Source organism: Homo sapiens, chromosome 18 (assembly GCF_000001405.40).
Source record: "Homo sapiens chromosome 18, GRCh38.p14 Primary Assembly".
In the NCBI taxonomy this organism is placed as follows: Eukaryota; Metazoa; Chordata; class Mammalia; order Primates; family Hominidae; genus Homo; species Homo sapiens.
The window spans coordinates 101,149-171,819 of record NC_000018.10 but is presented as its reverse complement, the minus strand read 5'-3'; the positions used below and the strand labels follow the sequence as shown (position 1 = coordinate 171,819).

General features: G+C 42.2%; 1 protein-coding gene, 1 long non-coding RNA gene, 1 other non-coding gene and 1 pseudogene across 7 annotated transcripts in view, besides 9 other annotated features; 1 reads left to right on the top strand and 3 right to left on the bottom strand.

The window, feature by feature from the left end:
- Positions 1-13,263, bottom strand: part of USP14 (ubiquitin specific peptidase 14) — a 56,073-nt gene extending 42,810 nt beyond the window's left edge. For both annotated transcript variants that reach the window (NM_005151.4, NM_001037334.2), the window contains exons 1-3: positions 13,106-13,263; positions 8,367-8,512; positions 5,001-5,033 (exon numbers count right to left, since the gene is read on the bottom strand). In NM_005151.4, coding sequence (NP_005142.1) covers positions 5,001-5,033; positions 8,367-8,512; positions 13,106-13,121 — 195 coding nt within the window. In that variant the 5' untranslated portion in view covers positions 13,122-13,263. The remainder of the gene's footprint in view (positions 1-5,000; positions 5,034-8,366; positions 8,513-13,105) is intronic.
- Positions 12,872-13,051: a silencer, noted in NCBI's record as "silent region_9237". NCBI's record gives its function as "represses an Ori minimal core promoter by ATAC-STARR-seq in GM12878 lymphoblastoid cells {active_cell/tissue: GM12878}" and the evidence as "EXISTENCE:reporter gene assay evidence [ECO:0000049][PMID:35858748]".
- Positions 13,322-13,591: a silencer, noted in NCBI's record as "silent region_9236". NCBI's record gives its function as "represses an Ori minimal core promoter by ATAC-STARR-seq in GM12878 lymphoblastoid cells {active_cell/tissue: GM12878}" and the evidence as "EXISTENCE:reporter gene assay evidence [ECO:0000049][PMID:35858748]".
- On the bottom strand, positions 13,651-20,408 carry LOC105371951 (uncharacterized). Its single transcript, XR_935081.2, has 4 exons — positions 20,326-20,408; positions 19,569-19,644; positions 16,305-16,411; positions 13,651-13,677 (listed from the first exon to the last, which is right to left on the bottom strand). It is a non-coding gene; the product is annotated as an uncharacterized LOC105371951 (long non-coding RNA).
- A 29,071-nt stretch (positions 20,409-49,479) lies between these two features.
- Positions 49,480-62,755, bottom strand: ROCK1P1 (Rho associated coiled-coil containing protein kinase 1 pseudogene 1; annotated as a pseudogene). 3 transcript variants are annotated; one of them, NR_160778.1, is made up of 5 exons: positions 60,004-60,207; positions 54,900-54,978; positions 54,516-54,777; positions 53,316-53,523; positions 49,480-51,119 (listed from the first exon to the last, which is right to left on the bottom strand). The product of NR_160778.1 is annotated as a Rho associated coiled-coil containing protein kinase 1 pseudogene 1, transcript variant 2 (transcript). The 3 variants fall into 3 exon arrangements; NR_160777.1 differs by lacking the exon at positions 60,004-60,207 and adding an exon at positions 59,266-59,722; NR_033770.1 differs by lacking the exon at positions 60,004-60,207 and adding an exon at positions 62,367-62,755 and having other exon boundaries at positions 49,601-51,119.
- MIR8078 (microRNA 8078) lies at positions 59,481-59,564 on the top strand. Its single transcript, NR_107045.1, has one exon. It is a non-coding gene; the product is annotated as a microRNA 8078 (primary transcript).
- Positions 59,800-60,049: a silencer, noted in NCBI's record as "silent region_9235". NCBI's record gives its function as "represses an Ori minimal core promoter by ATAC-STARR-seq in GM12878 lymphoblastoid cells {active_cell/tissue: GM12878}" and the evidence as "EXISTENCE:reporter gene assay evidence [ECO:0000049][PMID:35858748]".
- Positions 60,775-61,562: an enhancer, noted in NCBI's record as "OCT4-NANOG-H3K27ac hESC enhancer chr18:110258-111045 (GRCh37/hg19 assembly coordinates)". NCBI's record gives its function as "activates a minimal SCP1, AML or CMV promoter by ChIP-STARR-seq in naive and primed H9 embryonic stem cells {active_cell/tissue: H9 hESC(naive and primed)}" and the evidence as "EXISTENCE:reporter gene assay evidence [ECO:0000049][PMID:30033119]".
- Positions 61,563-62,351: an enhancer, noted in NCBI's record as "OCT4-NANOG-H3K27ac hESC enhancer chr18:109469-110257 (GRCh37/hg19 assembly coordinates)". NCBI's record gives its function as "activates a minimal SCP1, AML or CMV promoter by ChIP-STARR-seq in naive and primed H9 embryonic stem cells {active_cell/tissue: H9 hESC(naive and primed)}" and the evidence as "EXISTENCE:reporter gene assay evidence [ECO:0000049][PMID:30033119]".
- Positions 62,352-63,139: an enhancer, noted in NCBI's record as "OCT4-NANOG-H3K27ac hESC enhancer chr18:108681-109468 (GRCh37/hg19 assembly coordinates)". NCBI's record gives its function as "activates a minimal SCP1, AML or CMV promoter by ChIP-STARR-seq in primed H9 embryonic stem cells {active_cell/tissue: H9 hESC(primed)}" and the evidence as "EXISTENCE:reporter gene assay evidence [ECO:0000049][PMID:30033119]".
- Positions 62,359-62,408: a silencer, noted in NCBI's record as "silent region_9234". NCBI's record gives its function as "represses an Ori minimal core promoter by ATAC-STARR-seq in GM12878 lymphoblastoid cells {active_cell/tissue: GM12878}" and the evidence as "EXISTENCE:reporter gene assay evidence [ECO:0000049][PMID:35858748]".
- Positions 63,140-63,929: an enhancer, noted in NCBI's record as "OCT4-NANOG-H3K27ac hESC enhancer chr18:107891-108680 (GRCh37/hg19 assembly coordinates)". NCBI's record gives its function as "activates a minimal SCP1, AML or CMV promoter by ChIP-STARR-seq in naive and primed H9 embryonic stem cells {active_cell/tissue: H9 hESC(naive and primed)}" and the evidence as "EXISTENCE:reporter gene assay evidence [ECO:0000049][PMID:30033119]".
- Positions 64,222-64,905: an enhancer, noted in NCBI's record as "OCT4-NANOG hESC enhancer chr18:106915-107598 (GRCh37/hg19 assembly coordinates)". NCBI's record gives its function as "activates a minimal SCP1, AML or CMV promoter by ChIP-STARR-seq in naive and primed H9 embryonic stem cells {active_cell/tissue: H9 hESC(naive and primed)}" and the evidence as "EXISTENCE:reporter gene assay evidence [ECO:0000049][PMID:30033119]".

The window sequence follows — 70,671 nt, the reverse complement described above, 5'->3', positions numbered from 1 at the left end:
CTTCCTCCCATGAATGCTCCTAATGGTATCAAGAATTCAGGTGAATCCTTTCCAGAAGGTTTTTAATTGATTTTGCCCAGATTCATGGAGAAATAACTTTATAGGGAAACTTTAGCCTTACAAAATGTATCTCTTAAATAATAAAAGTAGAAATTACTGATCCATGGGCTGCAGAATAGTTGTTGTAGCAGACAGGAAAACAACATTCATCTCGTTTATGTCTCTCAAAACTCTTAAGTGACTAGATGCATTGTCAATAAGCAGTAATATTTTGAAAGGAATCTTTCTGAGCAGGAAGTCTCAATGGTGGCCTTAAAATATTCAGTACTCCATACTATAAACAGACGTACTGGCATCTGGGCTTTGTTGTTCCATATACAGAGCACAGGCAGAGTAGATTTAGCATCATTCTTAAGAGATCCATGGTTTTTGGAATGGTAAACGAGCATTGGTTTCAACTTAAAGTCATTAGCTACATTAGCCTCTAACAAGACAGTCAGTCTGGCCTTTGAACCCAGGCACTGACTTCTCCTCTCTAGCTATGAAAGGCTTAGACAGCATCTTTTTCCAATATCAGGCTGCTTCATCCACACTGAAAATCTGTTGTATAGTGTAGCTACCTTCATCAACAATCTTAGCTAGATCTTCTGGATAACTTACTGCAGCTTCTCCATCAGCACTTACTGTTTCACCTTGCACTTTTATGTTACAGAGATTGCTTCTTTCTTTAAACCTCGTGAACCAACTTCTGCTAGCTTCAGTTTATATATATATATATATATATATATATATATTTTTTTTTTTTTTTTTAAGTTCCAGGGTACATGTCCAGGATGTGCATGCTTGTTACACAGGTAAACATTGTGTCATGGTGGTTTGCTGCACCTATAGACCCATCACCTAGGTATTAAGCCCAGCATGCATTAGCTATTTATCCTGATGCTCTCCCCACATCCCACTGCCTGACAGGCCCCCGTGTGTGCTGTTCTCCTCCCTGTGTCCATGTATTCTCATTGCTCGGCTCCCACTTACAAGTGACAACATGCGGTGTTCGGTTTTCTGTTCCTGTGTTAGTCTGATGAGGACAATGTAGCTTCCTCACCTCTCTCAGCCTTCACAGAATTAAAGAGAATTAGGGTCTTGCTCTGGTTAGGTTTTGACTTAAGAAAATGTTGTGGCTAGTTTGATCTTCTATCCACACCACTTAAACTTACTCCATATCAGCAATAAGGCTGCTTTGCTTTATCACTTGTGTGTTCATTGCAGTAACACTTCAAGAACTTATCTTTTAAATTATAAATTTCCTTTGAAAACTGGACCTTTGTATTCACAACTTGGTTAACTGCTGCAAAATGCCTAGCTTTTGGACTGTCTTGGCTTTACACAGGCCTTCTTTACTAAGCTTAATCATTTCTAGCTTTCTGTTGAAAGTAAAAGACATGAAACTCTTCCTTTCTCTTGAACACTTAGAGGTCACTGTAGGGTTATTTATTTATTTATTTATTTGTTTATTTTTGAGACAGAGTCTCGCTCTGTTGGCCAGGCTGGAGTGCAGTGGCATGATCTCAGCTCACTGCAACCTCCATCTCCCAGGCTCAAGCAATTCTCCTGCCTCAGCCTCCCGAATAGCTGGGATTACAGGCATGTGCCACTACGCCCGGCTATTTTTCTATTTTTATTTAGTGGAGATGGGGTTTCACCATATTGGCCAGGCTGATCTTGAACTCCTGAACTCAGGAATCCACCCGCCTCAGCCTCCCAAAGTGCTAGGATTACAGGTGTGAGCCACCGCGCTCAGCCTGTAGGGTTATTAATTGGCCTAATTTCAATACTGTCTTGTCTCAGGGAATAGGGAGGCTCGAGAAGAGGGAGGAGGGAACTGCGGGTCGGTGAGGCTGTCAGAAGACACATTTGTCGATTAAGTTTGCCATCTTACAGGTGTGATTCATGACACCCCAAAACAATTACAAAAGTAACATCAAAGATCAACATACTTGACATGAGAGTAATGAAAATGTTTCAAATATTGCAAGAATCACCAAAATGTGACAAAGAGACATGAAGTGAACATAGGCTGCTGGAAAAATGGTGCCTATAAACTTGCTCGATGCAAGGTGGCCACAAACCTTCAACTTATAAAAATCACAATTATCTGTGAAGCACAATAAAATGAGGTGTGCCTTTATATGAAACTCTGGGGTCAATCATAATATTTAAGAGGGCAAAAGGGTCACAAAACCAAGAAATTTGAGAACTGCACATCCCAGAAATGCACGGTTTAAGTTAAAAATCAATGAGATTAACCACACTACCAACAGAAAAAAAGAAAAAAAAATCACACCATCATTTTAACAAACAGAAAAAACACTTAACAAAATGTAACGGTCTTTCATAATTTTAAGTTGTAGTGAACTAGAATAAGACAAGATGTCCACTCTTTTTTTTTTTTTTTTTTTTTTGAGGTAGAGTCTTGCTCTGTTGCCCAGGTTGGAGTGCAGTGGTGTGATCTCAGCTCACTGCAACCTCCGCCTCCCAAAGTCAAGCAATTCTCTTGGCGTGCACCATGACACTCGGCTAATTTTTGTATTTTTAATAGAGACGGGGTTTCACCATGTTGGCCAGGCTGGTCTCGAACTCCTGACCTTAAGTGATCCACCATCCTTGGCCTCCCAAAGTGCTGGGATTACAGGTGTGAGCCACCACACCCAGCCAAGATGTCCACTCTTATCACTTTTTTTTTTTTGAGATGGAGTCTCGCTCTGTTGCCCAGGCTAGAGTACAGTGGCACAATTTCAGCTCACTGCAACCTCTGCCTCCCAGGCTCATGCCATTCTCCTGCCTCAGCCTCCTGAGTAGCTGGGACTACAGGCACCTGCCACCATGCACGGCTAATTGTTTTGTATTTTTTTTTTAGTAGAGACGGAGTTTCACCATGTTAGCCAGGATGGTCTCGATCTCCGACTTCGTGATCCACCCGCCTCGGCCTCCCAAAGTGCTGGGATTACAGGCGTGAGCCACCGCGCCCGGCCACTCTTATCACTTTCTATTAACACTGTATTAGAAGTCCTATTAAAAAGTAGGACAAGGCCTGGCACAGTGGCTCACGCCTGTAATTCCAGCACTTTGGGAGATCAAGGCAGGCAGATCACTTGAGGTCAGGAGTTCGAGACCAGCCTGGCCAACGTTGCGAAACCCTGTCTCTACCAAAAATACAAAAATTAGCCAGGCATGGTGGTAGGCGTTTGTAATCCCAACTACTCAGGAGGTTGAGGCAGGAGAATCACATGAACCCAGGAGGCAAATAATGCAGTGAGCCAAGATCACACCACCACACTCCAGCCTGGGCGACAAAGCAAGACTCTGTCTCAAAAAAAAGAAGTCATTTGCTTATCAATTATATGTCAATAAAGTTTAAGAAATCTGAAAGTCACGAATATTGAAAAGGGAGAAGTAAAATTGTCATTATTTGCAGATAACACGTTTATGTACACAGAAAACCCAATGGAATCTGCCCAAAACACAACTGGAATTAGTAAGTGAATTGCTTACAAGAATAAAGAATGAAAATAAACTTAGAAAAATCAACTGTATTTTGGCCGGGTGCGGTGGCTCACGCCTGTAATCCTAGCACTCTGGGAGGCCAAGGTGGGCGGATCACCTGAGGTCGGGAGTTCGAGACCAGCCTGACCAACATGGAGAAACCCCATCTCTACTAAAAATACAAAAGTTAGCTGGGCGTGGTGGTGGGCGCCTGTAATCCCAGCTCAGGCAAGAGAATTGCTTTAACCCGGGAGGCAGAGGTTGCAGCGAGCCGAGATCGCGCCATTGCACTCTAGCCTGGGCAATAAGAGTGAGACTCTGTCTCAAAAAAAAAAAAAAAAAAAAGAGAGAAAAATCAATTGTATTTTTACATTCTAGCCATGAACACTGGAAATATTTTTTAATATTATTTTAAGCAGCGAACAAATGTTAAGTTCCAATAATTTAAGAGAAGTCATGCAAGGGCTGGGCACAGTGACTCACACCTGTTAATCCCAGCACTTTGGGAGGCCAAGGCAGGAGGATCGCTTGAGCCCTGGAGTTCAAGACCAGCCTGGGCAACATAGTGACACCCCCATCTCTACAAAAAATAATTAAAATTAATTAATTAACTGGGCATGGTAACACCCGCCTGTGGTCCCAGCTACTTGGAAGGCTGAGATGGAAGGACTGCTTGAGGCTGGGAGTTTAAAGCTGCAGCGAGCCATGACCATGCCACTGTGCTCCGGCATACGTGAGAGTGAGACCCTGTCTCAAAAAAAAAACCACTCATGCAAAACCTCTATGTTTAAAAACTACAACTCTGCTAAGAGAAAAACAGAGACCTAAATAAATAAGGAAGTACATCATATTCAGGGATTTTAATACTCAATATTGTTAAGATGTTTATTCTCCCCAAATTGAGCTACAGATTCAATGTAATCTCAAACAAAATCTCAAAGAGGAGAAAGTTGGAGAGCATAAGAACATATACTATCTTATTTCAAGACTCTTTTTTTGGAGACGGAGTCTCGCTCTGTTGCCAGGCTGGAGTGCAGTGGCACGATCTCGGCTCACTGCAATCTCCGCCTCCCAGGTTCAAGTGATTCTCCTGCCTCCTGCCTCTGCCTCCCGCCTCAGCCTCCCACCTCAGCCTCCCGAGTAGCTAGGATTACAGGCGTGCACCACCACACCCAGCTAATTTTTTTTTCAAGGCTTTTATTATAAAGCTTTAGTAATCAAAACCATTTGGTACTAGTGTAACTTTAATCTACTAGATCAATGAAACAAAAACCCAAAAACAAACCTATAACTACTTTTCAAGAAAGAGCCCAACACAAGTCAATGGGAAAAGGTAAGTATTTTCAACAGATAGTGCTGGAACAACTGGATATACACATGAAAAAAAGTCATCTGGAATGTATTTTGGTATCATAATGAGGTTACTGCATTATAATAAACGTTCATAAGATAATACTTACATTTTTTATTTTGATGTTTCCCCAATCATCATCCTGTTTCAAAGACAAACAAAAGACATTTAACCACCACTGTACAAGCTGAACACAATCTAATAATCAATTTATTTTAATGTACTTCAAAACAGAATAAAATTTATCCTATATGCAGATTTTATTTAAAATTATGGCAATTAAAAAAATTTTTTTTGGCCAGGCACAGTGGCTCACGCCTGTAATCCCAGCACTTTGGGAGGCTGAGGCAGGCAAATCACCTGCGGTCAGGAGTTCGAAACCAGCCGGACCAATATAAAGAAACTCCATCTCTACTAAAAATACAAAAAGTAGCTGAGCATGGTGGTGCACACCTGTAATTCCAGCTACTCGGGAGGCTGAGACAAGATAATTGCTTGAACCCAGGAGGCAGAGGTTACAGTGAGCCGAGATCTCACCACTGCACTCCAGCCTGGGCAACAGAACAAGGCTCCATCTCAAAAAAAAACAAAAATTTTTTTTAAACACAAGTGGTACTAAAGCCAGGGTTTCAAATAATTTGCTTCAACTGCATAAGGTAACACAATACAAAAGGCAGTAACCTGTATTTACAGCATCAAATACTAAAAAACACATAAGTATAAAAAAATACTTTTAGCAAGTACTAAAAAACACTTGACTAATGACAAATGATAGATCCTATTTTTTGGATGTTTGGAACCAGCAGAGCTAATAAATAACAAGCTTACGTGGCAAGAATGAAGAGTTAATGTCTATAACGCATCTATAAAGCAAGTATATACTTTCCTTTCAATATGTTGAATAAAAATCAAGAATTTTTTTTTTAAATGCATGATTAGTCCAGAGTAATATTTTTACTAACTACAGCTAGGCCTTTCCCCTCATAGGATAAAGTCGATTCTATATTACTCCCTTTTATAGAAGGTATCGGGTACCCAATATGCTTGTCTACCCTTCATTGGTGCCACTAATTATCTCTTTTATCTGCTTTAAAATGGAACGGTAACTTCCTAAAGGCCCTTCTCAATTTAAGGTCTATGACTGCTAAACATAATGAATGATAACTATAAATGCCCCCTAAGATCACTTACCCAAGGTCACACAAAACTGGGAAGTGAACACAGATCTGCTTGATGTATAAATCATATGCTCTTTTGGTGCCTTACTATGTTACTTAAACCTCTTTGACACTCATTTATAAAATTTCCTCATATATAAGATATGGATAACATACAGCTGAGAATTAAAGAAAATATAATAAAAGCCTGACATAAAATAAGTACTCAATAAATGGTAACCATTAGCAGTCACAGTTTCATTTAATTCGCATACTTCTATAATTCTCGACAGCATACCACTAGTACAGTGTTCAGCATAGATTAGGCTATGAAGTTCACTAAAGGCCAAAGGTTCATACTGTACCTTCGGGGGTAAACAAAGATTTTCCTCCAACGTGTGTTTTACTGCCCAGTGGGGGTAGCCTGTCTTTATCTCTAAAGTTAACTATAGATCTTTAGCATTTTATCTAACCCTTGAAGGAAGTATTTTTTAAAGCTATACTTATATTATTAAAAATAATAGAGGCCGGGTGTGGTGGCTCACGCCTGTAATCCCAGCACTTTGGGAGGCCCGAGGCAGGCATATCACTTGAGGTCAGGAGTTCGAGACCAGCGCCAACATGGTGAAACACTGTCTCTACCAAAAATACAAACATTTGTCACGCATGGTGGTGGTGACCTGTTATCCCAGCTATTCGGGAGACTGAGGCAGGACAGTCACTTGAGCCCGGGAGGCGGTGGTTGCAGTTAGCCGAGATGGCGCCACTGCACTCCAGCCCCTGAGTGACAGAGGGAGACTCAATCCCAAAAAAAATAATAATAATAATAGATATCTTCTTGTCTTTTCTGCAGTCCTTCATCAATGATGCTGGCAGGGATGGATTCTTAACTGTGGTCACTGAGATCATTCCAAAGGAAGTAAAGACAAAAATTAGGTTTCTTCTCTTTTTAAACAAAAATTTTTTCCTCCCATCTCCAGGTAGGAGTTAGGTAACAATTACTGTTTAGAAAAAAGGGGGCTGGGTGCAGTGGCTCACGCCTGTAATCCCAGCTCTCTGGGAGGCCAAGGTGGGCAGATCACTTGAGGTCAGGAGTTCAAGACCAAACTGGCCAACATGGTGAAACCCCATCTCTACTAAAAATACAAAAATTAGCCGGGCATGGTGGTAGACACCTGTAATCCCAGCTACTCAGGAGGCTGAGGCATAAGAATCGCTTGAACCCAGGAGGCGGAGGTTGCAGTGAGCCAAGATAGCACCACTGCACTCCAGCATGGGCAACAGGGCAAGACTCGTCTCAAAAAAAAAGAAAAAGAAAAACAGCTCTTCGTTAATGGGTAGGATGCAATAAAGGCCAAAAAAAAAAAATGAACAGTTTTCCAGAACCAGGGCTTTGGTAAAAATGCTGAAGTGCTTTGAATTTCAACATACAAATGCATGTACAAAATTACATTCTGTAGTAGTTTTTTTAAGAAAACAAACCTATCTGTATTGTTCCACATTTTTAAACTGAGATAAAATTTTCCAACCTCATTACAGAAAATTACTAAGGAAATATTAATTGGTTTCATTTTAGTCTAAACAAAATAAAACTAATACTTTTAATACATCCTCATAGGAAAAAAAATTCACACAATACAGATAACTGTAAAGTGTTCCACTCTCCTGACCCACAGAGGTATCTGGTAATACAACACATTTTAAAATAAAATTTAAATGATGCTTTTAGAACAAAGTCATGTCCTTTACAGCAACATGGATGGAGCTGGAGATCATTACCTGCTAGTTCCCTAGTAAACTAATGCAGGAACAGAAAAGCAAACTGCATGTTCTCTTTTGTAAGTGGGAGCTAAATAATGAGAACACATAGACACATAGACAGGAACAAAAGACACTGGAACTTACTTGAGGGTGGAGAGTGGGAGGAGGAAGAGGATCTAAAAAAAAAAAAAAACTACCTATCGGGTACTATGCTTAGTACCTGGGTGATGAAATCCGTACATTGAAACCCTGTGACACAAGTTTACCTATATAACAAACCTGCATATGTATCTCAGAACCTAAAAGTTAAAAATAAACAAAAGTAAAAAGAGTTTTAAAACGATGTTTTTATAATACCATATAGTGTTGTCAAACAGCTACAATATTTCTCCCTTACTCTAACAGGCATAAGACAGTTTTAACACCATAGCTGACATACTCTCATCATATAAAAAAAGCACTTCAAATGCTACATTAAAATTAAATAATTTTCTGGCGTTATTTTTCAAAAAGTATACAATAATAGTAATGTGATGAAAATTTGGACTACATTTTACCTTTAGCGTTCCTCCTTTCACCATAACTTTCTGTCTGGCAGGCTGGACTCCAGTCAACGCAAACAGCTGAGCCTTGAATACCATTGGAGGTTCATCTGTATTCAATTCTACACCTTCAAATTTCTCCTTTCCCCATTTTACAGTAACTGCAAACAAAATCACAATTTTTTTAATTAAAAAATAACAAGACAAGATTTACAGACCCTTAGAAGATCACCAATTAGGCAGTTATCGGGAGTCAAAACATGTCATTCATCTTTCTATGCCCATAACACTTACCTAATCAAGAGGAGCATGCATGCAGTAGGTGCTGAATAAAATTTCACTGGATCAAACCTAACTTCTCATTTCATAGTTAAAGAAACTGAGACTTCAGCAGGCTGGGCGTGGTGGCTCACGCCTGTAATCCCAGTACTTTGGGAGGTCGAGGCGGGCGGATCATGAGGTCAGGAGTTCGAGACCAGCCTGTCTCTAATAAAAATACAAAAATTAGCCAGGTGTGGTGGCGCACGCCTGTAATCCCAGCTACTCAGGAGGCTGAGACAGGAGAATCGCTTGAACCCGGGAGGCGAAGGTTGCAGTGAGCCAAGATCACGCCACTGCACTCCAGCCTGGGCGACAGTGCGAGACTCCATCTCAAAAAAAAAAAAAGAAACTGAGACTTCAGAGAAGTAGATTGATTTGCTAATGTCATAAAATTGGTTAATAAACTCCCAAGTCTTCTGAATCCTACTCCAACAATATGATCATATTGAAATATTTCCCAAAATGATAAGTTTCGCAGCCCCCATGTGTTTAATTGAAGAATCATTCACATCAGCACACAGCATTGGAAAAGAAGAGAGAGAGAGAAAGGTTAGATAGTTTAAGAGAAGAAGAAAAATTCCTGGGAGAATAAAGCACATCTAGAACAACTTAAGGAATACAGATTCTGAGTCATAAGAAATCTGGGAGAATTGAAAAGTGTCATTTCTGAACAAGAGGTGCTCAATTAAGAAAAAATCCAAAGACATATCTAAATCATTTAAAAATATATAGAAATCCCACTTCACAGCCATTAGAATGGCTATTCTTTTTAAAATTTAACAGAAAATAACAAGTGTTAGCAAAGATGTGGAGAAACTGGAACACTTGTACACTGCTGGGGGGAATAAAAGTAAACATAGAATTACCATATGATCCAGCAATTTCATTTCTGGGTATACCCAGAAGATCAGAAAGCAAGGACTCAAACAGATATTTGTACACCCATGTTTACAGCAGCATTATTCACAACAGCCGAAAAAGTGGGAGCAACTCAAGTGTCCATCAACCAATTAATGGACAAAGAAAATGTGGTATATACATACAACGGAATATTATTCAACCTTAAAAAGGAAAGAAACTCTTATACATGCTGCAACATGGATGATTCTGGTTATATGAGATACCTAAAGTGGTCAAATTCATACATACAAAAAGAGAATGGTGTTTGCAAGAGGATGTGAATGAAGGTGACAGTTACAAAACACTGTGAATATATTTAATGCTATAGAACTGTATACGTAAAAATCATTAAAATGGTAAACTTTATTACATATATTTTACCACAATAAAAAATTTCAATCAGCCTCATAAAATAGCTAACTTTTGAAATATATATTTTTAAAACCCAAGGATATATATTGTTTCCACTGAAAATTTTATACCTTCTCAAAAATAAGAACCTCACAACTGTTAATTGCTTTCCAACTCCTGAAATCAGAATTTGAAAACCTCACTCAGACACCAAATCCCAACTCTATCATCAGTTCAATTAATATGTTGAGTATTCATTTAATGACAAGCCCGGTACAAAGCATTGGGAAGACTCTCCATAAACTTACAGCCTAATGGGGGGGTGGGAGGAGGCTAGAGTAATTAACTATGTAAGTATTACAAAGGCTACAGCAACAAAGTGGAATGCTTCATAAATGAGGAAAGATTTCCTGGATGAAGTGTTAACTTCTGAGTTATCACTATCAATTTTGAATCTCAAGAAAAGATTAGGTGTTAGTCAGAGACTAGGAGAGGACAGAAGAATTCCCAGAAAAGAAGGAAAACATTCCACAGCATAAAGCAGCATGGTGTGTTCTAAGATGTAAGTAATTAATTACCAGAGTGAAGGGAAAGCAGCAGTAGATGAAACTGGAAGCTGGCTAAGGATCAAATTATGGAAGATAAGTCATCCTAAATCATACATAAAGAGGCCGGGAATGGTGGCTCATGCCTGTAATCCCAGCACTTTGGAAGGCCAAGGCAGGTGGATCACCTGAGGTCAGGGGTTTGAGACCAGCCTGGCCAATACGGTGAAACCTCGTTTCTACTAAAAATACAAAAATGAGCTAGGCATGGTGGCAGGCGCCTGTAATTCCAGCTACTCGCGAGACTGAGGCAGGAGAATCGCTTGAAACCAGGAGGTGGAGGTCGCAGTGAGCCAACATCGCGCCATTGCACTCCAGACTGGGCAACAAGAGCAAAACTTGGTCTCAAAAAATAAAAAAAAATAAAATAAAATACGTAAAGGCTTTATGTTGTAGGCAATGTGTAATTCCTGAAAGGCTGTCATAAAGGCCACTTTAGTCTGGTTTGAATACTATTAGATCACTTGCAGCAGCAGAGAAATCAGGCTTGAAGAAGGCATACTGTAATCACTAAAATAAACTAGAAGCATATTACAATAGTACAAGCTAAAGATGCTACAGGATTAAACCAAAACAGTACTAGAAGTAAAGGAGAGGAACCTACCTGAAATTTATTGTGCTATTGCCATGAGCAAGTTACTTAAAACTTTTTGCTCATGCTTACAAGAGGAATTATACCAGTATCACAGGATTACGTTGAAGATTAAAACAAAGCAATATGTACAAAACCCTAACTCTATAAGAGGCACAGGTGTGTGTTTATTTTTAGAGACGGGGGTCTTGCTCTGTCACCCAGGCTGGAGTGCAGTGGCGTGATCACAGATCACAGCACCCTCTAACTCCTTGGCTCAAGTGATCCTCCCAACTCAGCTTCCCGAGTAGCTGGGATTAAAAGCATACATCATGGCCCCTGGCTTTAATTTTTAACTGCACTTATCCTTAACCATTTAATAATCTAGATATGTAATTTTCTTTTTTTCTTTTCTTGAGACCCAGTTTCGCTTTTTTCACCCAGACTGAAGTGCAATGGCGCGATCTTGGCTCACTACAACCTCCGCTTCACAGGTTCAAGCGATTCTCCTGCCTCAGCCTCCCCAGTAGCTGGGATTACCGGCACCTGCCACCACTCTCGACTGATTTTTTGTATTTTTAGTAGAGACAGGGTTTCAACATGTTGGCCAGGCGGTCTCGAACTCCTGACCTCAAGTGATCCGCCCGCCTCGAGCCTCCCAAAGAGCTGGGATTACAGGCGTGAGCCACCGCGCTCAGACTAGATACTTAATTTTCTACTAAATCTTATGAAATAGTACTTAAAATGTTCTCTTCATTTTAATATAGAGCTTTTTGCTGACCCTCAAAATACAGATTCTCAATATGGAGAGGTCAAAGGAAGGGACCTTAGAAATCTACTTGAGTTCCTTCATTTGGGGGATGAGGAAAAGATCTGATTAAATATTTAAGATAAAGCTCAAATTTTAAAAAAGAAACTCTGGTCAGCGCTGGCATTTTGAGGAAACAGAGGGGTTTTGTTTTATGTGTGTGAATCTACTGGTGTGTTTAAGTATTAGAATATTTCAAGAGCCATTCTACTGTTGTTATGGCTTTAGAAAGGGGTTGGGCAATCATTAAGAATTCGATTCAAGATTCTAGACCATCAAGAATCCACCTTGAGATCAAACAATACTCTTGATTCGTATCATGCTTTGTAAATGCTGAATCTTCAATAAAGGAACTGTAACAGAATAAACAGGGATGGTCAACGAATCACACACCTACAGCCAATTGGAGACACCACACATATTTTAGGTGCCATTTTGAATAAGGCTAGGGAGCAGCAAGGTCCATTCCCTAAGTAAAAGTGATCCCTGGCCAGTACCCTGGACTGTCAGCAAGCAAACAATACAAGCCCCTGTCAAACGCCAATCAAGAAATGACACCCCGGGGATATGTGTATTCATCTACTTCTGAAAGCTCACACCACGTTTCGGATACAGAAATCCAATGCAACGTTTGATGAAACGAAAACGAAGCAAAAAGGTTTACAATCTGCCTCGGGACAAAACTAAAACTGGTACCAAAGGGGCGGTCGAACAAAGGCAAGGGGCAAGAGAAGGGCGAAGGACGACGAAGGGCGGCGAACGCCGCTTGGCAACCCCAAGAAGGGTCGCTCCATCCCTCCCCTTCTTCCCCGCTCCCTTCCACGGCGACCACTGAGAAGCCCAAAGGAATCTCCCTGCACCTCCAGCCTGGCCCAGCGCCCCAGGACACACCCTCACTTTCACCGCACACCAGGGCAGCGTCAGAAACTATTCTGCAGAGTCACGACTTTGAGAGGCTTCCCCATCTCCACTCCCCCCACCCATCGGTGGCTCAGGGGGACGGCGCTCCCCTGCCACGCAGGGCTCCGACCCAGCCGGGAGAGGGGACGGTGCCTGGGTCATCTCCGCGCCGCCGGCCCCGCGCACCCCACCCCGGCCCCTCCCAGTCCATGCCGGGTGCCCGCCCGTGCAGGCCAGGCCTACGCGGAGGCCTAGCGCCGGTCCGGTGTGCTGCGCGCGAGGCCAGGACAGGGCTCACCGGAGTAGAGCGGCATGGCGGGGCGCGGCGGGAGGCGGCGGCGCAGGAGAGCTGGGCCTGACGAGGGCGGCAAAGGGACGGGGACCAGGAGCAGCTGCGGCGGCGGCCGAGGCGGAGGCGCGGTGGTGGCGGCGGCTTCGGTGCGACGAGTCTCATTCAAACCGGCCACTGGCGATGACGCAGCAACACGCAAAACACCCGTGCAGCTCCGGAGCGACTGCAGCGAGGAGACTGGGCGGCAGGACCGGGGCGGGGCCTAGAGGTGGCGAGAGGAGGGAGGAGGGGGAAGGCGGTGGAGGGGTGGCGGGAAGGAAGGAGGGAGCAAGTGAGGGACGGGCGCGGGGCCCCATCCACCGCAGCAGGTGCGCGCCTGCGCACTGCCGCCCATCGCCCTGCGCGCACTGGCCACGTGGTCCTGGCGCGGCCCAGCCCTGCGGCAGATGAAGTGGGAACTTGGTATCCCACCTGCTGTCTGAGGCTGAGGCGGGAGAATCGCTTGAGCCCAGGAGGTCGAGGCTGCAGTGAGCTGTGATCGTGCCACCGCACTCCAGCCTGGGCGACAGAGCGAGACCCTGCCTCAAAATAAAATAAATAAAATTAGTGGTTGTAAAGTCAGAGGTGTTTTGAAACCCAGCTGTTACTAGCTAGCTGTATGATGTCTGCAAACCTCAGTTTTCTTTTCACCCACACCTCATTTTATTGCGTTCTATATATATATATTTATATATTTTTATATATTTATATATTTTTATATATTTATATATATTTATATATTTATATATATTTATATATATATATATATAAATTGAAGGTTTGTGGCAACCCTGGGTTAGTAAGTCCATCAGTTCTGTTTTTCTAACAGCATGTGCTCACTTCGTGTCTCTGTGTCACATTTTGGTAATTCTCACAATATTTTGAACTTTTTAAATACTATTATATCTGTTCCAGTGATCTATGATTACTATTTTAGTTGTTTTGGGGTGCCACTAACCACCCCCGTGTAAAACAGCTAACTCCAATGTTTTGTGTATTCTGACTGCTCTGGCAACAAGTCTTTTCCCACAAGGGTTCAAGGCTTGAGTTCAGGACACAACTGCAGGTGTGGTGGCAATAGCAAGAGAACTAGAATTAGAAGTGGAGCCCACAGATGTGACTGAATTGCTGCAATCTCAAGACAAAGCTTTAATGGGCAAGGAGTCGCTTCTTATGGATAAGCAAAGAAAGTGGTTTCTTGAGATGGAAACTACTCCTGGTGAAGACGCTGTGAACACTGTTGAATGACAACAAAGGATTTAGAATATCATAAACTATGGAACTGTTGATAAAACAGCAGCAGAATTTGACAGGATTGACTCTAATTTTGAAAGAAATTCAAATTTGAAAGTTCTTCTGTGGGTAAAATGCTGAACAGCACTGCATGTCACAGGGAAAACTTTCATGAAAGGAAGAGTCAATCGACGTGGCAGATTTCATTATTGTCTTATTTTAAGAAATTGCCACAGCTACCCCAAACTTTAGCATCCACCGCTCTGATCAGTCAGCAGCCATCAACATTAAGGCAAGCCCTCTGCCAGCAAAAAGATGATGATTCACTGATAGCTCAGATGATCCTTAGCATTTTTTAGCAGTAAAGTTTTGTTTGTTTGTTTTGAGACAGGGTCTCACTCTGTCACCCAGGCTGGAGTGCAGTGACGCAATTACGGCTCACTGCAGCCTCAACCTCCCAGCTCAAGCTATCCTCTCACCTCAGCCTCCTGAGTAACTGGGACCACACACGGCTAATTTTTTTTGTATGTTTTGTAAAGACGGGATTTCGCCATGTTGCCCTGGCTGGTGTTGAACTCCTGGTCTCAAGCAATCTGCCCACCTAGGCCTCCCAAAGTGCTGGGATTACAGGCATAAGCCACTGCACCCAGCCTTGACACTAAATAGACTACAGTATAGTAGAAACATAACTTTTATATGCACTGGGAAAACAAAAACTTTGTGTGACTCATTTTATTACAATATCAGCAATATTGCAGTGGTCTGGAACTAAACTAGCAATGTGTTCAAGCTGTGCATGTAAAATGGAGATACATCTCAGGATTGTTATAAGGACTAAATAAGATTATGTATAGAAGATTCTTAGCACAGTGCATTGCACATGTGCTATGATACCTATTTTATATTACACAGTAAAACTTCAAAGGGATTTTGCAGGGTATGTTAGAATAGCAGGCTATGGATAGCTTTATTTTCTATTTTTTTTATGTTCAGTAACATATTTCTATAACATACATATTTAAAAATGTATTGCATAGATTGCCCGGGCACCATGGCTTACGTCTGTCATCCCAGCACTTTGGGAGGCCAAGGCAGGTGGATCACTTGAGCTCAGGAGTTCCAGACTAGCCTGGGCAATGAAGTGAGACCCCCATCTCTACAAAAAATTTAAAACTTAGCTAGGTGTGGTGGTGCACTCCTGCAGTCCCAGCTACTCGGGAGGCTGAGATGGGAGGGTAGCTTGAACCTGGGAGGCAGAGGTTCCAGTAGCCAAGATTGCACCACTACACTCCAGCCTGGGTGACAAAGCAAGACTCTGTCTCAAAAAAACAAAACAAAACCAAATAAAAATGTATAGATCATCTGTGGAAAAATCTGTGCTGCCCTTTGTTGAAGCTGATAGTAAAGGAGGCCTAAAGATTGAGAGATTCAGAGGCAAAAATCATCATCCTGTCTGCTACACTCACATTGCAACCTGCGCTTTTTTGTTGTTGTTGTTTCTTTTTCTTTTTGAGAGAGAGCCTTGCTCTGTCGCCCATGCTGGAGTGTAGTGATGCAATCTTGGCTCACTGCAACCTCCGCCTCCCAGGCTCAAGTGATCGTCATGCCTCAGTCTCCTGAGGAGCAGGGATTACAGGTGTGTACCACCACGCCTGACTAATTTTTGTGTTTTCAGTAGAGATGGGGTTTCTGCTGTGTTGACCAGGCTGGTCTCAAACTCCTGGCCTCAAGCTATCTGCCCACGGCCTCCCAAACTTCTGGGATTATAGGCGTGAGCCACCATGCCCGGCCAGCTTTTTCTTTAGTAACTCTCATCACACTTCTATTTTTTTAATGTCTGTATTCCCCCAAGTACACTATAAACAGGAATCGTGGCTATCTCGTAGGCACTCAGGAATTACTTGATGCTGTGAGAACTGGATGTGAAAGTTACCTATTTGAAGTTTATTCATCATGTAGATGACCAGGGAATCTTGTAGACCAAGTTTTGGTCCCTTTGGTACAACTAGCTTCTTCCAGCCTCTCTGAAGATCCGCAGACCTAAATTTAAGACAAATGGGGGCAGAGTGAGGAGGTGGAACCATGCTAGCAACTGAAAGGAAGCATAAAAAGAAATTTGCACAACTGGCCTTCCTAAACGTCAGAGTTAAAGATGACAGCGACCTCATCGCCATGACACACATTGCTAAGCCCTGCCCTCCATGTGTTTAATGGATGGGATTTTCTTCTTAAGGGTGACTTCTTTAATGAATAAATTGGTAAGATCTTAACCTGCATGTTTATACATAAATAAGTTCTATAAAACATAGCCAAATATCAGAAATGTTTTCACTTGGTGAATTACCTACAATTTATTGCTTAGAATGTACCCTCCTTCCTCATCTGGCCATGGGAAATCCTGTCCAACTTTAAAATCTCCATTTAATGCTAACTTTTTCACATAAACTGAAAGCCTTCTTATACAATCACCCCTTTGTGTCAAATACTATTATGTTTTATTATGGCTGATTTAGTTTCCTATGAGTGCTGTAATGAATTATCACAAACCTAGTGGCTTAAAACAACGTAAGTTTATTATTATCTTACAGTTCTGGTGGTCAGAAGTCTGAGACTGGTCTTAACATTAAGGTGTTGGCAGGACTGCATTCCTTCTAGAGGCTCTGAGGGTGAATTCTTTTTTTCTTTTCTTTTTCACACAGAGTCTCACTTTTTTGCCTAGACTGGAGTGCAGTGGCACCATCTCAGCTCACTGCAACCTCCGCCTCCTGGGTTCAAGCGATTCTTGTGCCTCAGCCTCCCAAGTAGCTGGGATTACAGGCACGCACCACCACGCTAGCTAATTTTTGTATTTTTAGTAGAGACAGGGTTTTGCCATGTTGGCCAGGCTGGTCTCGAACTCCTGACCTCAGGCGATCCACCCGCCTCGGCATCCCAAAGTGCTGGGATTACAGGAGTGAGGCACCGCACCTGGCCTCTGAGGGTGGATCTATTCCTTACCCTTCCCAGATTCTAGATACTGTCCACATTCCTTGGCTCCTGGCTCCATTCCAGCCACAGCATCACTCCAACCCCTGCTTGAGTCGTCATAGCGCCTTCTCTGACTCTGACCTCTGCCTTCCTTTTAGAAGGTCCCTTGTGATTACGTTAGCCCCAACTGGATAATTCCAGATACTGTTTTCATTTTAAGATCCTTAATCACATCAGCCAGTCCCTTTTGGAAGACAACCAAGATAATCATAGGTTCAGGAGATTAAAACATGGACATATTTGTAGAAGTATTTTTCTGTCTACCAAGGACAGACAATAAATAATAAAACAGAAAACAACAAATATCACTACACCTTCTTAGAGCATCTACAGTTTAATATTCCTATGTTTCTCTCTTCTCTCTCTACTAAATTATAAATTATAAGCCCTACCAGGTGTAGTGGTTCATGCCTGTGATCCCAGCTCTTTGGGAGGCCAAGCGGGGCAGATCACATGAGGTCAGGAGTCCGAGACTAGCCTGGCCAACATGGTGAAATTCCAGCTCTACTAAAAATATAAAAAATTAGCCGGGCGTGGTGGCATGCGCCTCTAATCCCAGCTACTTGGGAGGCAGGGGCAGAAGAATCACTTGAACCCAGGAGGCAGAGGTTGCAGTGAGCCAAGATTGCGCCATTGCACTCCAGCCTGGGTGACAGAGCAAGACTCTGTCTAAAAAATAAATAATAAATAATAAACTATAAGCCCTGCCTTAAATAATTTGGAATCCTGCCGGGCACGGTGGCTCATGCCTGTAATCCCGGCACTTTGGGAGGCCGAGGCGGGCGAATTACTTGAGGTCAGGAGTTCGAGACCAGCTTGGCCAATGTGGTGAAACTCCGTCTCTAAAAATACAAAACATAGCTGGGCATCGTGCCGGGCACCTGTAGTCCCAGCTACTCGGGAGGCTGAGGCAAGAGAATCACTTGAACCTGGGAGGCGGAGGATGCAGTGAGCTGAGATCACACCATTGCACTCCAGCCTGGGCAACACAGCAAGACTCTGTCTCAAAAAAATTAATATAATAATAATTTTGGATCCTACACACACATATACACACCATATGCATACGCACACACACACACACACACACACACACACACACACACACATTCTATAACCTAGAACGGTAGTTTGCCTAAAAAGGTTTTCAATAAGTATTTCCTGGCCAAGTATGGTGGCTCATGCCTGTAATCCCAGTGCTTTGGGAGGCCGAGGCAGGAGGATAGCTTGAAGCCAGGAGTTTGAGACCAGTCTAAGTAACAGAGACTTTGTCTCTACAAAAAAAAAAAAAAATTAAAAACAGTAGCTAGGCAGGGTGGCTTGCCCCTGTAGTCCTAGCTATTTGGGAGGCTGACGCAGAAGGATCACTTGAGCCCAGAAGTTCATGGCTGCAGTGACCCAAGATTGCACCACTGCACTCCAGCCTGGGCAACAGAGTGTGAGACCCAGTCTCCTAAAAGATTTTTTTAAAAGTATTTCCTAAATGAATTCATAACCTAGTTTTGGGTCAACAGATGATGCAAATTATATTAGGTGAATGCTATGCTGCTATGGCAAAGGTGCCTCAAGATTAAGTTGCTTATTTATTTATTTATTTATTTATTTATTTATTTATTTATTTATGAGACAGAGTTTTCGCTCTTGTTGCCCAGGCTGGAGTGCAATGGTGTGATCTCGGCTCTCCGCAAACTCTGTCTCCCGGGTTCAAGTGATTCTCCTGCCTCAGTCTCCTGAGTAGCTGGGATTACAGGCATGTGACACCACTCCTGGCTAATTTTGTATTTTTAGTAGAGATGGGGTTTCTCCATGTTGGTCAGACTGCTCTCAAACTCCTCACCTCAAGTGATCTGCCCACCTTGGCCTCCCAAAATGCTGGGATTACAGGGGTTAGCCACTGTGCCCAGCCAGATTCAGTTGCTTATTGAAGATAGAAAGTTATGCAGGAGCCACGGAAGTGCAAGTACTTGCATTATGAGGTTGTTTATGGACCAACATTCCATCTGTAAAGCTCCTCTGCTACCCGCTAGAGCAGTGCTTCTTGAAGGTGAATGTGAACATGTATCACCTGGGATCTTGTTAAAATGCAGATTCTGATTTCCTAGGTCTTGAGTGGAGTCTAAGATACTAACAAGCTCTCAGGAAACAATAATACTCAGTCTCAAGTACTTACTACTTGAGTAATAAGCTGTGAAGGGGCTTGTCTTTTACTTGGTTGAAGATGGGTTGCAGGATCCAAGTTTCAGCCCCTAAGAAGAAGAAATAGAAGACAAAAAGGGTACAAGGCAGCAATTTCATTTTAAGCAAGAGGAATGTGAGGGATGTCCCCAGATCACTCCCATTCACATTTCACTGGTGAAAACAGTTATGTGACCATGCCTGGCTACGTGCAAGTCTGGGAAATATAGTCTCTAACCTGTCACAGGTATACACTTCCTAATCCTATTACAATGCAAGAAGGACAGAATGGATTTTGATGAAAAACCAGCAGTCTCTGCCATGCAGATGGTGGTTTCTTTTATCAATAATCTTCAAGCTTATAAAGTTTTCCTAAAACAAGTGATCAAACTCCTGGTGATTTAGTTTTCTCAACTGTAATATGAAAATGATCATATCTGTCCCTGGACCCTCTTAGAGTTGTAAGGTATAAATGCTAGTTGAGAGCATATATGTCAGGAATAATTATCAGATAGAGCTAAACCACAACAGAACAAATAGCAGAGGCACTCATCTGTTTATATATCTACATATGAGTAGGCTAAGTTCTAGGCTAAGTTCAATTCCCAAAGTTTGCATTATTAAAGCCAAAACAGAAATATATGATTTGCAATCCTCACTCTCAAAACATTTCTTTTAGAAACAAAAATCTCTACAGCTGGACATGAATAAACTGTCTGGCCTTATCCCTAATATTTCTTTACCTATATTACCTCAAATTCAATGATGCTTGGCCAGGGACAGTGGCTCACGCCTGTAAACTCAGCACTTTGGGAGGCCGAGGTGGAAGGATCACTTGAGGCAAGGGGTTCAAGACCAGCCTGGGCAACATAGCAAGACCTTGTCTCTAGTTAAAAACAAAACAAAACAAAACAAAACAAAAAACCCGAGTTCAGTAATGCATGCTTGTAGTCCCAGCTACTCCGGAGGCTACAGTGGGAGGATCACTAAAGCCAGGAGGTTGAGGCTGCAGATAGCTCTGATTGCACTACTGCATTCCAGCCTGGGCAACATAGTAAGTCCCTGTCTCAAAAAAAAATTAAATGATGCTTGAAAATACTGTGCTTTCTTACCTTCCATTGTTTTCCCCACGCTACTACCTCGGAATGTTCTTCCCAATTCCTCTCTACTTATTTCTCACCTCCATGATGCAAACCGTGAACTTTTCTCTGCTTATTTAAGCAATTGCTTTTTGTATCACTCAACATTTTATTACCATCTTTAAATATTTACTATCTTTTAACATTTAATATTTACTATCTTTGACATTAAACATTTAATATTTACTGTCTTTTTATGTGTATAGAGCAGTTATATTATCTTTCTTTTCTTTTTTTTTTTTTTTTTTTTTTTACTTGAGACAGGGTCTCACTCTGTCACTCAGGCTGGAGTGAAGTGGCACAATCTCAGTTCACTGAAACCTCTGCCTCCCAGGTTCAAGAGATTTTCCCACCTCAGCCTCCTGAGTAGCTGGGATTGCAGGCACCCACCACCACACCTGGCACCACCATACCCGGCTAACTTTTTGTACTTTTAGTAGAGACGGGGTTTCACCATGTTGGCCAGGCTGGTCTCGAATTCCTGTTCTCAAGTGATCTGCTCGCCTCAGCCTCCCAAAGCACTGGGATTACAGGCGTGAGCCCTGGCAGTTATATTATCTTTCCATCTAGACTATGAATACTTCTTTGCAGCTCCTTCAATAATATTTGAGGAGTATTTCAATTAGAGGTCATATCACACTCTGAAGCACTTTAATAATTATCATTAGATTGCTATCTGTGTATTATCTGCTTCGTGTCCGGACAGTGCCTGCATCTGTGCCGTTCATCTCTGTGTCTCCTAGGCCTGGCACAGACCCGGCATGGAGTAGGCATTCTATATATTTGGTGAATGAATGGGTTGAGGTTATTGGTAATAGGAATTCAGAGAATAAAGAAATTGAAGGGGGTGGGAAGCAGTTGGGGGCAGGAAGGTTCTAGAGAAATATAGAAAAAGCAAAACCTGGCTGGGCACAGTGGTTCACACCTATAATCCCAGCACTTTGGGAGGCCAATGCAGGTGAATTGCTTGAGCTCAGGAATTGAAGACCAGCCTGGGCAACGTGACAAAACTCTATCTCTACAAAATTACAAAAAAGTAGTCAAGTGTGGTGGCGGGTGCCTGTAGTCCCAGCTACTCAGGAGGCTGAAGTGGGAGAACTGCTTGAGCCCAGGAGGCAGAGGTTGCAGTGAGCCAAGATCGGACCACTGCACTCCAGCCTGGAGACAGAGCAAGACTCTGTAAAAACAAAAAACAAAAAACAAAAAAAAAAAAAAAGAAGAAGGAGGAGGAGGAGAAGAAGGAGGAGGAGGAGAAGAAAGTGGCTCACACCTGTAATCCTAGCACTTTGAGAGGCTGCGGTGGATCAGTTGAGCCCAGAAGCACAATACAAGCCTGGCCAACATGGGAAAGCCCCGTCTTTACAAAAAATAAAAAATTAGCTGGGTTTGGTGGTGCACACCTGTAGTTGCAGCTACTCTGGAGGCTGAAGTGGGAGGATAGATGAAGCCCGGGAGGTTAAAGCTGCAGTGGGTTGTGACTGCACCACTGTACTCCAGCCTGGGTGACAGAGCAAGACGCTGTCTCAAAAAAAAGCAAAATCCCAAAGCAATCAAATTCATCAATTCAACAATTATTTATTGACTGTCTACTTAGGGACCCGGCATTCCAGGAATTCACAGTCTATCAGAAAATGTAGAAAACAATTGCTGAGTGCGGTGGCTCACGCCTGTAATCCCAGCACTTTTGGAGGCTGAGGCGGGAGGATCACTGGAGCCGAGGACTTCGAAACCAGCCTGGGCAACATGGTGAAACCACATCTCTACAAAAAATACAAAAACTAGCTGGGCATGGTGGCACACGCCTATGGTCCCAGCTAGTTGAGGGCTGAGGTGGGAGAATTGCTTGAGCCCGGGAGGCAGAGGTTGCAGTGAGTCAAGATCATGCCGCTGCCCTCCAGCCTGGGTGACAGAGCGAGACCCTGTCTCAAAAAAAAAAAAATGTAGAAAAGTAGAAAAAATTATTAAAATATATAGCAACTATGCATGTGGGTGGTAGAAGGGAAACTAGAGCAGAATGGAGGACCTCTATGTGGGGCTGTGGTAATAGATAAGGTAGCTGGCAATATGGGACAAGATTACGAGAGCCTGAGTGCCAGGATTAAAAGACTAGTCTCAATTAGGTGGGGTTTTCTATCTTCTTAAAATTACTATTCCTCACAAAGAAGAAAAATAATATTGAAATGTCCGTGTAGACCGGGTGCAGTGGCTCATGCCTGCAATCCCAGCACTTTGGGAAGCCAAGGCGGGTGAATCACTTGAGGTCAGGAGTTCGAGACCAGCCTGGCCAACATGGTGAAACCCTCTCTCTACTAAACATACAAAAATTAGCCAGCGTTGTGGCGCTGGCCTGTAGTCCCAGCTACTAGGGAGGCTGAGGCAGGAAAATCGCTTGAACCCAGGAGGCGGAGGTTACAGTGAACTGAGACTGTGCTGCTGCACTCCAGCCTGGGCAACAAAGTGAGACCCTTTCTCAAAAAAAAAAAAAAGTCTGTGTACTCAACTGTTGCAGATGATCTCTTATTCCAAAGCAAAGCCCTAACCTGAATCAAAAAGCCTTACATAGGGCTCCCCATGAGTTAAGGCAGAAAGACCCCTTTAATGTTACCTACTTTTTAAAAAATTAGTAAAGCAATACCCATACGAGGTTTAAAATTCAAACAGTAACAGGAAAACATTTAAAGTAAAACAAAACTCTCCTATCTCATTCCACCTACAATCTCACTTCTCATCAGCAACTGACTTTAACTCTTTCTGATTTTAGCTCTCCTGGTGGTCACCTCTATAATTCTGAATAATATGCTTATAACTCTATTTAATTTATCAAGTGTAAGCAATATCTGTTGAACCCCAGTGTAAACAATGAGGATGTGGGTCAGTTATGCTGTATTTTGCCTCCCCTTCTTCCTCTTTCTTCTCAATTTTATTTTATTTTATTTTTTGGTTAGAGACAGGGTCTCACTCTGTCACCTAGGCTGGAGTGCAGTGGCCGGATCCTGGATCACCACAGGCTTGAACTCCTGGGCTTAAGTGATCCTCCTGCCTCAGCTTCCCAAGTAGCTGGGACCTCAGGCACGTGCCATCATGTCCAGCTAATTTTTTTATTTTCACTTTTTGTAGAGAGGGGATCTAACTATGTTGCCCAGGCTGGTCTTGAACTCCTGATCCAAATGATCTGCCTGTTTCATCCTTCCAAAGTGCTAGGATTATAGGTATGAGCTACCATGCCTGGTTCCCAATTTTTAATAATTAGGTTGTAGTTATTTTGTTGGTTACTTTTACTTTTTTTTTCTTTCTTTTTTTTTTTTTTTTTGAGACAGGGTCTCACTTTCTTGCCGAGCGTGATCACAGCTCACTGCAGCCTTGACCTTCTGGGCTCGGGTGATCCTTCCACTTCAGCCTCTTGAGTACCTGGGACTATAGGTGTGCACCACCACACCCAGCTTTTTTTTTTTTTTTTTTTTTTTTTGAGGCTGAGTCTCGCTCTGTTACCCAGGCTGGATGTAGTGGCGCGAGCTCTGCTCACTGCAAGCTCCGCCTCCCGGGTTCACGCCATTCTCCTGCCTCAGCCTCCCGAGTAGCTGGGACTACAGGTGCCCGCCAATGCGCCTGGCTAATTTTTTTTTTTTTTTGTATTTTTAGTAGAGACGGGATTTCACCGTGTTAGCCAGAATGGTCTCGATCTCCTGACCTCGTGATCTGCCTGCCTTGGCCTCCCAAAGTGCTGGGATTACAGGCGTGAGCCACCGCGCCCGGCCTCACTGCACTGTTCATTGACCTTAGAGTGTTTCCTGACTGCTGTTATATAAGATAAGAAAATTAGAATTTTTAGCCTTCCCTTCCCTTTTTATTTCCTTCACTTCCGATGTCTTTCAGCTACACCATTACTTATATAGTGAAAGATTTTCAACAACAGAAACTAAGAACATTATAGAATTAAGAAGAGGCCGGTCACGGTGGCTCACGCCTGTAATCCCAGCACTTTGGGAGGCCGAGGCGGGCGGATCACGAGGTCAGGAGATCGAGACCATCCTGGCTAACACGGTGAAATCCCGTCTCTACTAAAAATACAAAAAAAAATTAGCCGGGCGTGATGGCGGGCGCCTGTAGTCCCAGCTACTCGGGAGGCTGACGCAGGAGAATGACGTGAACCCGGGGGGCGGAGCTTGCAGTGAGCCGAGATCGCGCCACTGCAGTCCAGCCTGGGCGACAGAGCGAGACTCCGTCTCAAAAAAAAAAAATAAATAAATAAAAATAAATAAATAAATAAATAAATAAATAAATAAAAAATTAAGAAGAAATGGACAAAAGTGATGGAAGCCCCAGAGGGCTGGGCAACGGAGTGATTTCTGGCAATGAGACCTGCTGAAGACGTTGCTGCCGAGAGGAACGAATTCTTTCACCATATTATTAACATTAGCTATATTAACAGTACTTTCAGTCAGGGTAGGTAGGTGAAGCGCTCTCTTGCATAAGTACTAGATAGCCTCACTTATTCTGTGTATGTCTGCAAATATCTTTATTTCAATCTTGTTCTTGCTGATCGGTTAGCTGAGTAGAGATTAATAGATTGGCAGTAATTTTCCTGAGCACTTTGAAGAAATTTCGTTGTCTTCTGTCATTTACTATTGCTGATGAAACTTTTTTTGTTAAGTTTAATTTGTTGTTACCTTGTAGATAAGGTCTTCTCTCTCTAATAACTCTTAGAATTTTCTCTTTGTTCTTAATATTCTGCAGTTTCATGTAGCGTGTTCAGCTGTGTATTTAATTTATCCATCTCAGTACTAGGAGTGAAGTTTTGAGCTGAGACTTAGGTTTTTGGATGCTGCTTATTCTCTGTTTTGAAACTACCATTGTTTTTTTAAAAAATAAAAATTTCTTTTAATTATTTATTTATTTAGTAGAGACAGGGTTCCACCATGTTATCCAGACTGGTCTGGAACTCCTGAGCTCAAGCAATCCTCCTGCCTCAGCCTCCCAAAGTGCTGGGATTACAGGCATGAGCCACCATACCCAGCCAAAATTTTCTCTTATAATTCATATTTTTAAAAATTAACAAAATTTTTTATTCTTGCTGTCATCTTACAAGTGGGTTTTTATTGAAGCTTCTCTTTTCTTTCTTTCTTTCTTTTTTTTTTTTTTTTGAGACAGGGTCTCACTGTGTCACCCAGGCTGGAGTGCAGTGATACAATTCTCTGCTCACTGCAGCCTCAACCTCCCAGACTCAGGTGATCCTCCCACCTCAGCCTCCCAAGTAGTTGGGATTATAGGTATGCGCCACCATGCCTGGCTAATTTTTGTATTTTTTGTAGAGACGGGGTTTCACCATATTGCCCAGGCTGGTCTCAAACTCCTGGGCTCAAGCAATCTGCCCACCTTGGCCTCCCAAAGTGCTGGGATTATAGGTGTGAGCCACCTCGCCTGGCCTGTTGAAGATTCTACATCCTTCATTTGTCTTACCTGGTCTCTCATATTCTTTTATCTCTTTATCTCTGTGGTAAATTATGTTTGAATTCTCAGTACTCTCTTCCAAATCATTAATTCTCTCTCTGTCCAGTCAGCCGGTTTTCCCGTCTATTGTTTTATATTTTAATGATTATATTTTACACTTCCAAGATTGCTTATTGGTTCTTTTTTATAATTGTCCTGTCTTGTGTAATATTTTTGTTTTCTTTTCATAATTTATTGGTCTTTTTGAAAAGAATATGATCCCTTTAAACTAATATTTTTGTCATTACTATTTTTTAACTTATTATTTGAAGTAATTTCAAAATTACAGTAAATTTGCAAGAGTAATACCAGGAACTCTTGTTTACCCTTCACTAACATTTCACCATAGTTGCTATATATGTGTGTGTATATATATATATATATATAATATATAGTTATAGATACATAGATATAAATCTATATATAGACACTCATGACATTTGTGTTAATCATTTGAGAGTAAGTTGCAGATATGATGTATATTTAGCTCTAAATAAATCAGTGTTATTCCGTAAGAACAAGAACATTCACTTGTATAACCATAGGACAACTACCAAAATCAGGATATTCACCATAATACAATAACACTATTACCTAATCTATAGACTTTATTCAAAGGACATTTTTGCAAAATGTCCTTTCTAGTAATTTTTTTTCTAGTCCAGGATCCAATCCAAGATCATGCCTTGCATTTAGAGTTACGGTTTTTAATCTTTGTAAATTTCAAACAATAATTCCCCAGCCTAATTTTCATCTTTTAAAGACTTTTACATAAAAGAAAATTCACCTAGAATAAAATCATTATGCCAGTTGCATAGTGGATAGTACAATGAACCTCTGTATTCCCATATCAAGATTTAACAAAATTCAAGTTTTGCCTATTTGTCTCATCTATTCTTTCCCCCTTTTTCTTTGCTTAAGAACCTCTATTAACCATCCCTAAAAGTATAGGAATTATTTTCTTATATAGCTATAATATCATTATCTTACCTAACAAAATTAACAATATTTTCTTGGTATTATCTATTTTGTAGACCATAGTCAACTTCCCCAGTTGTTTTTAAAATGGTGGGGTTTTTTTGCTGGTTTTCTTGTTTGTTTTTATTTGTTGATTATAGTTTATTTCTTAGAGTTAGGATCCAAATGAGATCCATAGATTACATTTGTTATGCCTCTTAAGTTCCTTTTGAAATAAAGCTGCGGCCTCTCTCTCTTTTTTTTTTTGGACAGAGTGTTATCCAAGCTGGAGTGCAATGGTGCGATCTTGGTTCACTGCAACCTCCACCTCCCAGGTTCAAGCGATTCTCCTTCCTCAGCCTCCGGAGTAGCTGGGATTATAGGCTCGCACCACCACGCCCAGCTAATTTTTTTTTTATTTTTAGTAGAGATAGGGTTTCACCATATTGGCCAGGCTGGTCTCCAACTCCTGGCCTCAAGTGATCCGCCCACCTCGGCCTCCCAAAGTGCTGGGATTACAGGCGTGAGCCATCGCACCCAGCGGCTGCTGCCTTTCTTTAACCTCACTACGTTATTTTCATGCCATTAACTTTTAGAAAAGCCAGGTAAGCCATTCCATAATATGAAATGTCCCATATCCTGGAGTTGTTGGTTTGCTGCTTTGTGGCACCATTTACCTTGATTTTCCCTGTATTTCTTGTAAGAGAAATTAGCTGTAGAGACTTGATTACATTCTAGCTAAGCCTTTTTTTACAGAAATACTCCAAGAATGATGCTGTGTGCTTCACGTTGCATTGGATGAGGAGGCGCACAGCATCTGATGGTCCCAGGCTTACTAATGATCAGGTGAGCTTGATGGCGGGGCAGAGTTTAGGTGAGACTCTGTGATCTCCCCATTGTTAGGCTCCCTGTTGTGAACCAAAGGTATCTGAGACAGGTCCCAATCAATTCAGAAAGTTTATTTTGCTAAGGTTAAGGACACTCCCAAGACACACCCTCAGGAGGTCCTGACGACATGTGCCCAAGGTGTATGGGTACAGTGTGTTTTTATACATTTTAGGGAGACATAATACCTCAGTCAATACATGTAGGATATACGCTGGTTCGATCTGGAAGGGAGGAAGGGTGGGGCAACTCGGAGTGGTGGGGAGAGCCTTCCAGATCATAGGTAGATTTAAAAATTCTGATTGCCAGTTGGTCGAAAGAGTTATCAATAGCTGGGCACGGTGGCTCACGCCTGTAATCCCAGCATTTTAGGAGTCCCAGGCTGGTGGATCACCTGAGGTTGGGAATTTGAGACCAACCTGACCAACGTGGAGAAACCCCATCTCTACTAAAGATACAAAATTAGTCGGGAGTGGTGGCGCATGCCTGTAATCCCAGCTACTCAGGCGGCTGAGGCAGGAGAATCGCTTGAACCTGGGAGGCAGAGGTTGCGGTGAGCCAAGATCCCGCCATTGCACTCCAGCCTGGGCAACAAGAGTGAAACTCCATCTCAAAAAAAAAAAAAGAAAGTTATCAATAGAAAGGAATGTCTGGGTTATGATAAGGGGTTGTGGAGCCCAAGGTTTTATCATGCAGATGAAGCCTCCAAGTAGCAGACTTCAGAGAGAATAGATTGTAAATGTTTCTTATCAGACTTAAGGTCTGTGTCGATATTAATGCTGGAGAGGTATAATGAGGTACACCTAAACCCCTCTTCCATCATGGCCTGAACTAGTTTGTCAGGTTCACTCTGGAATGCCCTTAGCTGAGAGGAAGGGTCCATTCATATGGTTGGGGGACCGTCTAATTTGCAGGATGACTCACTGTTTTCATCCCTCCTGTCTTCTGGTCTTTTTCTGACGTTCTCCAGCCTGGTGTTTGGGGTCTCCTGCTCCATGTTGATATTAGGATATGACACATCCAGTCACTAAGCCAAGGGCCAGTTCAGTTCAGTTACTTGTCACATAGCTTTGCCATTACCCTCCCATCTTCCTGGAGTCACAGCTCTACACAGAGACAGGGTTTTTAGTTTTTGGTTTTGCTTATTTATGTATTTTTTGTTGTTATTTTCAGCCTGTTTCATGAGTGGGGCGATTCCTCCTTTGCCTCTGGTTGTAAGTATTTATCCACTCCTATTCCCCTTTTCAAGCTGAGCATTTTATTTTATTTTATTATATTTTATTTTATTTTATTTTAGACGGAGTCTCACTCTGTTGCCCAGGCTGGAGTGCAGTGGCAAGATCTCGGCTCACTGCAACCTCCACTTCCTGGGTTCAAGCGATTCTCCCACCTCAGCCTCCTGAGTAGCTGCGATTACAGGCGTGCACCACCACGCCCGGATAATTTTTGTATTTTTAGTAGAGATGGGATTTCACCATGTTGGCCAGGCTGGTCTCGAACTCCTCGGCTCCAATGATCCTTCCACCTCAGCCTCCCAAAGTGCTGGGATTAGAGGCGTGAGCCACTGTGCCCAGCCATGCTGAGCATTTTAATCTGTTATCCTACAAGAGCAAAACTTGTCACCTCTGCCTGCTTCTATTTTTGGTCTATGGGGAATTTTTATCTCATTTTTCAGTCCATCTGCAAGTGTGTGTGTGTGTGTGTGTGTGTGTGTGTGTGTGCGTGTCTGTGTGTGTGTGTGTGTTCCTGGCCAAGTCCAGATCCATTCTGCCTGCATACAGTAAATCAATCACAGTGAAGATGGATTTTGCAAAGGAGAAAAGATTTATTCACAAGGGCACCGAGCAAGGAGGTGGGAGAACAGCTCTCAAGTCCACCTCCATGAAAATGAGGCTTCGGGATGTTTAGGGGTTAGGAAAGTGGAGTGATCTAAAGCATGGGGAAAGGTGATTGGCAGGGGAAAAAATAAAGTAACAGGTTCATGATGCACAAGCATAGCTGGGGCTCGTGACATTTGTGTGGCATATGTACAGAAAATGATGGCATCAGCTTGATCTGAGGGGGGAGTTTTTGGCCCTCTGTGGTCAAAAGGCCACGTCTTGGGCAATTGTGTTGGCCCAGTTGAAGGGTCAGTGGTCTCAAACAGTTTGAACTGGACAGGAGCCGGCCCACATTTCTGAAAAACAACTGAAGCAACCATTACTATGGTGACTTATGGATGTTATCTATAAAGTAGCCAGCGATGGGTAAGTTTCAGCGTTCAGTGGTGAGGCCTTCGGTATTGCAGCCTTCAACATCCTGGAAAAAAGGAAAAAACAAACAAGCAAAAGCGAGCGATCAAAAGCAAGCAGGGCAGGCAGAGCTGACTAAACGAACCCCTCAGTTTCATGTGTGTGTGTCTGTGTGTCTAATAAACTCTTTATTTCTCCTTCATTTTTTAAAAAATTAATACACTTTATTTTTTAGAGCAGTTTTAGGCTCACAGAAAAACTGAATGTTAAGTCCAAGAATTCCCATACACCCACTCCCAGCCATCCACACCATTGACATCCCCTGTCAGTGTGGTGCATTTGTTATAATCAATGAACCAACACAGACACATCTTTATCACCCAAAGTCCATAGTTTATTCTCTTTTTTCTTGAGACGGTCTCACTCTATCACCCAGGCTGGAATGCAGTGGTGCAGTCTCAGCTCACTGCAGGCTCCACCTCTCAGGCCTAGTGAGCCTGTTACTTCAGCCTCCTGAGTAGCTGGGACTACAGGCACGTGCCACCGCAACTGGCTAATTTTTGTATTTTTATAGAGATGAGGTTTCACCATGTTGCCCAAGCTGATCTCAAACTTGAGAGCTCAAGCTATCTGCCCACCTCGGCCTCGCAAGGTGCTGGGATTGCAGGGGTGAGCCACAGCGCCCAGCCCAGAGTTCATAGTTTAAATTAGGGTTCACCCTGTGTTGAACATTTTATGGGTTTCACAAGTGTAGAATGTCATATACCCACTGTTACAGTATCATAAACGGTAGTTTCACTGCCCAAAAAAGCCTCTGGGCTTCACCTGTTCCTCCCTTCCCCACCCCTAACCCCAGGCAACCACTGATCTTCTTACTGTCCCCATAGTTTTGCCTTTTCCAGAATGTCATCTAGGTGGAATCTTACAGTATATAGTTTTTTTCAGATTGGCTTCTTTCACTTTGCAATATGCCTTTGATATGGTTTGGCTCTGTGTCGTCACCCAAATCTCATCTTGAATTGTACTCCCATAATTCCCACATGTTGTGGGAGAGACCTGGTGGGAGATAATTGAATCGCCAATACTGTTCTCATGGTAGTGAATAAGTCTCACGAGAGCTGATGGTTTTATCAGGGGTTTCCGCTTTTGCATCTTCCTCATTCTTACTTTGCCTGCTGCTCCTCCTTGCCTTCTGCCATGATTGTGAAGCTTCCCCAGCCACCTGAAACTGTAAGTCCAATTAAACCTCTTTCTTTTGTAAATTGCTCAAGCCTTGGGTATGTCTTTACTAGCAGCGTGAAAAGGGACTAATACAGCATTTAGGTTTCCTCCATGTGTTCTTGTAGCTTGATAGCTCTTTTGTTTTTTTTAGTGCTCCTGTGTGGTCAAGTAATTTCTTATTTGTACATTATATGGATGTAGCATCAATTCAAATATTAATCTCATCCAGAAACACCCCCACAGACACACACAGATTAATCGTTGGCCAAACGTCTGGGTACCCCACAGCCCAGTCAAGTTGACATATAAAATTAACAATCACAACTGTTATGCCAAAAATCATGACTCCACTAAAGTAGGGGAGTCACCTCAACTGAGAGTCAAAACTGAACACAAGCCAGGTGCAGTAGAGCATGCCTGTAGTTTCCACTACTCAGGCAGCTGAGGCAGGAGGGTCACTTGAGCCTAGAAGTTCGAGTCCAACCTGAGCGATATAGAGAGACTCTGTCTCTTAAAAAAAACAAAACCAGGACACAATGGCAGAAAGGAAGTCCTCCCCGCCCCTCAAAAATTGAGATGCTGAGACCAGAAGAAAGGCAAAACAGATGTGGGTGGAAAAATCACAAATGCCCCCAGTCATGAGTCCCGCCATCCAAAGAGAATTGGTCAAGAACATTATGTTGCACTCAATTATATTTATATTTATATTTATGTTAGGCAAGCCCAACAGTACAATCACTATGGAGTGAGCCAGACAATCTTTAACCAGTTTCCCACTACAACCCCAGCTCCTGCTTCTTCATTACCCTCCTTTAATTATATAAACAGGCTGGGCCCAGTGGCTCACACCTGTAACCCCAGCACTTTGGGAGGCCAAGACGGGCATATCACATGAGGCCAGGAGTTGGAAACCAGCCTGGCCAATATGGCAAAAACCCGTCTTTACTAAAAATACAAAAATTAGCTGAGTGTGGTGGTGCGCACCTGTAGTCCCAGCTACTTGGGAGGCTGAGGCACAAGAATCGCTTGAACTTGGGAGGTGGAGTTTGCAGTGAGCTGAGATCATGCCACTGTGCTCCAGCCTGGATGACAGAGCAAGACTCTTTCTCAAAAAAATAATATATGTAAATAATTTTTCAATATGATACTCCTGACATTATGGTAAAAAAGCAACTATTTTGTTAATATTTAATTCAAGAATAACTATTCTGGCATCTCTTCAAATTATGGTACTTAAAACTGAGGCCTATGCATATTTATACTAACTTTTTTTTTTTTTTTTGGAGATGAAGTCTTGCTTTGTGGCCCAGGCTGGAGTGCAGTAGCATGATCTCGGCTCACTGCAACCTCTGCCTCTTAAGTTCAAGCTATTCTTGTGCCTCAGCCTCCTGAGTAGCTGGGACTACAGGCACGTGCCACCATGCCCGGCTAATTTTTGTATTTTTAGTAGAGACAGGGTTTCACTATGTTGGTCAGGCTGGTCTCAAACTCCTGACCTCAGGTGATACTCTTGCCTCAGCCTCCCAAAGTGCTGTGATTACAGGCGTGAGCCACCATGCCCAGCCTACTAATATCTTTAAATATTAGGCTATCTAGTACAATTTGTATATGTATTATATACTTAAATGTGAAAAGGTCTCTACTAAATTTCTGAAATTGATGATTTCATAGCTCTTACACTGAGATAGGGGCCATTTATTTGGTTCTGGAAAATAATTTGGGTGATTCTGGAAAAAAGGTTTTATGATTCCAATATGGAAACACATATGCTTCCTCCAGCCTAATTTGAAATGAAAAGCTGAGATTCTCATAAACTTCCAAGATGCCAGTATCCTCACAAACTCAGATGTGAGCTACTTTTATTTAATTCATTTTTTTTCTGTTTTGTTTTGTTTTGTTTGAGACAGGGTCTTGCTCTGTGGCCCTCTGTGGCTCAGGCTGGAGTGCAGTGGCGTGATCACGGCTCACTGCAGCCTTGACCTCCCAGGCTTGAGTGAGCCTCCTACCTCAGCCTCCTGAGTAGGTAGGACTACAGGCATGTGCCACCATGCCAGGATAATTTTTGTAATTTTTATAGAGGTGGGTTTTCACCGTGTTGCCCAGGTTGATCTCGAACTCCCAGACTGAAAGGATCCTCCCACCTTGGCCTCCCAGAGTGCTGGGATTGCAGGCATGAGCCACTGTGCCTGGACTTTCTTTCTGTTTTAAATATCAGCACACATCCTGAAGTTCATTTTATTGAGTAGTGCATCTTAAAAATATAAAATTTCACCAGGCACGGTGGCTCACGCCTGTAATCCCAGCCCTTTGGGAGGCTGAGGCAGATCACTTGAGGTCAGGAGTTCAAGACCAGCGTGGCCAACATGGTGAAACCCTATCTCTACTAAAAATACAAACATTAGCTGGGTGTTGTGGTGGGCACCTGTAATCCCAGCTACTCAGGAGGCTGAGGCAGGAGAATTGCTTGAACCTGGGAGGCAGAGGTTGCAGTGAGATCGCACCACTGCCCTCCAGCCTGGGCAATAGAGTAAGACTCCGTCTCAAAAAAAAAAAATATATATATATATATATAATTTCATTTTATTTTCTTTAACAAATACATAATGAGATAAACAATAATTTGTATATCACGTACTTTGGAGCAAGATTTAAAACACTGAAGCAGAAAATTAAAGTGGACAACTAGGTGGCAGCAATGGAAATACTGGTTTAAAATCTGCTCCTGTGCAGTTAAGTCATTTCTTAGCGTCACAACTTGCTCTGTCAAAATAACAGTGTTCTTGTTTTCCTACTAGCAACTCACCTGGGAACCACAGCAACAAGACGATAAATTGCTTTTCTTCTAGAAACCTACACACATTTTAACAAAGATTGGTAGTGTGCAGGGTGCGTGGGAGGGAAACAGCAGGAAAAGATGTGGACACCCCCCAAACAACAGACTCTTTTTCAATCATATACATTTTATCATTCCCAATTTGGCCGGGTGCAGTGGCTCATGCCTGTAATCCCAGCACTTTGGGAGGCTGAGGCAGGCAGATCACTTAAGGTCAGGAGTTCAATTTACTTTTGATCCTCACATTCAGATCTCTCTCTCTCTCTCTCTGCCTCTCTCTCTCTCTCTTCCTTGTTGTGAGCCTCGCTCTCTCACCCAGGCTGGAGTGCAGTGGTGCGATCTCGGCTCAATTCAACCTCCGCCTGCTGGGTTCAAGCGATTCTCCTGCCTCAGCCTCCGGAGTAGCTGGGATTACAGGCGCGCACCACCACGCCAGCTAATTTTTGTTTTTAGTAGAGACCGGGTTTCACCATGTTGCCCAGGCTGTTCTCGAACGCTAGAGCTCAGATGATCCACCCGCCTCTGTGAGCCACCTCGCCCGGCCACATTCAGATTTTTTGATTCCACAGAAAAGCTCACCATGTTTAGACTAATATTTCTTATATTAATCATCCCTAGACTTTATTTTCCACCAAACACCTATTTATCAAATCTTTTTTTAATTTTTACTCAGTTTTATTGACTGTAAAATTTGCCATAGTTTCTTGGTTTTGCCTGTAGTGAATCAAAGCAACCAACAGCTATAAGAAAAATTTGTGGCTTTTGCCTCTTTTTTTTTTTTTTTTGCCGGAAACAGCAGCCGGTTTGCAAACCAGTCCTTCCGCCACTTTCAGTGCAGGTGGTTTGTGTGGGTCTGACCTCACGTGACTCTGGTGTGACCAATCAGAACACGGCTTCCCTCTGCCTGTAGTGATTGGTTCAACCAGAGACATGTGACTCAGCTAATGGGAGGAGTTCCCTGGCCCCTGGAATAAGTAGGCAACAGAGATGCTCTTTGTCCTGAGATTGCTACACTTGTAGAACGTAGGCCTGGCGCTGCAGTAAGATGAGGAGACTGTGAGAAGGAGGCCACCCCAAAGGAGAAAAGTGGGCTAGAGGTACAAAGATGCTAGAAGCTTCACTGGAGCTACTGGACTCACGCTCAAAGCTAGCTTTTTCCCTGCACTTTGAATTAAACAAATTTCATGAATCAGTAAGTTTCTTCTTTAGCCAGTGTGTGTTGGGTTTTCCATTTGCAACCAAAAGATTCCTCATGCAAAAAAGTGCACATTGTAAAAATGATTTTCTAACATGAGTCCTGTTTTTATGGTTTTCCTCACATATTTAAATGTTTTCTGTAATTATGTTTTAGGTACTGAATGATAACATGCACTCTTATTTATTAAAAGGCACATCATTTTAATAACTCAGTTTTGGAAACAAAGCTATATGTTGCAGAAGCATTCAATTATAAATTGAGAGACCTGGGTTTTAGTCTGTTTTGTTCTGTTGCAACTTTATTTATTTAGAGATGATGCCCGGGCTGCACTCAAACTCCTGGGTTCAAGCAGCATTCCTGTCTCAGCCTCATGAGTAGCGACTACAGAAGTGTGCCAGCAGGCCCAGCTAATTACAGTTTAAAACATGGGCATCTTACAATTTCCTCTCTAGTATTGGTATCCTTACTTGAAGAGTAAGTAACTTGAGTTGGACTATCTCTAAGATCACTACCAGCATTAAAATTAATTCTGTGGCTCTTAGAAATATAGATTGGAGGATGAAATGGAAAAAAAAATAAATGGGAGGAAGTAGAGAAGAAAAATCAAACCACTTTTTTTCCAGCAAAACACAGGTATTAATTTTTGGTGCCCATGTATAAAAACATTGATTTATTAGTCAAAGAAAAAGAAAGTAATTCTGGCATAATATTTTATTGTTCCCCTGTATTTTCTGCACTCCCATATGGATTATGTATCCTCACCTCCTTGATGGCAGACGTGGCCTTATGACTTGCTATGACCATGAAATGCAAGTTGGCAGTGCTAGGTGCCATATCTGGGCGGAAGTGTTGAAAACTAGCTCATGCATCACCATGTCCTTTTATCCTTTGCCATGATGATTGGCAATATTTGAAAGAGAGGCTACTTCATTGCCCTGGGTCCCAGAGTGAATAGGACACAAAGCAAAGTTGCAGCTGACCTATAATGGAAATGTAGTATGAGGGGGAAGTAAACCTTTGTTTTTGTAAGCCACTGAGATTTGAGGGAGTGATACCACAGCCTAATCTAGCCTTCCAGACCCGTGCTGTAATGGTGATGAAACAAAACTGTATTAAGGTGGTTGTGCAGACCCTAAAAATTCTCAACCTCATTTATAAAGGCTTGATTTGTTCTACATATATAAAGTTGAGATGATCACCATAATTATTAAGGTTGAGGCTGGCACTGTGACACTGTCTTAATAAATACAGAAAATTCATACAAGGATTATTTTTCTAAAATGAATGGCTTAGATGCCAACAGTATTACTTAAAAGTAGAAAAATATGGCCTGCAATAGTGCCAGTATCATGAGGGAGTCACATCTGCAGAAGTTCAGTTTAACAGGGAGCTACTTCAGACCTGAAGTGGAGATTTTGTGTGAAATGCAGTTGTAATATGAAATGATGATCTTTCAAAGTGAAGTTGATAATTAGGTGGAACCTGTGAAACCCTGAGGCTTTTAAAAAAAGTGGCTATAAGTCCATCAGAAATTGGAAAAGAGGTTAAAAATGTTCTATAGGCAGCATCAGGGTAACACCTGAAGCAACTGTAAAAATTCTGTTTGTAATCACGTATCTTCTTGTAATTACCTTTTAAACACTAAAATAATGTATTAGAGGCCTATAAAAATAGAGATTACTATTCAAGGGGCTTTTCAAGGGAAAATTACTCATTGTGGGGATTTTTTTTTTTTTTCTTGAGACAGGGTCTCACTCTGTCACCCAGGCTGGAGTGCAGTGGTGTGATCTTGGCTCAAGTGATTCTTCTGCCTCAGCCTCCCGAGTAGCTGGGATTACAGGGACGTGTCAGGTTGGCCAGGCTGGTCTCAAACTCCTGACCTCAAGTATTCCACCCACCTTAGCTTCCCAAAGTGCTGGGATCACAGGTGTGAGCCACCGCACCCGGCCTGATTGTGGGGAATTTTGTATGCCATGTTCTGAAGTAGGAGCTACACCCGGAAAAAAGAGCTCTGAGGGAGCTTGTACAGAAAATGCTTTGAAGACAATAATGGAGCTATTCCACAATGATGGAGGGGATTTTTTGTTTGTTTGTTTTTCACTATTAATGTCTGGTAATCTTGTAACTACTCTTCTTGAAAAATATCACATAAATATTGAAATATAGTTGGCTAGGATTTCTTTTTTTTTCTTTCTTTTTTTTTTTGAGACGAAGACTTGCTCTGTCACCCAGGCTGGAGCTCATTTTTGTATTTTTAGTAGAGATGAGGTTTCACCATGTTGGCCAGGGTGGTCTCAAACTCCTGACCTGAAGTGATCCGCCTGCCTTGGCCTCCCAAAGTACTGTGATTACAGGCATGAATGAGTCACTGCGCTCAACCAGTTGGCTAGGATTTCTAATCTGGAATCCTAAAAGTGGTAATACCGCAGGTAAGGCACCCTATTTAACCATGAAGACCTGCAGAGAGTAATGTCTGAAGTATTCCTTCCCCACCCCAAATCTCAAGTAAATTTTTCTTTTGCCAGCTGTAACTCAGTATCATACAGGGCATAGAATTCTAGAAAGTGTAGTTCCAGTGTAGCCAAGGTGACATAGAACAAAACCACAGGGAACCTTTTACAATTGTATTATATTCATTATCTTTCCAAGTCTATACATATACATCTACAGTTTTTTTATCATGAATATAGAGAATTTTGTAATTAATTTGCTAATAATTTAAGATATTTAGGTTTATAAATTTTTGTTATGTGAAGGTAATAATATAAATTGTTCTATGACACTCAAGATACATGAAATATTTTTCTATAAATGATAACATCCATATATATATTCCCCGTTCTCATTTTCTAACATAGATAAGACATCCATTACCAAAAGGGTGACCATATGTCCTTGTTTATGCTGATTTTCTTGGTATATTTAGCCCCATTTATTTCAAAAGTACTCCAGTTTGGACTATATATATGGTCACTCTAACACCAGTTATTATTTGGGTTCCTTGCCCATCTCCACTGGATAGTGCAAAAACGCAGGAGCTTATCTCCATCTGGGAAAATGAGGGGGATCTGGAATTTAACCCATAGTGGTTGTCACTAATATTCTGAATCCTCTGTCTCATCATTTGGATTGAAAACTTCCCCAGGGCCTGGGTTCTTTTTTTTTTTTTTTTTTTTTTTTTTTTTTTGAGACAAAGTCTCACTCTGTCACCCAGGCTGGAGTGTAGTGGCATGATCTCCACTCACCACCTCCCGGGTTCAAGCAATTCTCCTGCCTCAGCCTCCCGAGTAGCTGGGATTACAGGCACCCACAACCATGCCCGGCTAATTTTTGTATTTTTAGTAGAGACGGGGTTTCACCATGTTGGCCAGGCTGGTCTCGAACTCCTGACCTCAGGTGATCCACCCGCCTCAGCCTCCCAAAGTGCCGGGATTACAGGCGTGAGCCCCCGCGCCTGGCCGAGCCTGGGTTCTTAATGGCCAGTTCTCCTATGTACTCACACATCTATGTCCATTCAAGTCCCATCCAAGATCCACATGGTGTCTCAGGCTCTCCCTCCATAGGTTCCTTTCCACCCTGCCCCTCTTCCTGCCCCATCTTGGATTAGTTTAGTCCACCCCCAACCACCCTTCACTTACAGCACCAACCTTCTTTGTTTTCCTGTTGATACCATCCAACTTAATTCTTTAGAGACACAGACCACTCAACAACAACAACAAAAGCCTGGTTTGGAAGTAGTGTTCAAAGGGGCCTTAAAACACAAATGTGATGCTTCAGGGACAAAAATGGCTCAGTAATGTATTCTTACACTGTACTAAACTTATGCATATATATCTTGGTGCATATGTGTGAACATTTCCATGGGATCAGTCATAGAAGTGAAATTCCCTATCAAAGGCCTATATACTTAATATATTGATAAATACCACCAAAATAAATTACCCCCAGTAGTAACCATTTTTCGATTTTTTGAAAGTAATGGATATTATAATGAAAAAACCCCATAAATTTAATGGGCAAGAAGGTATGCTGGTATTCTAAATGCAGTTCCCATACTTTATTAGCCATTTGTATATTATTATTATTATTATTTTAAGATGGAGTCTTGCTCTATCACCCAGGCTGGAGTAGTGGCACAATCTCGTCTCACTGCAACCACCACCTCCCAGGTTCAAGCAGTTCTCCTGCCTCAGCCCCCCAGGTAGCTGGGATTACAGGTGCCCACCACCATGCATGGGTAATTTTTGTATTTGAGTAGAGATGGGGTTTCACTGTGTTGGCCAGGCTGGTCTCGAACACCTGACCTCAAGTGATCTGCCCACCTCAGCCTCCCAAAGTGCTGGAATTACAGGCGTGAGCCACTTTGCCCGGCCCTGTATATTATTATTTTTTACCTAACCAAGCAAGCAGCACTAAATCATTTGCATTTCTAAAATTAACTGCTTGTTCATCACCTTTAGCTCATTTTTCTATAGGGTTACTTTTAAAAAATCCGTTGATTTACAGGATTTTTAGAATTTTAAACTTTTTCTCTCATGTTTCAAGTATTTTTCTCAGTGCCATTTATAGTTTGTTTGTTTCTGGAGTTATTTGCCATATAGAAGTTTTATATTTGTATGTATCATCTGCCAATTGTTACCTTTTTTGGCAGCACTGAAAATTCAGGTGATCTTAAACATCAGACAGATAACACAAATAAGTGGTCCAGGTAAGGACTGGGTGAAATAGAAAACATATCCTCTCTCAGAAAACAGTGAGAGGATATTGCTGCTGTGCAGGCCTCTGGCCCTGTGTTGAGAAACAGTTATTGGAAATCAGATTTGTATTTGAAGTATTCCAGTTTTTAAATTAGCAACTATTTGCTTGTAACCCCAGCACTTTTGGAGGCCAAGATGGGCAGATTGCTTGAGCTCAGGAGTTCAAGACCAGCCTGGGCAACATGGCAAGACCCCATCTCTACCAAAAATACAAAAAATTAGCTGGGCATGGTGGCATGTGCCTGTGGTCCCAGCTACTAGGGAGACTGAGGCGGGAGGATCACTTGAGCCCAGGAGGCAGAGCTTGCAATGAACCGAGATTGCACCACTGCACTCCAGCCTGGGCAAGAGAGTGAGACCCCATCTGATGTGATTTGGCTGTGTCCCCACCCAAATCTCGTATTGAATTCCCCCATGTGTGGGAGGGACCTGGTGGGAGGTAGTTGAATCATGGGGGCAGGTCTTTCCTGTGCTGTTCTCATGGTGGTGAATTACTCTCATGGGATCTGATGATTATAGAAGGGGGAGTTTCCCTGCACAAGCTCTTTTATCTTGTCTGCCACCATGTGAGACATGCCTTTCACCCTCCACCACGATTGGGAAGCCTCCTCAGCCACGTGGAACTGTAAGTCCATTAAATGTCTTTCTTTTGTAAATTGCCCAGTCTCAGGTATGTCTTTATCAGCAGTGTGAAAATGGACTAATACAGTAAATTGGTACCAGAAGTGGGGTGTTGCTGAGAAGATACCGGAAAATGTGGAAGCAACTTTGGAACTGGGTAACAGGCAGAGGTTGAAACAGTTTGGAGGGCTCAGCAGAAGACAGGAAAATGTGGGAAAGTTTGGAACTTCCTAGAGATTTGTTGAATGGCTTTGTCCAAAATGCTGATGGCGATATGGACAATAAGGTCCAGGCTGAGGTGGACTCAGATGGAGATGAGGAACTTGTTGGGAACAGGAGCAAAGGTGACTCTTGTTATGTTTTAGCAAAGAGACTGGCAGCATTTCGCCCCTGCCTTAGAGATTTATGGAACTTTGAACTTCAGAGAGATGATTTAGGGTATCTGGTGGAAGAAATGTCTAAGCAGCAAAGCATTCAAGAGGTGACATGGGTGCTGTTAAAGGCATTCAGTTTTATAAGGGAAGTAGAGCATAAAAGTTCAGAAAATTTGCAACCTGACAATGTGATAGAAAAGAAAAACCCATTTTCTGAGGAGAAATTGAAGCTGGCTGCAGAAATTTGCATAAGTAAGATGTTAATCCCCAAGACAATGGGAAAAATGTCTCCAGGGCATGTCAGAGGCCTTCACGGCAGCCCCTCCCATCACAGACCCAGAGGCCTAGGATAAAATGGTTTTGTGGGCCAGGCAGAGTCCCCATGCTGTGTGCAGTCTAAAGACTTGGTGCTCTGCATCCCAGCCACTCCAGCCGTCACTAAAAGGGGCTAAGAGACAGCTTGGGCTGTTGCTTCAGAGAGTGGAAAACCCAAGCCTTGGCAGGTTCCATGTGGTGTTGAGCCTGTAGGTGCAGAGAAGTCAAGAACTGAGGTTTAGGAACCTTGGCCTAGATTTCAGATGTATGGAAATGCCTGGATGCCCAGGCAGAAGTTTGCTGCAGGGGTGGGGCCCTCATGGAGAACCTTTGCCAGGGCAGTGCAGAAGGGATGTGAGGTTGGAGTCTCCACACAGAGTCCTTACTGGGGTACCGCCTAGGGCCACCGTCCTCCAGACCCCAGAATGGTAGATCCACTGACAGCTTGCACTGTGTGCCTGGAAAAGCCACAGACACTCAACACCAGCCCATGAAAGCAGCCAGGAAGGAGGCTGAACCCTGCAGTCACAGGGGCAGAGCTGCCCAAGACCATGGGAACCATCAGTGCGACCTGGATATGAGACATGGAGTCAAAAGATGTCACTTTGGAGCTTTAAGATTTGACTGCCCCACTGTATTTTGGACTTGCATGGATCCTGTAGCCCCTTTGTTTTGGCCAATGCCTCCCATTTGGAATGGCTGTATTTATCCAATGCCTGTGCCCCCATTGTATCCAGGAAGTAACTAACTTGCTTTTGATTTTACAGGCTCATAGGCGGAAGGGACTTGCCTGGTCTCGGATGGGACTTTGGACTGTGGACTTTTGAGTTAATGCTGAAATGAGTTAAGACTTTGGAAGACTGTTGGGAAGGCATGATTGGTTTGTTTTGTTTTTCCTTTTCTTTTTTTGAGATGGAGTCTTGCTCTGAGTCCCAGGCTGGAATGCAGAGGCATGATCTCAACTCACTGCAACCTCTGCTTCCCAGGTTTAAGGGATTCTCCTGCCTCAATCTCCCGAGTAGCTGGGATTATGGGTGCCTGCCACCATGCCCGGCTAACCTTTATATATTTAGTAGAAACAGGGTTTCACCATGTTAGTCAGGCTGGTCTTGAACTCTTGACCTCAGGTGATTCACCCACCTCAGCCTCCCAAAGTGCTGGGATCACAGGCATGAGCCACTGCACCCGGCTGCATGATTGGTTTTGACATACGAAGACATAAGATTTGGGAGGGGCCAGGGGTGGAATGATGTAGTTTGGCTGTGTCCCTACCCAAATCTCATCTTGAATTCCCAGGCACTGTGGGAGGCCTTGGGGGAGGTAGTTGAATCATGGGGGCACGTCTTTCCTGTGCTGTTCTTGTGGGGGTAAGTGACCCTCACGGGATCTGATGATTATATAAGTGGAAGCTTTCCTGCACAAGCTTTCTTATCTTGTCTGCCTCCATGTGAGACAAGCCTTTCAGCCTCCACCATGATTGTGAAGCTTCCCCAGCCACATGGAACTGTAAGTCCATTAAATGTCTTTCTTTTGTAAATTGCTCAGTCTCAAGTATGTCTTTATTAACAGGGTGAAAGTGGACTAATACACATCTCAAAAAAAAGATAAATTAGCAACTAAACAATATTTTTAAAATATGATGTGAGTCTAACAAAACAAATAAGGCTAAATATGACTAAGGTCTCTTGCTAGTTCTAATCATTTTTCAGTTAGTTGTTTGGAACAGTTTTGGTAAGCAATCATGATCGGCAAGTAATGGCAGGTTTGCTGCTTCTTTCCAATATGTGTAATACGTATTTGTGTTTTGCTGCATTTATCTCAGAAAAATGTTGAATAATAGTAGGAATCCTGGTTGTTTCTGACTCTGAAGTTTCCTTGTTAATTACAATGTTTGTTCTAGGTTGGCCTGCCTCTTTTATAGTTAGAGGAGTTATTGATCACATAATTTGTAATAATAATATGATTAACATGAGAATAGTTGAGAGTTTCTACTTTTTGAGTATTTGTGGTGCAAGTGTGAATTAATGTAATACGTTCATTAAACAAGTGAGCTAATGAGAAATACAATTTCAGGCACAATTATGAAGATGTTCCCTTTTTTCTATGACAGTAAATGCACTTTCTTGAAAGCCTGGTTGGAATAGATATGACATTATAATGTAATGTAAATACTCTTTGGATTGTAAATGGTATAAATAATATTGATGAAATAAACAAGTTATAGAGGCAGGGCTTCGTGGCTTACATATGTAATCCCAGCACTTTGGGAGGCCAAGGTGGGAGGATTGCTTGGGCCTAGGAGTTCAAGAGCAGCCTGGACAACAGTGGAACCCCATCTCTACAAAAAATAAGAAAATCAGCCGGGCATGGTGGTGCATGCCTGTAGTCCTAGCTACTTGGAAGGCTTAGGTGGGGGGAGGATCGCTTGAGCCCAGGAGGTCGAGGCTGCAGTGAGCTGTGATCACACCATTGCACTCCAGCCTGGGCGACAGAGCAAGACCTTATCTTAAACAAAAACAAAAAAACAAAAACAAACAAAAACAAAAAAAGCCAAGTTATAGAGTATTACATGTGAAAAGTGTAATGCCATTTATATAAATGTAGAAGCCATATAAAACAGCTTTATATAGATACAAGGGTTTTAGCAAAGGGACAGAATGCGAATGAGGAGAATACACATCAAATTAACAGCAGTTATTTATGGCTTTTGAGGGGGAAGGAAAGAGAATAGAACTGGGAACGGAGGTACACAGAAGTCTTTGATTAAATCTGTAATTTTTATTTCTTTAAAAAAAGCAATTTAAAGGAAATATAAAGACAATATTTGCTCATTCTGGGTAGTAGGTATAAAAATGCATTTTATATTTTTTGCAGAATTAAAAAATATCAGTATTATCTTGAACTTAGTAAAATAAATGAGCCTATTCACAGATAGCAGTGTTTAATGCAGTATAATTATATGGATAATTAGAATAACAATATGGTACACAGGAAAGACCTAGGAATTCTTGTTGAATAGTCAGAACCATAGAAGTGAGCTGTAGTTGACACAGGATGTAATGTATATATAGTGTAAAAAGGAAAAATAAGAAAAATTTCTATAATAGCTAATGTTAGTTTCTGAATATTATGAAATGACAACATACAACATATATCCAACTGAACAATGCCTAGAGATGAATTTTAGTAATAAAGTTCCTGTTAAATGACATTACCATAAAGGAAAAATAATCTATAGTGTTCATAAAGCTCATAATTCATTTAATGTTTCCTTTATGAAGTGTAGCCTGCTAGAGGCTTTCAGTCCAGTAAAAAATGACACCTATTATTATATTTGTTATTTTGCATTTGATAAAATGTTCATTTACAGCTATATTTCTGCCTACTATAAGTGAGTGATGAGTTCATACTATAAAGTTTAAAAAACCAAGACTTATTTCCATACCATGACAGTGAAATCAAAGTTTTCCCCTCTAAATAACAGATTATGATATATGAAATATACTAAAGCCCAGTAAGTCAGGATTCAAATTCATGACTGTTTTTTTTTCAGCTGTAAGTTAGTTTACCTTCACATTCCATCTAGCAAATTGAGGTTTATAGCTGTGTGCCCTAGAACAGAATATTATGTATTTTATTTATTTATTTATTGAGACAGAGTCTGTCACCCGGGCTGGAGTGCAGTGGCACAATCACGGCTCACTGCAGCCTCAACTTCCTGGGCTCCAGCAATCCTCCCACCTCAGCCTCCCAAGTAGCTGAGACCACAGATGCATGCCACCACACCTTGCTACTTTTTTGTATTTTGGTAGAAACAGGGTTTTGCTATGTTGCCCACGGCTGGTCTTGAGCTACCTAAGTGACCACTGGCCTTGGCCTCCCAAAGTGCTGAGATAACAGGCATGAGCCACTGTGCCTGGCCTAAACATATAAAATTGTCCTATCATAAAGTAGGGATGTTAATACCTATAGTTGGTAATACCTTGTAAAGTTGAGAATAGGATACTTTTTGTAAAGGTGAAAGTTACGTTTTAACCTTGAAACATCTTAATTTCAAGATCTTGAGGTAATAACGTAGTGGAAACATTTTTTTTTCTTTTCTAGTTTTGACCTCCTTTATGCCTACTCTTAGATGGCCCCTCTTGTGATTAATTGACATATTTTGAATGAGAATTAGGCCTGAGCAGAGTTAGCAAATGTGTTGCACACAGCACAGAACTTACATCAACCAGAACTAATGAAACCTTGGCCAAGAGTGAGTAAATCTAAGAAACATCCATTCAGGCTGGGCATGGTGGCTCACGCCTATAATCTCAGCACTTTGGGAGGCTGAGGTGGGTGGATCACAAGGTCAGGAGTTCGAGACCAGCCTGGCCAACATGGCGAAACCCCGTCTCTACTAAAAATACAGAAATTAGCTGGGCATAGTGGCAGGCGCCTGTAATCCCAGCTACTCGGGAGGCTGAGGCAGGAGAACTGCTTGAACCCGGGAGGTGGAGTTTGTAATGAGCCGAGATCATACCACTGCACTCCAGCCTGGCAACAAGAGCAAGACTCCATTTCAAAACAAAACAAAACAAACCAGAAACATCCATTCGGCCTAAGTAGAAGGAAGATCCAAAATATTTCCTTTTACCCAGCTGGGCCCATATTATATTTCTGCCACATTATTTGGTTGTAGACTTTATTTATTTATTTATTTATTTAGATGGAGTTTCTCTCTGTCGCCCAGGATGGAGTGCAGTGGTGTGATCTCGGCTCACTGCAAGCTCCGCCTTGTGGGTTCACGCCATTCTCCTGCCTCAGCCTCCCGAGTAGTTGGGACTACAGGCGCCCGCCACCACGCCCGGCTAATTTCGTTTTTGTATTTTTAGTAAACATGGGGTTTCACCGTGTTAGCCAGGCTGGTCTCAATCTCCTGACCTGGTGATCTGCCCACCTTGGCCTCCCAAAGTGCTGGGATTACAGGCGTGAGCCACCGCGCCCGGCCGGTTGTAGACTCTCTTAAATAACTAGTCTAAGTGAAAGTTAGATTCTACACTCACAGTTATCCAGGCAAATGAACCACTTAATTCAATTTAATAGCCAAACCATCCTACATGGTACAAGAAACCAATTTATAGGATCAACCTACAAGTGTCACTTTATTCACAGTCTTTGAATTATACACTTTATTTCTAAGCATTTATATTTTTCCCTTGAATCTCCAACATCTCAAATACTTTATGGGAAACAGTATAGCTTGGGAGCAAGTATCATATCTTAATTCTCATAAGACAATTCATTAACATTCGGCAAAAGAAAGGAGATATTTAATCTCTTTGTATGTTAGACTTTCAATATGTGAAGTGGAATTAATGTTATTCTTTTCCTACCTCACAAAAATCTGAGTTACATATACTTTGGAGATAATCCATTAGAAAACACAGCTAACTGTTAATAACAGTTATGAAGGAATTGGTGGGGTGGGGTGGGGTTTAGGAAGTGCAGACTGACTTTCTACTAGAATATTCTTTGCATTTAATTTATTGCAATAAGCATAGATCTTGTCCAGAAAAAAACACTAAAAGCATAAAAGATTTGGCAGTAAATATATCTAGGCCATTGAGCATGGCTTTATATATACATACTATCCAACCAGAAATTGATTTGAACAGTAAACATTATAAAAACAAAGAATAATTGTGATTAAGATTTCCAAGTGTCAGGCCAGGCACGGTGGCCTACACCTGTAATGAGAGAGTAAAACTGCTTGAGGCTAGGAGTTAGAGTCCACCCTGGGCAACATAATCTCATCAGATTGTCATTATATGACTATTTATTAACCTAATGATCAACTTTAAAAATCATTTGTTTATTTAAAAAAACCATTTCCGTTTATTCATGTCTTTTTCAACTTCTCCAAATGTCTTACAATTTTCTTGGTGGAGGTCGTATACATCTTTCAGTAGATTGTTTTTAAATTTATATGGGAATGCAGCCAGGCGCGGTGGCTCATGCCTGTAATCCCAGCACTTTGGGAGGCCAAGGTGGGTGTGGATCACCTGAGGTCAGGAGTTCAAGACCAGGCTGGCCAACATGGTGAAACCCTGTCTCTACTAAAAATACAAAAATTAGCTGGGCATGGTGGTGGGCACCTGTAATCCCAGCTACTCGGGAGTCTGAGGCAGGAGGATCACTTGAACCTGGGAGGCGGAGGTTGCAGTGAGCCGAGATCGCGCCACTGCACTCCAGCCTGGGCAACAAGAGCGAAACTTCGTTTCAAAAAAAAAAAAAATTATATGGAAATGCAAAAGGCCAAGAATAGCCAAGCCAATTGGGAGGGATTACAAAGTTGGACTTCTACTACAGATATAAAATCTTATTATAAAGCTACAGTAATTAAAAGTGTGATATTGGCAAGGACAGAGAAATAACACCAATGGATTGTTCACCTGAATTACGATGCAGGAAAGAAGTCTTTTCAATGAATACTGCAGTATCAACTGAATATCCATATGGGAGAAATACTGCTTGATCTCTACCTCACAAATGAATTCCAGATTGATTATAGAACTGTGAAAGTTAACTATGAATTACAAACTCAAGTAACTATGAGTTTGTCATTTAAGTTCTTTTACTTATTTTTTTTACTTTAAATGAAGGGTGAACGGGTTAATTTAAGCTGAAACCCCAAATGACAGGTCATGAGTGAACCTGTGAATAATGACAGTGGCTATGTTTTCTTTGTTGCCCAAAGCTGGAGTTCCTGATCTCAGAGAAGCTTACAGGTGTGGGTGCATGGGCTAACTCAATGCTGAACCTTCATTCCACACTCCTAGTGTGTCCTCCTGTAACAAATTAGAGAGAAAGCTAGAGGCTATATTTCTCAGACTTTCTTGCAGCTAGGGGTCTGGATGTGATTTAATTTTGGCCACGTAGATGCACCTAGAGAAGGCAGATGTGAGATGCAGGCTGTGCTAAATGCCAGCAAGCAGGGTCATGGAAGTGCCTTTTCTGAGGCAGTGTGCAGACATGAGGTTCTTAAGTGGCAAGAGGAATGGTACAAAACATCTAACTGGAGGTAGATTGTAGCAAGCCTGACAAGTGTTGCAGAGAACCAGCAGTGGTAGTGTGGATTCCTGATTATGGCACTATCTGGACCCTCTCAATATTGGTATACTTGGGAGTGAGTGGTTTCCTGAACTTAGAAGAGGAAGCAGCTCTCCTGGTTGACCCAGTTCTGTAATGTGGCATTGGGAGTGCTTCCTCAAAGCTCAGTTCTCAACAATTCTAAGTTCAGATTAGTATGTCATTTGGAAAGTCTTCTCTTGCTTAAACTAATTAGAATTAACTCTGTTCTCTGCAACTGGACCTTAAAATATTAGGTAATGGTGATGAGTCTGAGAAGGTAGTAAGGACACCGTCAGGAACTGTGCTGAGATTTTATCCTGTTTGCATGCTGCCAGTCACAGTTTCATGGATCCTGACAAAAGAGATGAGACCCCTGGGTCAGAGTCAGATGACTTCATTCACAGCACAGCAAAAGCAGCATAAGTTTCATGTTCCATCAGTTCCCTTTGCCCTCCAAGCCCCATGTGGGCAGAGTGGCCCAGGTGGGTGCTGAGCACACAGTGGGTTTGCATCATAGGTGGGAGACGTTATCTTTATTATACTGGACAGTAAAAGAACCCGACATCCTCACAAGGGAGACACTCTATCTTCCAAGGCTGTTTACTACATAAATATCCTTGGAAAAGATAGTCAAAAGAAAGATTGTCAGAGCCTCTGCTTCCCTGATGTGCAGAAATGCAAGAGACCCATGGAGAATTGTTTTCCAACACACTTTAGCCAGCTTTTCATGTGAACTATTCCCACTCTTGTTTTAGAGCCCAAGACCACGTTTTATCTTTTAAAAATATACTTTAATCTAACCATGGAATTTCACAAACATTTATATACAATCAGAGACTAATTTGAAGTATGTTTTCCATTCATTTCAGCCATGAGAAAACACATTGCAGTCAAAATTAAAGATATCCATCCATAAATTACTTTTATTTCTCATTAAATGAGCACAGTCATTACTATATTAATAACAGATATGTTTATTATTACATATTCATCAGTGCGGCTTTCAATACCACTTGAAACATGCATATCATCCTAGAGACGATCGGTTTTCCAGTGCTTCTTATCTGATAGACATTACTGCAAAGCCATTATAAATTACTGAGGAGGTATTTGGTTAAAAAAAGAAACAATAAATCATACTGTCCATATGAATCAACTCTTGTTACCGGACAAGAGTTTAACAGTATTTATCTGGTAATTCCTATGTTAACTGGAAAACATCATGGATGTATTGCCATATTTCCTTTTTATATTGGTGCAACCTTCTACATTTTTTGCAGTTTTATAAAGTCATTATTGTAGCAGGTAGTTTGATGCAAAGATTGTACTCAATTTATGAAAGTCCAACAAACCTCTAAATATTTTAAATTAAACCAATTATCAATGAAAAACTCACGGACACACATAATTTTTTGAAAATACATTTTTTGAAATTTCTATACTTACTCATGGCAGTAAAATAATTATCTCAAATTAAGGCACTAAAAGGACAATGCAACCCCCATTGAAAGTGTTCTAAGAATAATTTACATTTCAAACAGTGCATACATTTCTTATATGTTTGTTAACTTAATGTCTTTATCATTTAAAACCACAAAGAAATACATTATACAATTATAGAAATGATGTACCCCACAAAATGCTTTTAAACTTGGTTCTTTTGTACAGTTAGTTTCCTAATGTCTCTAGTAGTAAAATAACTCAATATGGCTTGGCAAAAATGCATAGATTAAATGTAACTTTTTTTCGTCCTCTCCCATTCCCCAAACTTGCTGAAACATATACAGTATTTTGTAAAGCATAATGAAAGATATTTAATTTCTCCATCAAGTCCACCATGGGCAATCAACAGTAAGGCTTTTAAATTCTACAGTGAGGGCACTGAAGTTCAAGTGATATCACTGCTTTCTTAAAATAGTTTTGTATAGTCTTGCAAGAGCACAAAAACTTAAGTCATTAAAAAAAAAACAAAACTTCAGTTTGTCTCATTTTGAGATATTTTCTTTACTCCTTCCATGAGCTGATCTTGATAGTGATGGCCGTTCCACTTGAAAGTGAAAGTCCCTTCCTCTTACTCATATGAGGAAAACTCTGTTCTATCACGACTGACAGCCATTTTCTTATAAATCCAAAAAGGCAGCACCTTTTAAAAAAAATATATCTACCTAAGCTTTCCCCCAACTGTACTTGCATTACATAGTAATAATTAATCTAATCTACCTGTAGGCAAACCCGCGATAAAAAAAACCCTCAGTGTGTTGTGCCAAAGCAAGGACAGAAAAACAGCAATCTTAACCCTGAAGCCTGTGATATTTGTGTCAAAGAAACAGCCTGTCTGCTCTGCATGGTTAAAGAAGCCTGGTTTATCAGGTAGCATCCCACACGATTCCACAAGGCACTCGGTCACATGGTTAACTGTTGAGGGAGGGGGGAAAAACTAATTTAAGAAATGCACTCAGTTTAAAAATACGAGAAACAAACATTAGGAGGAAAGGTAAATATACATTATCTTTACATACAATAATTAACAATTACACAAAATTTGGAAAACAAGGAATAGGAAAAATATACTTAGTATTCTCTCCTCTTTGTTTCTACACATTTTCTTACTCAGCTATAATCCCATTTCAAATCATTTTAGAGCCAGTTTACAACCTATGCTCAGGAGAAGGCTGACATAGCATTCTACAGAATTAAGTTAGCAGTAAGGTGATAATACCTGGCATAGTATGGTGGCTGAGAAAGGAAAGGATATAAGTCATTTCAAAGAATTAGGCCTGGTTACTGACAATAGGGCATGAACAAAAGGGATGAATTCAGGATGGCTTTCAGCCTGCTTGGAAGATGTGGGTGACACTGGCAGCGAGGCAGATCAGTGTTAGGTCTCAGCTTCTCATTCGAGTGGCCCTATTAATCTAGGGAGTACACTCTAGGGAAGGTGGTATGTGGTAGAATAGAGGCTTTGGAATTGGACAACATAGGCTTTAGAATTGGACAGAAATGGTTTCCAATCCATTGGCTGTGTGATTGAGCAAACTGCTTAATTTCTCTGAGCCTTATTTACTAATGTGTAAAATGAGAACTTAATGAGATGAGATTTCATAATTTCTGTCCAAGAAAGAGTTAACTGCCTGGTGCGGTGGCTCACGCCTGTAATCGCAGCACTTTGGGAGGCCCAGGAAGGTGCATCACCTGAGGTCAGGAGTTCAAGACCAGCCTGGCCAACACGTTGAAACTCCATCTCTACTAAAAATACAAAAATTAGCTGGGTGTGGTGGCAGGCGCCTGTAGTCCCAGCTACTCAGGAGGCTGAGGTGGGAGAATAGCTTGAACCTGGGAGGCAGAGGTTGCAGTGAGCTGAGATTGCGCCACTGCACTCTGGCCTGGGTGACAGAGCGAGACTCTGTCTCAAAATGAATGAATGAATGAATGAATGAATGAATGAATGGTTATGCCTTATAATTGTTTATCATGGCATAAAACATATTTTTGGAAAAAAGTCCATCAAAAATAGTTAAACAGCCAGGCATGGTGGCTCACGCCTGTAATCCCAGCACTTTGGGAGGCTGGGGCAGGCAGATCATTTGAGGTCAGGAGTTTGAGACCAGCCTGGCCAACATGATGAAACCCTCTCTCTACTAAAAATACAAAAATTAGCCAGGCGTGGCATGCGTCTGTAATCCCCGCTACTTGGGAGGCTGAGGCTGGAGAATTGCTTGAACTTGGGAGGTGGAGGTTGCAGTGAGCTGAGATAGCGCCACCACTGCACTCCAGCCGGGGTGACAGAGTGAGACTCTGTCTCAAAAAACAAAAAACAAAAAAAAAAGGGGGTCATGAGTTCACATCCTTTGAAGGGACATGGATGAAGCTGGAAACCATCATTCTCAGCAAACTAACACAGGAATAGAAAACCAAACACCACAGGTTCTCACTCGTAAGTGGGAGTTGAACAATGAGAAAACATGGACACAGGGAGGGGAACGTCACACACCAGGGCCTGTCGGGGGGTGGGGGGCTAGGGGAGGGATAGCATTAGGAGAAATACCTAATGTAGATGATGGGTTGATGGGTGCAGCAAACCACCATGGCACGTGTATACCCATGTAACAAACCTGCATGTTCTGCACATGTATCCCAGAACTTAAAGTATAATAATTAAAAAAACATAGTCACTGATAATACCAAATAATTTTGTATGTTGGGATAGTATGGGAAGTTAACAAAAAAGGGAAAAACAATTTTGGTTTTTGTAGAAAAACTATGCCAACACAGTTAAAAAACAGAAAAGATGATGAAAAGTTTTATATGAATTTCTGCATTAAAAAAATTAACAAGTTGGTTAAAGCATTAAGGGCTAAAACTATGCCATGTACAGCAACTTATGACAATAAAATTAGACACAGAACTAAATAAATATAATATTGCATGTATTATTATTATTAAACTCTAACAAGAATAAGTTAAACTAATTTATAAAGTCACTGCAATTCACATACAAATACCTAAAAATGATGCCCTCTGTGGTGAAAAGCACAATTAGATTTCTGATTTTAATAGCTGTTATCCAATCATTTTCACATTGTTAAAAACGTTAGCATTTCAAATCCTTACCTAGTTTTTCCAGATGTATTTTTGACCACTTTCCGGAAAGACTGATTTGCAGTGGATCTTGTAGAAAGCGTTCAAGGGGAAGCACGAACAAAACCAGATGGTGGATTCTTAGGGATTTTCTTTACTAAATGAGTTACCCATTTTTTTTGTTCATCCTGAGAACATGCTAACAGCAGCATATCTCTTGCTGATGTTACATCATAACTTACTATGTTAAGGAGGAAAAAAAAAGCATAATTAAAGCCATATAGTTTTTTAAAATCCAACCTATCAAATGCATAGTTTTTCAAGTTCTTAAGGTTTTAAAAGTTTTAATATGCTTAATTAAGCATGAACAATATCTCATTCTCCTTAAGTTAAATAAGGCTGAAATTAAAAAAAAAATTAGTCAAACTAATAAAGTAAAATCAGAAATATAAAAAAATGTAAAACAAATAAATGTATTTAAAGAACATAAGCTTCTTATCTGAAAATAGCTATGGTCTGTATTCTTTCCCTCAAGCTACCTCTGTAAAACTAGAAGATATTCTGTGATACAGCATGCATGCTGATCCAGGCAGTGAATGCCAGACAAAAAGAAGAGGAAAAACTCAAGGGAGGAATAGAGTGGAACTCACCTGTTGCTCTTCTCTCCAACTTGGAATAATTTCTTAGCAGCATGTTTGTTTGTTTTTGTTTGTTTACAAGGGGGTGATTCTCTTTAAAAACACTGTTGGCCGGGCGTGCAATGGCTCACACCTGTAATCCCAGCACTTTGGGAGGCCGAGGTGGGTGGATCACCTGATGTCAGGAGTTCGAAACCAGCCTGGACAACATGGTGAAACTCCATCTCTACTAAAAATACAAAATTAGCCGGGTGTGGTGGCACACGCCTATAGTCCCAGCTACTCAGGAGGCTGAGATAGGAGAATCACTTGAACCTGGGAGGCAGAGGCTGCAGTGAGCTGAGATCACGCCACTGCACTCCAGCCTGGGCGAGACAGAGTGAGAATCCATCTCAATCAATCAATCAATAAAAATAAATAAAAACATTTTTAAAAGCTAAATCTGTAAATAGCTGCATATTGCCCCACCAGTGTCAAAATAATACTTTTTATAATCTCTTTTCAACTTGGTATAGAAATCACTACACATAAGTTAGTTCATTGAGACTTAAAACTAAATTTGTTATAAGTTGTAACAATAATTACCATGCCTTACCTTTACATGGACAAATTAAGTCCTCTTTCTTATCTAAGTGATCTCTGTGGCACTTAACATGGCGTCTTTGACACTCTAGGGCAGGGGGTGGCTTAAAAACATGCCAGAGAGGTTTGGCACAGGCATCACAATTGGCAGGAAAGTGGTAGAGTGTAGGAATAAACTCATGGCCTTTGTGATTTTGGAAATTAGTTTTTTCAGCTTCTTGTACTGGTTCCATCTCTACATCTTTTCTACATTCACCTTCATTTGCATATAGTATCTACATTCAGGAATGGTGAAAGGAAAAGATTTTAAAAATCTTAAGCATTGGTATATTTTACATTTACTTCACAAAAACGCTTAGGACTTAGATTCTTTAAAATTATAACTTCAGATTTTTACCTGGAATATTTTAGGAATTTCTTCAGTTTCAGCTCTATACACATCTCCTTGGGTTACAGGTCTAACGTGAAACAGTTTACTAAAATGAAAATAAATATAGGCCATTTACAAAAACTCATTTATTGTAAAAGACATTTCACTAAAGAGGACATATGGGTGATAAATAAGCACACAAAAAGATATTCAACATCATCAGTCATTAGAGAAATGCAAATTAAAACCACAATGAGTGTCACTACACATCTATCAGAGTTAAAAAAATAAAAACAGTAGTAACATCAAATGCTTGTGAGAATGCAGAGAAAGTAAATCACTCATATACTGCTGATGGAAACATAAAATTACAGAGCCACTCTGGAAAAAGAATATGGCAATTTCTTAGAAAACTAAACATATGCTTACCATATAACCCAGCAAATTGCACTGTTGGGCCTTTAATTTCAAGAAACAAAAATTCATATAACATTTTATATCTATTTAAAAAAACCTGCACATAGATGTTCATAGGAGCTTTATTCATAATAACCAAAACCTAGAAACAACCCAAATAAATGGGTAAGCAAACTGTGATACATCTATACTATGGAATACTACTCAACAAGAAAAAAACAAATTATACTTGGATTGATCTTAAGGGAATTATACTGAATGGGAAAAAAAGCTGATCAGAAAAGATTACACATTATTTGATTCCATTCATATAACACTCTTGAAGAGACAAAATTATGGAGATGGAGAACAGATTAATGTTGCTATGGATTAGGGAGAGGTGGAGGAAGGAAGCTGCCTTTTGACTACAAAAGGAGTAGCACAGGGATGCTTGTGATGGAATTGTTCTGTATTTTGAGTGTGGTGGTGGGCATACAAATCTATACACGTGAGAAAGGCATACAGATCGGAAAGAAAGGAGTAAAACTCTTTATTTGGCGATGACATGATTGTATGCAGTTGTCTCGTGGTATCTGTGGCAGATTGGTCCCAGGACCCCGGAGGATTTTGAAGAGAGAGAGTGAAAGAGAAAGAGAGAGAATGAGAGGGAAGGAGGGAAGAGACAGGAAAAAAAGAAAAGATAAGAAATGGTGTAGTATTTGTATATAACCTAAGTACACCTTCCTGTATATTTAAAATTGTCTCTAGATAATATCTAATACAATGTAAATGCTATGGAAATTGTTATTATATTATATTGTTTAGAGAATAATGACAAGAAAACAAATCTGTACATATTAAGTACAGACACAACCACAATAGGCCTAACTACATTTTCAATCCATGGTTGGATGAATATACAGATGCAGAACCCATGGATACAGAGGGCTGACTGTGTGTAGAAAAGCTCTGTGGAACTGATCCCAAAACCCCACAACCCTATAAAACTGTTAAGTGCAAAGCAAGATTAAATGATTCAAGGTCAACATATAAAAACAAATACTGTTGGAACAACCAGATACCTATGTGGGGGGAAAAAAGCCAACCTGACCTAAACAACTACCTCTTACCAAACACAGACCACAAAAGGCAGAAAACATTTTAAAAATTGGTACACTGATCCTCATTAAAAGACACCATTAACAAAATCAACAGGTAAGCAACAGATTGGGAAATATTTGCATTACATATTTCTAACATAGGATTCTTATTCAGAATATATCTAGAACTCTTAAAAACCAATCTTAAAAACATAAGCAACCCAATTTAAAAATGGGCAAAAGACTTGAAAAAAGAAAAGATATACAATGGCTAATAACGACATGAAAGATTCTTGGTATTATTAGTTATGAGGAGAATGCAAATTAAAATAACAATGAAATAGCATTTAACATCCACTAGAAAAGCTAAAATCAAAGGTTGATATCACCAAATGTTGGTGAGGATGTGGAGCAACTGAAACTCATACTGTTGGTGAATATAAAATAGTGTGACATAATAATTTTTGAGAATTGTTTGGTAGATTTTTAAAAAGTTAAACACAGATCTACTTTATAACCCAGGATTCCAATCCTGGGTATTTACCCATGAGAAATGAAAACATAAGTTAAAAAAAGGAATGCTCATAAGCCTTATTTACGATAGCCCCAAATTGGAAGCAACCCAAATGTCAATCAACACAAAAATGGATAAACAAATTCATGCAATGTTATACTATTCAGCAATACAAAGAACAATCAATACATACACCACCACAGGTGCAGGCTGAGTGAAAGATGCTAGGCACAAAAGTGTACATTACTGTTTAATTCCATTTATATAAAGTTCTAGAACAGGCAAAACTAATCTTGGCAATAGAAATCAGATCATGGGAAGAGGTACAAGTGAGCTTTCCTTTTTCTTTTTTTTTTTTTTTTTGAGATGGAGTCTCGCTCTGTCACCCGGGCTGCAGTGCAGTGGTGCAATCTTGGCTCACCGCAACCTCAGCCTCCTGGGTTCAAGCGATTCTCCTGCCTCAGCCTCCCGAGTAGCTGGGATTACAGGCACCTGCCACCACGCCCAGCTAATTTTTTGTATTTTTAGTAGAGACAGGGTTTCACCATGTTGGCCAGACTGGTCTCGAATGAACTCCTGACCTCGTGATCCTCCCACCTCAGCCTTCCAAAGTGCTGGGATTACAGGTGTGAGCCACCACAACTGGCCCAAGTGAGCTCTCTTCATAAATTTAAAAAAAAAAAAAATTCTTTTTTCAGAGACAGGGTCTCGCTATGTTGCCCAGGCTGGTCTCAAATTGAACTCAGGCCAACCGCCCACCTTGGTCTCCCAAAGTGCTGGGATTAGAGGCATAACCACTGTGCCCAGCCACAAGTGAGTTTTCTAAAGAAATACGATTTTTTAAAATCTTGTCTTGAGTGATTATATGAGTGTTTACAACTGTAAAAAGTTACTGAAGAGAACACTTAAGATCTATGAACTTTATTGTGGGAAATTATACCTTAATAAAGAGAGGAAAGAAATCTCTCATCAATCTAAAAAGTATTTAACTTAGTTGAAAGATAGTATCTTTCATACTAGTGTTTATGTATTATTTCACTTAAGCTGATAATTTAAATTTTGACAACTAAAGCTGTTTATTAAAAAAATAGAAAATAAAGTAAGAGTATTCTCTAGAACTTGCTTAATTCTTTTTACATTCTAACTATAACCAGCTCCACAAATACTTAATTTCAAAGGGATGATAATACTTTATTTTATATATATATTTCTTTTAAAAAGCAGTTACCAGACTTGACTTTGAATATATATTTTGTTGAATATGTTCTGCCTTTTCTCCTACTAGTCGGTAAGGTCCTTAATGATGGAATTTACTCATCTTTATACATACTACATAATCTATGATAATATAAGCAGCAATACTTAAGAAAAGATTTTAGAATGAATATAAGAAAAAATACCATATTATAGGCCTCTTTGACCTATCATTACAAAAGAACAGATATATTTATATTTCCCCTTAATAATGACCAAAGAATCCTACACAGTTGTTCTTTTATATCCACAGGGAATTGATTCCAGGAACTCCAAAAATATCAAAGTCCAAGTATGCTCAAGGCTCTTATATAAAATGGTGTGGTATTTGCATATAACCTAGGCACATCCTCCTGTATGCTTTAAAATCATGTCTGTATTACTCATAAGACATAATACAGTATAAATGCGATGTAAACAGTTGTTATACTGTATTTTTTAAAGAAATTTCTATTAATAGTTATAAAATATATATATATAATATTTTATATATATATATATATATTTTTTTTTTTTTTGAGACAGAGTTTCGCTCTTGTGGCCCAGGCCGGAGTGCAGTGGCGCAATCTCGGCTCACTGCAACCTCTGCCTCCCAGGTTCAAGTGATTCTCCTGCCTCAGCCTTCTGAGTAGCTGGGACTACAGGCGCCTGCCACCACGCCCAGCTAATTTTTGGATTTTTAGTAGAGACGGGGTTTCACCATGTTGGCCAGGCTGGTCTTGAATTCCTGACCTCAGGTGATCCACCTGCTTCGACCTCCCAAAGTGCTGGGGTTACAGGTGTGAGTCACCGCACCCGGCCCTCTTTCAAATATTTTCTATCCACAGTTGTGGATATGGAACCCACTGATACACAGCTGACTATACTTTTTGAAATGCTCTCTGAACTCAAACTACTAAACACTTGAACTAAAAAAGTTGTCTTCCAAATACATGAAATAAGTATATACATTTTTCCTTCTCACATTTTGCTGAAGATTTAATATAATGTCAACATTTATGCTTAAGAAAAACAGAAAAGTAGGTAACAGTGCTGAAGTAACACAAAATATAAAATAAATTTTAAGTCTAAAAATAATTATCAAAAGTTAGCTCTCAACCCCTTTAAAATTCAATCAAAGGCAACTTACTCTGTGTCTAACCCTTTCCCAGAAACGGAGGCCCCGGGGGAGCTGGAGGCCTCGGAAGAGGCCGCCTCGCTGGAAGCACCCCTCAGCGAGGAAGAATACCGGGCTCTGCTGGAGGAGCTTTAGGACGCGGGGTTGGGACGGGGTCGGGTGGTTCGGGGCAGGGCGGTGGCCTCTCTTTCGCGGGGAACACCTGGCTGGCTACGGAGGGGCGTGTCTCCGCCCCGCCCCCTCCACCGGGCTGACCGGCCTGGGATTCCTGCCTTCTAGGTCTAGGCCCGGTGAGAGACTCCACACAGCGGAGAACTGCCATTCTTTCCTGGGCATCCCGGGGATCCCAGAGCCGGCCCAGGTACCAGCAGGTGGGCCGCCTACTGCGCACGCGCGGGTTTGCGGGCAGCCGCCTGGGCTGTGGGAGCAGCCGGGACAGAGCTCTCCCGCCTCTCCACCGCCCCACCCCGCCGCCTGACCGCCCCCTCCCCACCCCCACCCCCCGCCCCCGGAAAACGCGTCGTCCCCTGGGCCCCTCCCCACCCCCACCCCCCACCCCCGGAGAACGCGTCGTCCCCTGCGCTGGGTGGAGACCCCCGTCCCGCGAAACGCCGGGCCCGCGCAGCGTCCAGGCCTGACACCCTCCGGCGGCTCGCCTCCTCTGCGCCTGCGCGCCACCGTCGCCCGCCCGCCCGGGCCCCTGCGGCCTCCCGGCTGCCAGCACGGAGCGCCTGGCGGTCGAAGGCACACCTCTGGCTGTCTTTGCCGGCCTCCTGGCTAGACCTGCGCGCAGTGCGCACCCCGGCTGACGTGCAAGGGAGCTCGCTGGCCTCTCTGTGCCCTTGTTTGTCCGTGAAATTCTGGCTGAGTCTCTCCCCCCACCTTCCGACGCTGTCTAGGCAAAGCCTGGAGTAGAGTTGCATCTCCTGGATGATCAGTTCAGAGATATGTCACAATGCCCCCTCCCTGTGGATCCTAGAGAAGATTTGCACCATTTGGGTGATCAGTGCAGAGATATGTCACAATGTCCCCTGTAGAAAAAGCCTGGAAATGATTTACATCACCTCGGTGATCAGTGCAGATGTGTGTCAGATCTCCCTAGTAGGCTGAACCTAGACAAGGGTTACATCACTTAGGTGATCAGTGTAGAGGTATGTGAAAATTCCCGTGTAGACAGAGCCTAGACAATTGTTACATCACCTAGTGATCAGTGCAGGGATAAGTCATAAAGCCTCCTGTAGGCAGAGTGTAGACAAGTGTTCCCTCCCTGGGCTGATCAGTGCAGAGATATCTCACAAAGCCGCTTTAAGCAGAACCTTGACAAGGGTTACATCACCTGTTTGATCAGTGGAAATATATATCACAAAGCCCCCTGTAAGCAAAGCCCAGACAATTTTTACATCTCCTGAGTGAGCATTGGAGAGATCTGTCACAATGCCCCTGTAGGCAGAGCTTGGACAAGTGTTACATCACCTGGGTGATCAGTGCAGAGATATGTCAAAACGCTCCTGTAGGCTGAACCTAGACAGGAGTTACATCACCTGGGGGATCAGTGCAGAGATATGTGAGAATTCCCTTGTAGGCAGAGCCTAGACAAGTGTTACATCACCTAGGTTATCAGTGCAGAGATATGTGAGAATTCCCGTGTAGGCAGAGCCTAGACAAGTGTTACATCACCTAGGTTATCAGTGTAAGTATTAGTCATAAAGCCTCCTGTAGGCAGAGCGTAGACAAGAGTTCCCTCCCCAGGGTGATCAGTGCAGAGATGTGTCACAAAGCCCCTGTAGGCAGAGCGTAGACAAGAGTTCCCTCCCCAGGGTGATCAGTGCAGAGATGTGTCACAAAGCCCCTGTAGGCAGAGCCTAGACAAGAGTTTCATCACTTGGTTGATCAGTTCAGAGATGTGTCACAATGTCCATGTAGGCAGATCTAAGACAAGGGTCCATCACCTGGGTGATCAGTGCAGAGATATGTACCAATGTGCCCTGTAGGCAGTGCCTAGACAAGAGTTGAATCACCTCAGAGATCAGTGCATAGATATGTCACAAAGCCTTCTGTAGGCAAAGCCCATACAAGGTTTACATCACCTAGGTGATCAGTGCAGTGATATGTCACAAAAATCCCTGTAGACAGAGCCTAGACAAGAGTTACATCACCTGGGTGATCAGTGCAGATATTTGACACAATGCCCCCATAGACAGAGCCTAGACAAGACTTCCATCACCTGGGTGATCAGTGCAGAGATATGTCACAAATCCCCCTCTAGGCAGAGTATAGAGAAGAGTCCCATCACCTGGGTGATCAGTGCAGAGATATTTCACAATGCCCCCTGTAGGCAGAGAGTGGACAAAAGTTACATAACCTAGATGATCTGTGCAGAGCTATGTCAAAACGCCCCTGTAGGCAGAGCCTAGATGAGTGTTACATCACCTGGGTGATCACTGCAGAGATACGTCACAATACCCCCTGTAGGTGGGGCCTAGACAAGAGTTACATCACCTGGGTGATCAGTGGAGATATCTGTCACAATTCGCCTTTAGGCGCAGCTTAGACAAGCGTTACATCACATGAGTGATCAGTGCAGAGATATGTCACTATGCCCCCATAGGCAGATCCAAGACAAGAGTCCATCACCTGGGTGATCAGTGCAGAAATATGCCACAATGCCACCAGTAGACAGATATAGACAAGAGTTACATCACCTGCGTGATCACTGCAGAGATATGTCACAATGCCCCTGTAGGCAGAGCCTAGACAAGAGTCCCATCACCTGGGTGATCAGTGCAGAGTTATGTCACAATGCCCCCTTTTGGCAGAGCCTAGACAAGGGTTACATCACCTGGGTGATCAGTGCAGAGATATGTCACAATGTCCCTGTAGCCATATCCTTGACAAAAGTGACATCACCTGGGTGATCAGTGCGGAGATATGTCACAATGTCTCCAGTAGGCAGAGCCTAAACAAGAGTTACATCACCTCTGTGATCAGTGCAGAGATACGTCACAATGCCCCTGTAGGCAGAGCCTAGACAAGAGTTACATAACCCAGGTGATCCGTGCAGAGTGATGTCACAACGCCCTCTGTAGGCAGAGACTAGAAAAGAGTTACATTACCTGGGTGATCTGTGCAGAGATATGTCACAATGTACCCTGTAGGCAGAGCACAGAGAAGAGTTGCATCACCTGGGTGATCAGTGCAGAGATATGTCACAATGTCCCCTGTAGGCAAAGCCTAGGCAAGAGTTACATCACCTTTGTCATCAGTTCAGGGATATGTGAAAACGCCCCTGCAGGCAGAGCTTAGACAAGAGTTACATCACCTAGTTGATCAGTGCAGAGATATTTCACAATACCTCCTGTAGGCAGATCCTAGTCAAGAGTTGCATCACCTGGGTGATCAGTGCAGAGATATTTCACAACGCCCCCTGTAGGCAGAGGGTAGACAAGAGTTACATCACCTAGGTGATCAGTGCAGAGATTTGTCGAAATTCCCTGTAGGCAGTGCTTATAAAAGTGTTACATCACCTAAGTGATCAGTGCAGAGATATGTCACAAAGCTCCTGTAGGCAGAGCTTAGATGAGTTACATCACCTGGGTGATCAGAGCAAAGGTATGTCACAAAGCCCCCTGTAGGCCAAAGCCTAGACAATAGTTACATCACTTGGGTGATCAGTGGCGAGATCTCTCACAATTCCCCTGTAGGCAGAGCTTATACAACAGTTACATCACCTGGGTGATCAGTGCAGATATATGTCACAATGCCCCCATAGGCAGATCCAAGACAAGAGTCCGTCTCCTGGGTGATCAGTGCAGAAATACGTCACAATGCCCCCTTAGGCAGAGCCTAGACAAAAGCCCCATCACCTGGATGATTAGTGCAGAGTTATGTCACAAAGTCCCTTTAGGCAGATCCTAGACAAGAGTCCCATTACTTGGGTGATCAGTGCAGAGATATGTCACAATGCCACTGTAGGCAGAGCCTAGACAAGAGTTACATGACCTAGGTGATCAGTGCAGAGATACATCGCAATGCCCCTGTAGGCAGAGCCTTGACAAGTGGTACATCACCTGGGTGATCATTGCAGGGATATGTCACAAAGCACCCTGTAGGCAGATCCTAGAGAAGAGTTATATCACCTGGGTGATCAGTGCAGAGATATGTCACAAGCCCCCTGTAGGCAGAGCCTAGACAAGAGTTATATCACCTGGGTGATCAGTGCAGTCATATGTCACAATGCTGTGTAGCCAGAGCCTAGACAAAAGTTACAGCACCTGGGAGATCAGTGCAGAGATATGTCACAATGTCCCCAGTAGGCAGAGACCAGGCAAGAGTTGGATCACCTCGGGATCAGTGCAGAGATATGTCTCAATCCCCCTGTGGGCACAGCCTAGACAAGAGTTACATCACCTCGGTTAACAGTGCAGAGATATGTCAAAATGCCCCTGTAGGCAGAGCCTACACAAGTATTACATCACTTAGGTGATCAGTGCAGAGATATGTCACAATACCCCCTGTAAGCAGAGCCTAGACAAGAGTTACATCACCTGGGTGATCAGTGCAGACATATGTGACAAGGCCCCTTTAAGCAGAGCCTAGACAATAGTTACATCACCTGAGTGATCAGTGCAGAGATCTGTCACAATGCCCCTTTAGGCAGAGCTTAGACCAGAGTTACATCACCTGGGTGATCAGTGCAGAGGTATGTCACATTGCCCCCATAGGCAAATCCAAGACAAGAGTCAGTCACCTGGGTGATCACTGCAGAAATATGTGACAATGCCCCCAGTAGGCAGAACCTAGAGAAGAGTCCCTTCACCTGGGTGATCAGTGCAGAGTTATGCCACAATGCCCCCTGTAGGCAGAGCCTAGACAAGAGTTACATCATCTGGTTGATCAGTAAAGAGATATTTCTCAATGCCCCTGCAGGCAGAGCGTAAGCAAGAGTTACATCACCTAGATGATCAGTGCAGAGATACGTCACAAGGCCCCCTATAGGCAGAGCCTGGACAAGAGTTACATCACCTCGGTGATCAATGCAGTGATATGTCACTGTGCCCCGTAGGCAGAGCCTAGTCAAGCGTTACATCACCTGGGTGATCAGTGCAGAGATATGTCAGAAAGCCCCCATACACAGAGCCTAGACAAGAGTCCCATCACCTGGGTGATCAGTGCAGAAATATGTCACAATGCCCCTATAGGCAGATCCAACACAAGTGTTACATCACCTGGGTGATCAGTGCAGAAATATGTCTCAATGCCCCCATAGGCAGATCCAACACAAGAGTTACATCACCTGGGTGATCAGTGTAGAGATATGTCACAATGCCCCCGTAGACAGAGCCTAGACAAAAGTCCCATCACCTGGGTGATCAGTGCAGAGATATGTCACAAAGCCCCTGTAGGCAGAGCCTAGACAAGAGTTACATCACTTTGTTGATCAGTTCAGAGATGTGTCACAATGCCCATGTAGGCAGAGCCTAGACAAGTGTTCCATCACCTGGGTGATCAGTGCAGAGATATGTGACAAGGCCCCTTTAAGCAGAGCCTAGACAATAGTTACATCACCTGAGTGATCAATGCAGTGATATGTCACTATGCCCCAGTAGGCAGAGCCTAGTCAAGCGTTACATCACCTGAGTGATCAGTGCAGAGATATGTCACAAAGCCCCCATACACAGAGCCTAGACAACAGTCCCATCCCCTGGGTGATCAGTGCAGAAATATGTCACAATGCCCCCATAGGCAGATCCAACACAAGAGTTACATCACCTGGGTGATCAGTGTAGAGATATGTCACAATGCCCCCATAGGCAGAGCGTAGACAAAAGTCCCATCACCAGGGTGATCAGTGCAGAGATATGTCACAAAGCCCCCATAGGCAGAGCCTAGACAAGAGTTACATCACTTGGTTGATCAGTTCAGAGATGTGTCACAATGCCCATGTAGGCAGAGCCTACACAAGTGTTACATCACTTAGGTGATCAGTGCAGAGCTATGTCACAATACCCCCGTAAGCAGAGCCTAGACAAGAGTTACATCACCTGGTTGATCAGTGCAGAGATATCTCACAATGTCCCTGCAGGCAGAGTGTAGACAAGAGTTACATCACCTAGATGATCAGTGCAGAGATATTTCACAATGCCCCCTGTAGGCAGAGCCTAGACAAGAATTATATTACCTGGATGATCAGTACGGTGATATGTCACTATGCCCCCTGTGGGCGGAGCCTAGACAAGAGTTACATCACCTGGGTGATAAGGGCAGAGATATGTCACAATGCTCCAGTAGGCAGAGCCTAGACAAGAGTCCTATCACCTGGGTGATCAGTGCAGAAATATGTCACAATGCCCCCAGTAGACAGAGCCTAGACAAGAGTTACATCACCTGGGTGATCAGTGCAGAAATATGTTGCAATGCCCCCATAGGCAGATCCAACACAAGAGTTACATCACCTGGGTGATCAGTGCAGAGATATGTAACAATGCCCCCAGTAGGCAGAGCCTAGAGGAGAGTTACATCATCTGGGTGATCTTTGCAGAGATATGTCACAATCCTCCAAGTAAGCAGAGCCTAGACAAAAGTTACATCATCTGGGCGATCAGTGCAGAGACAAGTCACAAAACCCACATAGGAAAAGACTAGACAAGAGTTACATCATCTGGGTCATCAGTGCAGACATATGTCAAAGCTGCCGTAGGCAGAGTGTAGACAAGTATTACATCACTTGGGTGATCAGTGCAGAGATCTATCACAGTGCCCCCATAGGCAGAGCCTAGACAAGAGTTCCATCACCTGTGTGATCAGTGTAGAGATATGTCACAATGCCTCCTGTAGGCAGAGGCTAGACAAGAGTTACATCACCTGGATTTTGTTTCCTGCAATATGTCACAATGGCGAGGGTGAGGGTTAGGGTTAGGGTGAGGGTCAGGGTGAGGGTCAGGGTGAGGGTCAGGGTGAGGGTGAGGGTCAGGGTGAGGGTGAGGGTTAGGGTTAGGGTGAGCATTAGGTTTAGGGTTAGGGTTAGGGTTAGGGGTTAGGCTTAGGCTTAGGGTAAGGCTTAGGGTTCAGGTTCAAGTTTGGATTCGGGTTCGGGTTCAGGTTAAGAGTTAGGGTTAGGGTTACGGGTTAGGGTTAGGGGTTAGGGTTAGGTGTTAGGGCTGGGTTAGGTTTAGGGTTAGGGTTATGGGTTACGGTTAGGGTTAGGGTTTAGGGTTAGGGTTAGGGTTAGGATTGGGGTTAGGTTTAGGGTTAGGGTTAGGGTTAGGTTTAGGGTTGGGTTAGGGTTAGGATTGGGGTTAGGATTAGGGTTAGGGTTAGGGTTAGGTTTAGGGTTAGGGTTAGGGTTAGGATTGGGGTTAGGTTTAGGGTTAGGGTAGTGTAAATAATTTCACATTATTACTAATAATTATTATTTATATTACACTATTACTTAATGTAAAGGCTATTAAGACATGTTTGTCTTCAAAGAATGGCCTTGGTTTCTGTGGACAGTTTCTCCTCATGGAAAGGTAGTGTGTTCCTGCTAAATCATGGACAAAACGGGTCCCCAGGAGCTACAGGCTGCAGAAGCAGCTTCTCCTCTATGTTCTTCACTGCCTCATACTGTTGTTGACCTTGAAACCTTCTTTTGGTCTAGTTTTATCAACAGAGCTAGTATTTACATGAGGTTCTACTACATACCAGGTTCCAGAAAGCTAAATGCTTTTTGTTTGTTATTATTCACTAAATACAAATCACAACTCTCTTCTCATTACACACACAACAAAATTTAGCTGAGGGAGATTGAGTGACTTTCCCAGGGTCACACAGCTACTAAGAGCAGAGTAGTGTTTAGATTCATGTGGGAATACTGAACACAGAAATGAACCAATGGAAACATCCTACGTTCCAAAAGCCTACTCAAGCCATTTGTTCTTATTTTAAGGAAAATCTTTATGCTAATTTTAAACTCCAAATACTTATGAATCGCAGAGATCTACAGATTTGATTCTGATGTAAGAAATGATGCTCACCAGCTGGTTACTGCTACCACCCCACAACCCCGAGCATACTGGACAAATGTCTAAGCCTCGTGGTTAGTGGGGACATTGCTTCTGGAGTCTGAAATTGTCATGTAGTGACTCACTCAAGCTTAGGCAGATTTGGTGATATATGACACAGAGATGCAAAGAAATGTTGTAGCTGACACACACAGGCTGGCTCTGGGAGATGCAGAAGGAGCACGTCCCCCAAAATGAAGCCAGACAGACATCCTTAAGGAAGGAGCAAAGGGGCTTCATCTTAAAGAATGAAGAAGGGATTTGTCATGAGAGATGGGGCAGGAAGTTCTTGAGAGGCAGAGGGAGAGCATGAGAATGTTAGGAAGGCAGGAGAGACTCTCACACATCTGGGAAGCTGACAATCCATCAGCATGTCCAGGAGGAAAATAAGGAGGAGGAGCAGAAATAGATGAGGCTGGATATAGAAGCAGGGCTGAAGCTGTGTTGATTGTGGTAAAGAGTTGTGATTCTATCCAGAAGGCAATAGGTAGCATTCTAAACAGAGATCCTTTTTTTTTTTTTTTTTTTTTGAGATGGAGTCTTGCTCTGTTGCCCGGGCTGGAATGCAGTGGCATGATCCCGGCTCACTGCAAGCTCCTCCTCCCAGGTTCACACCATTCTCCTGCCTCGGCCTCTGGAGTAGTTGGGACTACAGTCGCCCGCCACCACACCCGGCTAATTTTTTTGTATTTTTAGTAGAGACGGGGTTTCACTGGGTTAGCCAGGATGGTCTCGATCTCCTGGCCTCATGATCTGCTAGCCTCGGCCTCCCAAAGTGCTGGGATTACAGGCATGAGCCACCGCGCCTGGCCACAGAGATCTTTTAAAACAAGAGTCAGCAAATATTTTCTGCAAAGGGCTAAATGTTAAATATTTTAAATTTTCCAAGCCATATGGTCTCTCTCTCAATGACTCAGCTCTTCCATTATACCATGAAAGTAGCCAGAGACGTTATATAACATATGTATGTGGCTGTGTCCCATTACAACTTTACTTACAAACGCAGACTGTGTCAGACATAGTCCATGTATGGTAGTTTGCCACACCTTGTTTTAGAAAGCTCAGGTTTATGATGTGATGGAGAATTCCTACAAGAGTTCTTGTTTTAAATGGTAGAGTGAACATACACTGGAATTCTATACTGCTTGACCCAAGCTTTTGATAGCAAAAGGTAGAAAAGACAGATAGTAAACAGATAGATAGATGATAGGAAGGTAGATAGATAGATGATAGATAAAGAAAGTACATAGCTGTTCCAGAAAACAGAAACTGATAATTTCATGAACCAAAAGCAGAGTAATATACTTTAGAAAGGAAGCAGGCTGGAAAACCCACAGTTGCAAAGCAAATGGAATTTCCAACTGCCTCTTGTAGCCCCTTCCTTGAAGTAGTCATAGCCCAGGGTGTTTGACTTCTTCCTCTGTTTTTTGTTTGTTTGTTGTTTGCTTTTCTGTGGGGTTTTTGTTGTTGTTGTTTGCTTTTTTTAAAAAAAATTCCCTTTCACTGCTTTTTTGTCACAGCAGCCTTTGTCGCTTCAAACACCGCAAGTGTTCTTTTAAAAGAATTATATCAACCTTTCAAGTGAAATGCAACATGTCTGAAACGTGGTATCTGGAGAGGTGAGATGGACAAAGGAGCCCTTGTTACTGCACGTTTTCATTCTCCAAACTTCACCTTGCACGCAGTAACAGACAATGCACAAATCCACTTCCTTATGGACGCAAATTCTGAAATCCTTTTATGCCTGGCCTTTCCATCCTTCAACTTCCCCTTTCCCATGCTGTGAATGATTGTATTGGACATTTTTGTTTTAATCTCAGTGACAGGGGAACACAGGTAGCTCTAATATAGCTGTGTCCCAGATGCTTCTGTTTCTAGCATGTATTTATTTTGCAGCAAACATTTACTTCCAAGATTTTTCACTGTCTTTTGAAAATAATTAGGCAATATCTCATCTGAGGTAGGATGTTTCTAGGGGTTGTGTTCTGAGGGAGGAAAACTAATCTGTTCTCTTTCCACTGCATTCTGGGAACAGTAAGAGGACCTTGTGAGTGAATAATTTGTTTCCACATTACAGAGTGGGTAATAAGCAGATTAGTAAAAACAATTCTGCTTCACTTCAATAACAGCCTCCTCCAACTCATTTTTTCTCAACAAACTTATTTTTCCAGCAGAAGAATCCCAGACTTCTTAGAGAACCCAGTGACTTTTTGCACCTTAAATCTGTGAAATCCTCACGTTTTCTTCTGCTGTATCTATAGTTCAAACAAAGATGAGGCAAAACTAGACGCATTCCTGAAGGAACCCAAGAAATTCCTCTCTTTCTGTCTCGGAATGAAATGAATTCTCCAGACCACTAGTTCTAACCTTCAAAAACCAAACCTGTTTGTGAGATCTCCTTCAAATACTACTGTAGACCCCAGTATTTATTCATTAAATTTTTTAAATATTTGTTTTATTTGGAATCAAAGTATTTGTAATTTTAGTATTTGTATTAATATAAGGGAGAAATGTTTAAATCTGTCTATGCCATATGTGCCTCTGGCTTATTGCCCAATTAATTGTAGTCTCAGGCTAAACTTTCGTTTCTGTCTTCAATTTTTGTCAGAAGAAATATAACTGATCTCAAAACATCTGCTTTTATGTAGGGACTCGTGCTGCCATCTCCATTCCTCTCTCTTTTTTTGCAATCTGGGTGGAAGTTCTTTAATATGAACATTTCAACCACCTTCATTCTACCATATCCACTATGAGCACATTCAAACGTATCCAGCCAAGGCTGTCATCTTAGGCCAGGGATTTTTTAGGAATCTATTTTGCTGTGATGCGGCTGGCACCCCTTTGATTCACTGTATCACCCCAGGGTTCTTTTCATTTTATAAGCCCAAGAGGGCAGAAAATGAAGTAGATGAGCAATTAAACACTGTGAGTCAGGAGCGTCTCCCCTTGTGTTAGGCAATGTTGTAGAACATCGTATTTAGCAAGCTCCTAGCAGATGAGCCATGTGGCTTCTGAGCACACGTGCCTGCTTGCTGCTGTGAGCTCAGACACCATCATCATGTCTTTTCCATCTCTGGAGGGAATTGTAAGGGCCACTTAATAGCCTGTAAATCAGAGAGATAAAGGTGCTTCCCCAAAACACTGATGACAGAATGAAAGGTGAGGAGTGTTAGCCACAGGTCAAAAGTACAGGAAAGTCTCTCAGTGTGGGTTGCTGAAGAAATGCAGGTCTTTTTTCTTTTGGACGTCTCCCTAGAATGGGGTCAAGGACTCTGCCCATTCTAGGATGAAAAATTGGGATATTAGACACACTCAGATATTTATCCCAAACTTTCAATTTGGGCTCTTAATTAGTTTGTTCATCCATCACAATCTCAAA